General features: G+C 38.9%; 2 pseudogenes; one reads left to right on the top strand and one right to left on the bottom strand.

Annotated features, from left to right (window-relative positions):
- Positions 1-18785: 18785 nt before the first annotated feature.
- Positions 18786-19621, bottom strand: LOC149256462 (putative disease resistance protein At5g66890; annotated as a pseudogene).
- A 369-nt stretch (positions 19622-19990) lies between these two features.
- LOC149256461 (uncharacterized) lies at positions 19991-71275 on the top strand (annotated as a pseudogene).
- Positions 71276-72089: the final 814 nt, after the last annotated feature.

Raw genomic sequence — 72089 nt, 5'->3', positions numbered from 1 at the left:
TTGGATAGTTGTCCTTGGGACAAGCATGATTGATATCCCTATAGTCAATATATATTCTTATTGTTCCCTGCTTTTTGTTAACTGGAACAATATTCGATACCCAATCCGTTAACGGGATCGGATAAATGAAACCTGCTTTCAACAGCTTCTCAACTTCTGCTTTAATTGTAGCCGCTTTCCGAGGGTGTATCTGACGCAGACGTTGCCGAACGGGTTTAGCGTCTGGGTAAGTCTTGATCTCATGAACAACAATGGAGGGATCAATTCCCGGCATTTCATCATAGGACCAGGCAAACACGTCGCGGAATTCTTGAAATAGGGCCTTGTATGTTTGAATTTCGTCATCTGAACACGAGGCACCTATATGAATGTGTTCAACAATTCCAGGCTTCACTGAAATGTCAATGGGAATAGTGCGAGAAATGTTTCCCAAATTCAGCTCTGAATCAGGATGTTTCATGGGACTCTGAGCGTCTTTGACATATTCAGCTGTAAAGATTGATGAGAAATCGTTTTCAAAACGATCATCCTCAGGTAAAAATGAATATCTATGATGGAGATCTTCCCATGGTAAATCGTCTACGCAGAGGATTTCACAAAGTTGTTCGTCAGATGAGACAACTTTGGGAAACGTTATTAACTCTGAGGTTGATGCGAAAAGGGATTCCTCACGGACCACATTCATTTGGTCGATTTTGGTTGAACTTGGGTCGGAAAAAGACTGCACAGCTTCATAGGCAATTTCATATGGACTCAAAGGCATTGCATCACCGAATGAGTCTATCTCAGATTCAGATGGGACAATCCAAGGATCGTCGTAAATAATAGTGTCTGAAGTAATCATATGAATGAATGCGAATGAAGGGTCTGTGTTGATTGGAGGAAAAGGAAAAGTTCCCAGTAAACCGGAATCTTTAACTAATCCTACGCCAACATCCTTATAAGGGATAGTCATTTTACCGACATGCTGGATACTCTCTGAAGAGGTTGGGTCGGATGAAAAATAAACCAGCTGGTCTATTGTCACGATCTTGCCATTATGTGGAAACTTGATTACTCTGAAGACCGATGAAACGACCGCTGTCATAGCATAAGACCAACTTCGACCCAAGAGAAGGTTGTAGTCTAAAGGGGCATCAACCACCTCCACATCTAGACTAACGGTTTTTCCTTCAACCCCTATAGGCAAATCCTGTAAAATGCCAAACGGATGGAACCCATGGCCATCAAAGGCCTTAAGAATTTTCAGGGATTGGTTCAGCGAACGAGAACCAAGCGATCTCCAAGACTGAATCGACATAATACACATGGAAGCTCCCTCGTCAATTACAGTCCGATGAATAGGCATGTTTTTTACTATCACTGGAATATGGAAAGCCATCTGATGAGGGAGACGCGGTGTACTATTTTCTAGATCAAAGATTATCAGGTTCGGGTCCTGAACATCAACAGCTCCTATAGCCGACAAAAGTAATTTTCGCTGTGCTGGGCATGATTGCAGCACTTCTAAAGCCGACATTGCTGAGGGTGAAACAGCTAAATCCTCAACAATGTTGTAATTCTGGGCTGCTCTCGCATGTGGATTGAAAGCAGACCTTCGAAGTACACCCTTGGCGGGCGGTTTTATTACTAAGTCAGGGTTAGCTTTTTCGATCTGTAGTGGATCGGAACCGGGAGCTGAGGTTGATGGATTTGAATGAGAAGATTCTACTTCTTTCGATCCATCAACAGGACTTTTACTACCATAATCGTGAGATCGAGTCGCAATCCTTACATGAGACATCATCAATATGGGTTCTTCAGTGGCACTCGAGGAAGAACCTATCATTTTACTCTCCTGCTTTGGAAATGGATCTTTCAAAACAGCAGGAGTTGAGGAACCTTTGACGATTTTCACAACCTCGGCCCGATGGGGGCAATCTCTTGTAAAATGATCCTCTTCGCAAATTAGACAAGGATATCAAGGTTTGCGCTTTTCGTCATTGGATTCCGACTTTTCTTTTTTCTCCTTTGGAGTCTTGTCTGCTTTACCCTTCTTCTTACCCTTCTTCTTCCCACCGTTTTTTGATTTAGCCGTAGATGACTCTACAGCGTGAATATCGGCGGAAATTTCAGGAGAAGACTCTCTTGTCGGGGAATTTGGTAAGGTTATAATTGGCGAAGAATTCTTTGAAGATTTCTTCTTGCTTTTAGTATTTACCGAACCAATCATGCCATCAGCAGCATGAGATCCCGAAGGAGCAGCAGCGATTTGATTTGACTTTGGAAGATCTGGGATCTTTTCATGTAACGTACCTGACTGAGTGTAAACTAAGTCAAGGCACTGCGCTTGAGAAATTACTTGCTCTTCAGTAACTACTCCATCCTTAGCTACATCTTCAGTAATCTTCGGTAATAATGATTTAACAAACCATTCAGCTAAGATTTGGTCCGGGATAAAAACTTTCACTAATCGCCGTCGACGTCTCCATTCATGGATATGATCGGAAATATAAGTGGATGTCGACTGTTTTAGTGAAGTTAGTAGCTCCGTGCCATTATCATATCTGACCGGCAACTGAAAATGAGTTAGGAACGAGGTAGCTAACTGACTAAAATTGTAAAAAGAGGCCCGTGGTAACTCAATGTACCACTTGGCCGCGAGACCAGTGAGCGTACGCTGGAAAAGACGTAAGCGGATCGAATCATCCGAGATGGAATTTGAAGCACACCAGAGGTGGTAAGTCATCACATGATTAGACGGATCCTCTCCAGACTTACCTTCGAACTTGGGTATATCACTGGGCAACTTATTTGGCATTGGCGGCCAGAACGGAAGATATTGTATTGGATCGTTCGTTAGGCGCGACAAGTCTGGTAAATCCAAAGTTGCGATAAACAGTAACTGCCGATTAGGATCCCTAAAACTTTGGGTCACTAGACCAGTCCCACGAGGAGGATATCCAGGATAACTTGGAATAGGAATCGCATTTGGGATATTATATCCTCCTGGAAAACCAGGATTAACTGGACCGTACTGGGGTTGCTGAGGTTGTTGATAAGTGTACCCAGGATACGGTTGATACTGGTAAACCGGCTGTTGGACAGCAGGCCCGTATTGGTACTGTCCCTGGTACGATTGATAAGTGAATTGTGGTTGACTAGTGACAACCGTACTTAAACCAGGCTGTCCTGCAGGCATCTGAACCGTAGTTTGAATCGTAGATCCAGACAATGGTAAAGATGTCTGAGGAGTAGTTGCAGAGACAGTAGAAACCGGAGCTGTCGATACTCCAGAAGCAAGTGTGGTGGAAGGAGCAGATGTTGCGGTAGTTGCAGCAGTCGTTTGAGATGGAGTACTAGGTGCAATTGGCGGCTGAGTAACTACCGAAGTTACAGAAGTTTGAACATTAGACTGGACTGGTTGTTGGGATGGACCAGTAACTAAGGGTTGTCCAGCTTGAGATGACAACTGTATACTTGGCTGCAATACCTGTTGAACTTGCGATGGATCCCACACTATGTTCATTCCGGGGTATTGACCCATGACAGGTTGAGGATATTGAGATCCATAACCGGATTGAGGATAGGATTGATAACTGAAAGGCACAGTTCCCATACCTAGAACATATGACTGACCTTGAGGTGGTTGATAACCTTGACTCGAGTATTGACCTTGAGGTTGATAACCTTGAGGTAAATACTGATACTGGGGTTGACCTTGACCTTGAGGTTGATACCCTTGAGGTAAATACTGATACTGAGGTTGACCCTGGGGTACATATTGAGGCTGGGGTTGACCTTGAGGAATGTATTGTACTATGGGTACATACTGTCCTTGAGGTTGCCCCCCAAACGCAATTTGTTTACCTTGAGGTTGCCCCCCAGGCGTTAATTGAGGCTGCACCCCAGGCGGTAATTAGCCACCTTGAGGTTGAGAACCGGGAACTGAACCTGACATCATGTAAATGTCCCCTACACCCAACGGTTTATTACCATTGTTTCCAGCTAATAACCCATGTTCAATGGGTTGAGGAGATGCTCCCGCAAAGGTACCAGAAAGTGACTGATACCCGGAAGGAACAGAAGGACCGTCGTACAAGAAAGATTCAGGAGATTGACTGAACACGGACGACTGACCAGACATATTTACAGGAGTATAAATACCTCCAGGTGGAAAAGGAGTACGAGGTGGAGAAAAACTTATCCCTGAGTTGTCTAAATAATTGGTTAACGAAAGGTACCAAGTAGTACTTCTAGGAGGATTGTAAAAGATAGATTCACGCTCTCTAAGATCAATATTAGGTTGATCTTCAAGGATAGATACGCCTAATTCTTCCTCTGGAGCAAGTTCTTCAATAGCTATCAAACCAGCAGGAAGATTTTCGGTGATGACTCTTTCTACCCTTGGTGAATCAGGTGCACTAGAAGTTGGAGTAACAGGTTCAGATACTTCAGGTTCTTCGTCTATATCACTAGTAGATGAAAAACTACCAGCAAGCTCGGAAACTGCAATTGCTTCGGGATTATAACCTGTTTCTAGACTTTGGTAATCTGGATGGACTACCACCGACAATTCTCCTTCTTCAGGTGAACCTACTTTACTGCCACTAGGAGTTACAAGGACCTTTAAACCTTCGTAATGACTCGGGACCTCTTCAGGAGGTTCGCCCCGCAATCTACAGGACTTCCTCAACAAATCGGCCACGGTAACAATCTCAGGAGACTTGCCCCGAAGTCTACGAGACTGTCTCGGTAATTCAGCCACATCTAAAAACTTTTAACTACTGCACACGCAAACAAAATAAAATCTCAAAGCAAACCACCTAAAGTCTCTAAAGAACCAAACAAATTTGAATCACACGCCTAAAGAATCTAGGGTGTCAAACCATACACAAACAGTAGCCTTCCGGACCGAAAACACTAGTTGGAGATGAAACCCAACATCGCCGAATTCAGTACAGAAGTGGTGGGCGGAACAGTTACCCCAGCAACCTGCTTAATGAATAGACCGGCACAAGTTCCTCCACTTTAACCGTCTCGAGTGAAGTGAACCCCTCGGAAAATCCGAGTCTAGCCGACGTCTGCTCTAGGTACAGTGGGATCTTCCCTCCACCGTCACCTCGGTAGAATCCTAAAGATAATGGTCACTAAGGTTACCAACAGCAACAAATGCACCTGGGGGAACAGTCTACACTCTGACAGCACGCAAGAGCAGAGTATCAAGCTCAATCTCCCTACCGGCTCCTTGACAATAATCCAAGGTTTACCGACAAGTGACCCCTGGCTCCTCGACAATGGTTAATCCGAGGTTTACCGTTTGTAATATGTGCGTGTCTGGCGTCGTTCCCAACGAGGGAGGATTGATCCCCTCACTGGTTCGGACACGAGCTCGTGCTTCTCCTTTAAGAGGAGCTTTCCCAGAGTACAAATGAAACAGTTGGATTTATCCTACCACAAGATGAGCTACTTGTTTGGTTTTGCTGTCTTGGAGAGTTAATTACTCTCCTACTCCAAGACACTAGCCTGATCTATATTGGTGTTTCAGAGCCCTAGTAAATAAAAGTTACTAAGTTGATTTTACTTTAAGCGTTAATTTTTATGGCTTTTCTTTAAGACAAAAGGTAGTGGAGATGAAACTGGTGGTGTGTAGACTCGACCAAAATCCACTAAAAAGATGCACTTAGGATGATTTATACTAATTTTTCCTTTTTCAATGAATTCCCTAGCTAAGAGAGTTGGAGAATGCAAACTTGATATAAAAACAACTTTCTTGGCAATGAAAACAAAGAAACAAACTCTTTATCTTTTTCAAAACATACGACACATGACCACTAATCACTTCACGAAAATTCCTTTTTCTTTCAAAGACACAAATGCTACCAAAGCAAACTTTCCTTCAAAAGATATTTTTGTATTTTTTCCTAATTAATAAAGCATGTAAAACTTACTTTAACAAAAATCAAAGTTAAAAAAGCTATGGCAATCAAATCAACTCAATTCCACTCAAAATCAAATCTAAGAGAAAAGCACCTAAAAGTAAATCTAACGAGTCAAAAGCTTACTAAAGATGATTCCTGGATGTTTTACTCAGTCAAAATGTAACTAAGGACTAGTTAATGCAGAACCAAAAACTAGTCAAAAACAAAAATCGAAATCTTTTTGTTCTTTTCTCAAGAATAAAATTCAAAGTTCAAACAACAAACTTTTTCGAGATTCGCAAAGAGAAGACACAAAGGTAGGTCTCTCACAAAGGTGATTTCTATGACAGGCCCGACTCCTAAGAGGACTGAACAAAACCAAGGAGATCCAAAGTTTGACAACCTCTAACGCCAAAGTCACTACAGGACCAGTTAAAAATCAAACCCTAAGGCAAAATCCCTATGAATTTCACTAAAACCCTCGACACTGACGAAACAAGCTTAGGTGAAGATTTATGGCAGAAAACTAGTGGATCTGGGTAGAAAAACAAATTAAAAACAAAATGTAAAAGGCAAAAAAGAAGGAAAATGAAATTTTCTTAGTTTTGACAGGGGTACGCAGGCGACTTGTTTGCACAGGTGCGGGTACGCTCTGTGCACAAAGCGACAGTACGTACAGGTACGCACTGTGCTCAACTCAGAGGCTGCGTACTTCTAGCAAAACAAAGAAAAACTAAAATCTAATTTAACCCTAAGCTAGCCCACCCAAATACACAGTCAGACAGCCAAGAACCAGAAAAAAAATAACTTTTCTCAGATCAAAAGTTCATACAAAAGAAAAAACATTCACATCAATGGATTCCCCAGTGGAGTCACCATTTTGTCATGCGGAAAGAGTCGACAGTGCGGACACAACCGACCTCCCTAGAAGTGAAAGCTTTCTCGTGACAAACAAGACAAATAAAGCTACCTTTCTCTAAACATGCATTGCAAATACAAGTAATCAGGGGATCTTTAACATACCTTTAGTCCAATGCTTTGTAGTAGTCCAACCTCGCCGATCCGGATGAGCTCCTCCTTCTCTTCGAAACCTGCATTCACTAACAAGCCAAAAGATTAAATAGCACCTGATAAACTCATAAAACAATACATATCCATCATACAGACCAAGGAGTATATGAAACAAACCATGAATAACAATCTGTTGAGAAAAATAAGTTCATTTGCATTAAAAGGTAACAAAAGGAACCATTACAACCTGAGCCTTGGTGTTGTGCAAGTCCCTCCTAGGGTCCAGCAAGAGTTTTCCTTTACTTTGATCAGCTCACCCACTCTCAAATAAGGCTAGGAAAGGATGGGAATCTCTCCTCTCAAGCTTTACAAGGGAGTCCTAATTCTAGCAGCATCTACCCTTAGGAATGTTCAGCTTTCAACCTCTCTCCCTTTGGCCCAATGCCTGTATTTATACTGCTCTAGAGGAAGTTATTCAGGTCCACCATCAATGGGATAAGCCCCTCTTTGGATGGGATAGCTCCCCTCTTGATGGGATAAGTTCCTCTTTGGTAGGGATACATGAACCATCTGGAGGCACTTCATACACGTCAAACAAGCTTCTAGAAGGCTCTAGAAATGACCACAAGTAACTTTTTTGGAGTGAAACTTGCGCCTTTTGACCTTTACAGGAGTACGCACCCATTGATTTATATACAGAGCGTACAAGTACGCAGGTATTGTGAACTTGGAGTGTGTACATGCAGGTAAGGCTAAGAGAAACTACGTACCCAGAGATATATAGATTTTTAATGACTTTCTCTCTTTCTTGAAGTTTGACATGGAGAGCAGAGGTATAAGGCTTGCTAAGGAGGATAGTATGACAGTTGATGGAGCCATACTATCTGCAAATAGTCATGGTGACAAATTTTAGTGTAACACATTGAACACCGGGTGTAGACCAAGGAACCGTGGGATGGTGAGATCGAACGAATTTTCCCCTACATCCTTGGTGATGGTGTATGGCTTGTATCGGAGTGGGTGAAGCTTGCATTAGGGTCCAACGAGGCACTCCTTCTGAAAATGTAGCCAAAATTTGTCACCCACCTAGAACTTATGTGACACTTGATGTTGATCATGGAATTGCTTGTACGTAGCATTAGATCTGTCCAATATATCATGTACCTACTGGAAGTTGTGTTGAATTCACTCAAAGAAGATGTTATCCCTATTAGCTTTGAACTCGACGTGAGTTGAATATTCCTGAGTAGCTCCAAATGGTATGGCCACATCAATGGGACATAATGGCTAAAATCCCAGCCCTACCTGAAAGGGGCTATGGGTCATTGAGCTATGGAGAGCTATGTTGTAAATATGTTGGACATAGGGAAGGATTTCATTCCATGTGCATGGATGCTTCGAGTTGTACATGCGCAGAATGTGTACGATCATCCTGTTGACGAACTTTATTTAGCCATCAATTTGGGGGTGGAATGTCGTGGACTTAATGAGTTTGGTATCCAGCATCGACCAAATACTTGACCAAAATGCACTTAGGAATCTACTATCCCGATATGAGATAATGGACTCTGGGATCCCAAAGTGTACCCACACTCACTTAAAGAAGATCTTAGCAGTGGCATATAATTTTATACTCTTCTTGCAGGCCGCTATGATGGGCATCTTAGAGAATATGTCGATGACCATGAAAACGTAGTCCCTTCCATGCTTAATAGAAGGAAGGCCTAACACGTAATCCATGGAGATGGATTCCCAAGTTCGACTAGGACTAGGTAGATGAGTATATAAGCCTTGATTCTTGATGGTTGGTTTGGCAATGGTGCAGATGGTATAGGATTTAATGTACTTACCAACACCCTAGCGAAGTTTTGGCAAATAAAACTACTTCTGTAGTACCGCCATTGTTTTCTCTACTCTGAAATTTCCAGCGACCTAACTATAGTGCGCCTCCCAAATCATCATGGCACACTCACTTGAAGGAAGACATATGTGTCCCAAGTGGTATAATAGTGCATCCTAGAGGTGAAGATTTGGAACTTTATTCGCTTCCAAGAGTTTCTAGTATGTGCTTCCAAATTCTAGACCACTCTTGAAAAGATGCAGCCACCCGAAAGTCTTGTGCCCACAAGAGTCGAGCATAGTGATCAACGTCATGACTAATGGTTAGCTAAGGTAGTGTGCAACATTATTGGTGTTACCCATCTTGTTCTTAATGTTCAAATGGAATTGTTGCAGGTATGTGGACGATTTCTAATGGCGATTGTTCTACACTTCGCTTGTGTTTGTATGAACTACAGGGGTCTATGGTCTGTGTGGATTACTATTTCCTTCCCCATAATGTAATTCTTCCATTGACAGAAGTCTTGCACAATGGAATACATTTATTTGTCGTAAGTGGGATACTTTTGGACTATGCCTGAAAGTGTCTCATTATGGTAAGCCACTAGATGCCCCCGTTGAGTAAGAACTGCAACAATAGCATAGTCAGAGGTGTTTGTCTCAATCTCAAATGGTTGTTGTAGGTCTGGTAATGTGAGAACTAATGAAAATCAGAGGTAATGCTTCAACTTGACAAATTCCTTATGTTTGGATTTAGAACAAAAAGCTTTGCTTTCGCTCCACCCTTGGTGACTTTACTTAAAGGCCAAGTGATATGAGAGAACCCCAACACAAACCTATGGTAGAAATGGGTAAGACCTAGAAGGCTACACAACTCTAATAGAGTGGTTGGGATTTGGCAATATCGAATGACTTGTATCTTGGCTAGGTCCACATGCACACCCTACTCATCAATGATGTACCCCAGATATTGAACCAAGGCCATGCCAAAAGTGCATTTCTCCAAATTGTCACACAACTTGTGTGTTTGCAGGGTTTGAAGGACTTATCGAATATGGTCGAGGTTCTCTTCCCAACTCCGGTTGAATATCAAGATGTCATCTAAATACCTCACCACGAATGCATTGGTGAAGGGTCGCAAGATGTATTCCATCAATCTCATGAGGGTTGTGGGGGCATTATTCAACCTGAAATGCATGACCAACCATTTGAAAAGGACCTCCTTGGATTTGAAGGCAATCTTCCACATATCAGAGGGTTCAATAGGCATCTGGTGATAGTTAGATTTCAAGTCAAGCTTGCTGAAATATTTGGCCTCCTTGAGTTGGTCAAAAAGGTCATTAATCTGTGGGATTGGGTACCTATTCCAGATAGTGATATTATTCAATGCCCAATAGACAATACATAGTATCCAGATCCATCCCTTCTTCTATACCAATACAATCAAGCTCCCACAAGGTGATGAGCTTGGCCTGATGTGCCCTTTCGGCAATGGCTCTTGAATCTATCTCTTGATCTCATCGTTCTCCATAATAGAGTGTTGATAGATCGGTCCATTGGTTAGCGACGTGCCTGAGGTCATATTGATGGAGTGCCTCACCTGATAGTGGAGAGGTACCCCTATAGGTGAGGCGAAAATGTTCCTGTACTCCTCCACGACCTTGTCCATATTTTGTCGTTGTGTGGAGGAGCCCTATCTGGAAGCCATGGCCACGACCTTCTTCTTAAACAAGGAAACAAATGAAACTGACTAGAGTTCTAGGTGGAATAGGTAGTTGGAAACCAATATCGACCTAGCTCAATTCCCCTCCTTAGGAATAAATGGTCCCCATTACATGCAAAGCCTCCATGAGGTGAGGAAATTTTTTTTGAACCTAGTCCCTGGTGAACCACTTTCCCTAGTGAAGGAGTTGGCCTACTTTAACAATTTGATATATCTAGATCCTCTGTTGGTAAGTGTTCTTGATCTGTGTGTCAATGAGATGATCAGTTGTAGCCTGTTCCATGCAATTTGGGTTTAGGTCTGTTGGTGTGAGTTGTTCTACAATGTCAAATGTGTCCAATAATGGTGGAAAGTATGGTCGAAGGTAGTGTACATTGAATTGAACAGCGGGTGTAGACCAAGGAACGTAGGATGGTGAGCTTGAACAAATTTTCTTCTACAGCCTTGGTGATGGTGTATGGCCCATATCGGAGCAAGCGAAGCTTGCACTGGGGTCCAATGAGGCACTCCTTCTAAAAATGTAGCCAAAATTTGTCACCCACCCGGAACTTGTGCAACACTCAATGTTGATAATGGCGTTGTTTGTACTTAGCATTGGATCTATCCAATATACCATGGACCTGCTGGAAGTTGTGTTGAATTCACTCAATGAAGATGTTATCCCTATCAGCTTCGAACTCGACGTGAATTGAATATGCCTGAGTAGCTACAAATGGTATGGCCACATCAATGGGACATAATGGCTAAAATCCCAACCCTAGCTAAAAGGGACTATTTCTCATTGAGCTATGGAGAGCTATGTTGTAGTTATGTTGGAGATAGGGAAGGCTTTCATTCCATGTGCATGGATGCTTCGAGTTGTACATGCGTAGAATGTGTACGATCATCCTATTGACAAACTTTATTTAGCCATCAATTTGGGGGTGGAACGTTGTGGACATAGTGAGTTTGGTATCTAGCATCGACCAAAGACTTGACCAAAATGCACTTAGGAACCTACTATCCCGATATGAGATAATGGACTATGGAATCCCAAAGTGTACCCACACTCGCTCAAAGAAGATCTTAGCAGTGGCCTCTACTTTGATACTCTTCTTGCAGGCTGTTGTGATGGGCATCTTAGAGAATATGTTGACGACCATGAAAACGTAGTCCTTTCCGTGCCTAAAAGAAGGAAGGCCCAACATGTAATCCATGGAGATGGATTCCCAAGTTCAACTAGGAGTAGGTAGATGAGTATATAGGCCTTGATTCTTGACGGTTGGTTTGGCAATGGTGTAGACGGTATAGGATTTAATGTACTTCCCGACATCCTAGCGAAGTTTTTGCAAATAAAACTACTTTTGTAGTACTGCCATTGTTTCTCTACTCTGAAATTTCCAGCGACCTGACTATAGTGCGCCTCCAAAATCATCTTGGCATGCTCACTTGAAGGAAGACATATGTGTCCCAAGTGGTATAATAGTGCATCCTAGAGGTGAAAATTTGAAACTTTCTTCGCTTCCAGGAGTGTATGGTATGTGCTGCCGAATTTTAGACTACTCTTGTAAAGATGCGGCCACCCAGAGTCTTGTGCCCACAAGAGTCGAGCATAGAGATTAATGCCATGACTAGTGGTTGCCTAAGGCAGTGTGCAACATTATTGGTGTTTCCCATATTGTACTTAATGTTCAAATGGAATTGTTGCAGGTATGTGGACCATTTCTAATGGCAATCATTCTACACTTCCCTTGTGTTTGTATCAACTGCAGGGGTCGATGGTCTGTGTGGATGACTGTTTCCTTCCCCATAATGTAATTCTTCCATTGACTTAAGTCTTGCACAATGAAATACATTTCTTTGTCGTAAGTGGGATACTTTCGTACTGTGTCTGAAAGTGTCTCACTGTGGTAAGCCACTAGATGCCCTTGCTGAGTAAGAACTACAACAATAGCATAGTCAGAGGCGTTTGTCTCAATCTCAAATGGTTGTTGCAGGTCTGGTAATGTGAGCACTAGTGAAAATCAGAGGCGATGCTTCAACTCGACAAATTCCTTATGTTGGGTTTTAGAACAAAAAAGCTTTGCTTTCGCTCCACCCTTGGTGACTTTACTTAAAGGCCAAGTGATATGAGAGAACACCAACACAAACCTACGATAGAAATTGGTAAGACCCAGAAGGCTACAGAGCTCTACTAGAGTGGTTGGGGTTTGGAAATATTGAATGACTTGTATCTTTGCTAGGTCCACATGCACACCCTACTCATGAATGATGTACCCCAGATATTCAACGTAGGTCACGCCAAAAGTGAATTTCTCCAAATTGTCACACAACTTATGTTGTTGCAGGGTTTGAAGGATCTATCGAATATGGTCAAGGTTCTCTTCCCAACTCTGGCTGAATATCAAGATTTCATCTAAATACCCCACCACGAATTCATTGGTGAAGGGTTGCAAGATGTCTTCCATCAATCTCATAAGGGTTGTGGGGGAATTCATCAACGTAAAAGGCATAACCAACCATTCGAAAATGACCTCCTTGGATTTGAAGGCAGTCTTCCACACATAGGAGAGTTCGATAGGCACGTGGTGATAGTTACAGTTCAAGTCAATATTGCTGAAATATTTCCTCTCCTTGAGCTGGTCGAGAAGGTCATAAATCTGTGGGATTGGGTACCTATTCTGGATAGTGATCTTATTCAACGCCCAATAGACAATACAGAGTGTCCAGATCCCTTCCTTCTTGTATACCAATACAATCGGGCTCCCACAAGGTGATGAGTTTGGCCTAATGTGCCCTTTCTATAATGGCTCTTGAATTTGTCTCTTGATCTCATTGTTCACCATAATAGAGTGTCTATAGATCGGTCCATTGGGTACCGATGCACTTGAGGTCAGATTGATGGTGTGCTTCACATGATAGTGGAGAGGTACCCCTGTAGGTGAGGTGAAAATGTCCCTGTACTCCTCCACGAACTTGTCCATATTCTGTCGTTGTCCGGAGGAGCCCTGTCTGAAGCCATGGCCACAACCTTCTTCTTTCCCTAAGGGAGAATCATAAGTAAAACAAGTTTCATGGTCTGGTAAATGATCTTACTACATTGCTTTATAGCGATCAAAGAGGTGGCGATAGGCAGGGCTACCTCCTATATCCTCTACAACTTATTTCCCAAAGTAACAATCATAGAGTGAGGTCTAGACTCATATAGAACATTTCACTTCCATAGGTATGGTTGTCATAATAATACATAAAAAACTTCAAGAGGAGCAACATCACATATCACCTCATCTGTGAAGGGCTTGAAGCTATAGGGAAGGCAACACTACTAGCTAACGCAGAGATACCATCCTTGGTGAAGCCACCCGATGGTGTATGGTTACAGATGTGATGTCTTTGGTAGGCCCAGTTACTTCATGACCTCTACTAAAACGAGGTTCTTTTGGCTCCTGTTGTCGACAATGAATTGCAGTAGAGAACCCTTCACCCACATATGTGAGTGGAAAAGGCATTTCCCCTCCTCTAGATCTTCAGTCTCATTCTTCTTGATCTTGGTGGTGGCCATAGTGGCACTATGCTTCATGTCAATGATCTTCTTCCCTTTTTCATTCCCCTTGTCGGTTTCTGACTCAAAGTTGGAACATGCGTCTAATTTTGTATCTTCCAGCTAAACCACTAGTGACTGCTTTGCCCGACACTCACTCGTGTTGTGAGTGGAGCTCTTGTATAACTCACACCATTTTCACCTATCCGTCTTTGTCTTCATGGTGTTTTTCTTTTCTTGTGGCTTTGGCGAGTTGTCTCGGGTCACCCCACCTTGGCTTTGGCCTTTTCTCTATGGTTTGGGGGTGCCTCTTCCTTGTTTCAAATTGATAGATCCAATGTCTCACTTCTTCTGTTTAAACTTATGCTCGATCTTGACAATGTATTAGTATGTCCTGATGAGCTAGGAGATGTCCATGAACTCCATATCATCCTGGATGTACTTTTGTAGACAGCTGTGGTACTTGAGTACCAAATGTTGCTCAAAATCTTTGATACCCATCTTTGTGCAGAGGGTACGGAAAACATTTATAAACTCTAGCACATCTTGGTCCCTTCCCTATCATAGCATGGTCCACAGTATGTATTTATCATCATAGCTCTCGATAGGGTAATATTGTTCCTTTATGGCATCTCGAAAAGAATCCCAAGTGGGTGCCGCTGAAAACAGAGAGGATTCCCTTTCGTCCTTTTGTTCACAGTAGGTTTCCCACTAGTCCATGACATGTAGGATGACATTGAGAAGTGCAAAAAGTAATATTTTTCGATTGGAAAAGTCATGAACTGAAAAATATCCTTCCAACAGATTTGACTATTTATCTACAGCGTTCGAATCTATCTAGTCCTCTAATATGGGAATATCAAATTTAGCATGTATCTTAAAAGGAGTGGTGCCTCCAGAGTGGTTGTTAGATGAAGATGTGTCGCCTGTTGGTAGTCGTTGAAGGATCTAGGAAAATTTATCAATCATCATGTTCCTCTGTCACTCAAGGGATTCCTCAAGCAATATTTTGAAAGGATCTCTTTCCCCCTCATCTTTTTTTTCTTCCGCCATAGGAGGTTGTTGGGGTTTGCAACGCTGGTCTTGCAAAGGTTCAACTAGATCGAGCCCTAACTCCTTATACCCTGACCTCATTGGGGACATGCAAATAAAAACAGAGAAAGAGCAGATCACTCTGATACCATTGATCCAAATTTAAACATAAAGGCAACAAATTACAGATATAACCATGAATACAAATATGCAGCAGAAATAACACTTCATTTTATTAATATCAGAACACTAAAATATGCTTACAAACATAATGGAAATAAAATAGCTTGGGCGACAGTAGCTTATCTCTAAGAAGAGATGTGGCAGCGACATGCCTCTGAAATATGTTATAATGGGGCTTAAGGGCATATTTATTATTGGATAACAAGGGAAAACCCTAAATAACCAAAATCCTAACTCCAGGAGATGGAACACTAAGAGTTTGTGGGCCCTGTTGGGGTTAGTTAGGCAGTCAACTTCTCGTGGTCGTAACTTGGTCATATTATCTCTATTTGGCACGTAAGGTACTTTGTTGGAAATGTCTCTTCGAGTACTATGATATTTTTGATAGGCTCTTAGCTTGTTCCAGTCCTCAATAAACATCGTTTAGGCAGTGAAAACTGCTTTGAAAGTTTACGACCTGAAAATTGGCTAAAAATAGTAAATGTGAAATAAAAAAAGAAACGGATGAATCCGACTAGAGGTTCAGGTGGAATAGGCGGGTGGCCAACAATATCCACCTGGATCAGTAAATGGTGTCTCTTATCCCCTACCCTTTTTGACATATACATTAGTAAACCATAAGAGTGTTTGAAAGATGGAGGTTGTGTTGGCTTCATCCTCAATAGTATAGTCATAACTCTTCTCCCTTATACTGGTGATATTGTTCTTTTGGGAAGGATACATTGTTCTATTGGCAAGAAATGAAGAATCCTCCAAGATTTTTGCTCGAAGATGGGTATGATTATTAATACTTAAAAAACTAAAATCATGATAATTAAATCCAAAAAATTGCATATGCCACTTTCATATATGATAACAACTACTAAGAGGAATTTCCTTCTTATAAATATCTTGGAACCAATATCCATCACAAGCTCAATTTGAATTATGACATTCAGAAAAGGATAAATGGAGGATGGAAAACTTATTATGGGATTGAAAACAATTGTAAGCATGTAGATATTTGGATATGGGAACAACATAAACTCCTCTTTTAGAGACTTGTCACTCCTATTATTTTATATGGGTGTGAAGTTTGGAGTTGAAGTATCTCCAGAGAGTCATGGAGGAAGATAGAGCATATCCAAATAAATTTATAACCTACAATCTAAATATTAAAGGTAATATGCTCTATCCTATCCTCCTGATTGAAGCAAGCATTCCACTAGTGAAATCTTGTCTATGACTATGTATCTTATGTATAAAAATAAGTTAAACAACATGAAAGCCAAGAGATTTCTTAAAATTTCTTCTAATTCTAGCCAACACCCCCACTTTATGCTCAAGTGGGGATGTCATAATGATGCCCAATATTGGCTAGACCATTCAGGATATAGGAGGAGATAATTTTGCAACACAAGGATAATATTAAGACTGTTATTAGTTAAATATTTAAGGAGAAATTGTGGGTGATAAAGAGTTATAGGGAAAAACGAAACTAAGATATTATAAGAAAGTGATCACCCCCAACCTCAAAAACCAAAAATATCTCTCTGTCTTGACTATTATTAAGAAGAAAATGAACATTGATAAAACAATAATAAATTTCCATGAGCTTTGTAATGAAACTAGGGATTAGTTGATTTTCAAAATACCATCAAATGAAAAAGTCTATCAACTTTGTGATAGTAACAGAATTGAAAGTGAAAATCACTTTCTCTTAGACTATCCATACTATACTCACATTTGATCTACTTTTCAAAATATTTGTCACTAGAAACCTTCTTGACCTTTTAAGTCAACGAAATTATGGTGATCTTGGAACTCTTATATTAATATTTTTTAGCAGAGAAATAAAATGCTAAAGAATTTCAAGTAAAGTTTTACCTTCTTAAGGTATGATAGAACATATCAGTCTTAGTGGAAATTAATCATCATCATCATCATAATCATACACCTAATAATTGAATTTATTTTCTCTTGTAAACTTCCTTGACAACTTTCTTATAAGTAGTAAAAGAAACACCTTTAGCGTGGTATATTCCAATCCATATCATATGTCCACTTACAAAAACAATAAATTTGGTAGATGTTGACACAAAAAAAAAAAAAAATCTATTTTTTTTTCTCTAAGGATAAAAACATCATGATTTAGTTGTGTAGAAGATAATATTTTTTATTTATTTTCAATCAATTAATCTCTAAGTATCATCTAGATACTAACCTTTGCATCCAAGGTAACAATGGGTAGATTATTCAGCAATTCTTAAAGTCCTTTTACCCATATGGAAGTTTTCGAGAAAAAGATAAATCATGGTATTCGGCTAAGCCCATGCCCCATTCAAGGCCTTGATTATTATTTTCATGTTTGGGTTCACATCCTTCACCAAAAGTAAATATATGTCATCTTGAATGGAAGGGGAAGGAAAATGAGCTAGGGAAGGTGTTATTAGAACCTTAAGTACACAAACACACACACACATTTGTAAGATAAGGTTGGAAGCATTTTTTTCCAATCCTATGCCTGCAATGCAAAGAAGGATGAGGAACATCTCCCACACAACATGCCTACACGCCATCATTGCAAAAACTCATGCCTTGATTTTTGTTTTTACAAACATCGTTCAAACAACATTAACAAGTAAACTTAGTACGCATAAATTTCTAATTAATTTCCAAGTTGAGAGATACATGATCTTGCAATAATCACGACCTTTTCATTTTTCAATGTAGAGAGGGAAGTGTGCCAAGGGTTTTAGGAGGAATAATAGTTACACTACAATTGTAGACTGCCAAATGAGGAAGAAAATTACACCAAAAAATCACTAATTTACCAAATAGGACTAAGCAAACTAGAATTATTTTTAAATGAATTCGAACATATTTCAATAACAATGGAAAATCCTTAATTCAAACTAGAATGGAATAGAGCAAGAAATAACAAAGTAAGAATCCACAAAGGCTCACACATGGGGCTTTGAATAGAAGGTGATTGGGTGCATTATTAAGGTACTCCTTAATGTTAAGGTCACCAATTCAAAACCTATGGATAGTTCCATTCACCTAACCAAATAAAAATTTCGTTAAGGCTCCCTAATTTTCATATATAAATCCAAATCAATTATCCTAGCTAGAGTAAGACTAAGATCCAAGTGCAATTAATGAACAGTGTCCCACATTAAAATCCCTAACTCATGTTCATATGAAAATTTTTAATTACATCGTGTCTATTTTGGAATATGGCTTGCAAAATTTTAATTTAATTATCAATTAGTATTAATTGAATGGTAGGGATTTTAACCTCTACCAAATATTCTAGACTAGAATTTGCACCAGATGTTGCAAAGGAAGCATTGTAAGGCATAAATGGCGACATGGTAATGGAAAAATCTAAATAAGATGCATATATGGTTAACATTTTTTGTGTTTCCTCATACAGTTGATGCTGACAATTGTTTTGACATGATGAATATATTGGACTTTGTTAATAGAGCTTCTAAATGTTATTAAAATTAAACTTTATTAATAGGAAACTTTAAGCTTATATCTTGATATCTTACCAGACTATTTGCACTTGGCATCATGTTTAAGAGAGATCTTAACCATCCAGCCAATCCAAGTTAAAGTGTGCTTCTACAATTTCAACTCTAAGATCCATGGTAGCAGAACAGCTCTTCAAATGATTCCATTGCTGCCCAATCTTCTCATCACATATAACATGCTTTAGAGATTTAAGCCCTCCAACTAATTTAGGCAACTTCCTCAACCGAGAACACTCTCTCATGTCAAGCTCCTCGAGTTTCTTTAGCTGCCCTATTTCCTCGGGAAGTTCTTTCAAGCACTCACATAGAGAAATGTCTATATATTCCAGCTTCCCAAGTTTTCCAATAGATGTTGGAAGCTCTTTCAGACCTAGACATGTAGATATTATTAACATTCTTAAAGAACTGAGCCTCCCCAAATCATCAAGTAACTTTCGAAGAAGGTGACAATTAGTGATAAACCACTTTTTAACTGAAGACATATCACAAATGCCAAGGGGAAACTCCTCCAAATCACATCAATGATCCATGTTAAAATCTAGCATTATGGGAAGCTTTAGATTCGACTGGATGCCATTAAACCCAACATATTTACAAGCCCTTCACATAAGCTCAAAGATAGCTTCTCTAAGCTCTGTAATACTTTACTATGCTCTTGAAGTGGGGGCACAATCAACCTCTCCAAATGAATAGTCTTAAGTTGAGTGAGTGATGATAAAAATGGTAGACCCTCCACTGTGGCTCTCTTGGACTTGTAATTGAATACTATGAGGACTTTCAATTTTCTAATTTTATTCAAAAACAATGGAAGAAAGTAATTTCTTGCAAAAAAGAGTAAAACCAAAGCATCCGCCTCATGAAAAATCATCTTACACCACTGATACTTTTCCATTTCTCCTACACAAATAAACTACAAATGCTAAGTCCAATTGCAAGTATATACATTGTGAGACACTTCACATCTTTTCTAAGATGATCGATATCAAGCACCTACACCCAAAAATTGGTCGCTAATTAGTTCATGCAGATTACGGAGTGATAATCCAATTTGTGAATATGGCAAAAAATTTAACAAAAACAAATAATTGTCTCTCAAGTTGATTGCTTAGCGCCCCTAAGCAGCAAAATTAGAGAGCATTTTGTCTATATAAGAAAAATAGAGAAAAAAAGCATCCTGGACACATCATTAACTAGTTAAAAAACTTGGAGATCTCTCTTCATTAAAAAACTTGACATTGGCCTACAACCCTCTATCTGAAGTATGCAGCAATTATGGATGACAAATTGTAATTTAGTAGGAGAAATTCTAGAGTCAATAGGAAATATAACATATATGGTGCATTTGGACCTCTCAGAGAATCATTTGATGGGCAGGATCCCCAGAAAATTGATGGCCCTTTCAAACATGATAGATATGATTCTATATTATAACAATTTATCTGGACCAATTCCAGACAATATCAACAATCTTAAGAGGCTTGTGAATTTGGATCTGTCTATCAATGAGCTCAATGGAAGCATCCCCATTGGGATTGGAGATTTGAGAAACCTAGAGACACTGCAATTAAACAACAACCATCTCTCTGGATCTATACCCTCTGGGCTTGATAAGCTTACTAATTTAGTCCACCTCAAGCTTTTTACCAACAAGCTCATAGGACTAGTGCCCCCGGGAATTGGGATGGTTTCTAAACTTGTTGAGTTTGATGTATCAACAAATGAGCTGTCAGGTCCTCTTCCACAGAATGTCTGTGCAGGTGGAGTACTGGTAGCTTTTATTGTATATGATAATAAGTTTAATGGAAGACTGCCTGGGTCTCTAGGAAATTTTCCTAACCTAACCATTGTCCGAGTAGAGAATAACCAACTAAGCGGTGAGGTTCATCTGGGACTATGGAGTTCTCCACTCCTTGGACAATTATCCTTGACAAACAATGCCTTCCAGGGCCAAATTCCTGCCCAAATCACAAAAGAATCCAATCTGTGGGCTTTGGAGATATCATACAATCAATTCAGTGGAAGTATTCCCTCTAGCATTTCACAGTTGTGGAATCTCAGCAACATTTTAGCCAGTCACAACAGTTTATCAGGTACTATTCTAGGGGAACTTACTAAATTATCGTCACTGCAACGTCTTTCACTTGACCACAATATGTCAAATGGGGTACTCCCTATGACAATAATATCATGGAAAGAGATTTCTCAGCTTAACCTTGCAAACAATAGCCTCACAGGTTCAATTCTCGCATCTCTTGGGTCGCTGCTAGTTCTTAACAGCCTTGACCTCTCAAACAATTTGCTTTCAGGGGAAATACCCCTTGAATTAGACAATCTCAAGTTGAGTTTTCTTAATGTGTCTAGCAACCTCTTGTCTGGCTCTGTCCTTGTTGGTTACAATAATATGGCATATGATGAAATTTTTCTTCGCAATCCTGACCTGTGTGGAGGTGGGCCATTAAATATTCCTCCATGCTTCCAACAGGAAAAGGGATCTGGGAATCATCAATACAGGGTATTGATTACGGTTATTACTGTGGTGGTCATAGTCTGCTTGATTCTTATAGGTATCCTGTATAAGACATACAAGAAGTTTTCTCAAGCTAAATCAAAGACTTCTCTGGAAACTCACACCCTTTCACAAGCTGGAATTCAACGAATCAGACATTTTGAAGAGATTGACAGAAAATAATGTTATTAGAAGTGGAGGTGTAGGCAAAGTGTACAAGGTGACACTAGGATATGGCACTATTGTTGCTGTGAAATAGATTTGGAACAACATGAAACTGCAGTTGGGCCAAGACAAGGAATTTCAAGCAGAGGTGGACACTTTAGGGAAGATTAGGCATGCCAACATTGTCAAGCTGCTTTGTTGCATCTCTAGTTCAGATTCTAATCTGTTAGTGTATGAATACATGCCAAATGGTTGCTTGTATGAACGAATTCATAATTCTGAAGGGGAAACCCTGGATTGGCCTACTCGTTATAACATTGCTATTGGTGTTGCTCAGGGTCTGTCCTACTTGCATCATGATTGTTCCCCTCTAATAGTACATAGGGACATTAAATCATATAATATATTGCTGGATTCTGAATGGGATTTTGGTTTGGCTAAAATGGTGGAGAAGCTGAGTCAGGAGAATGTCATGTCAGTAGTTGCGGCTTCATATGGCTATATTTATGCAAGTAAGACTTTCCAGTTAAATGGATAATGCTATGACATATATGTTTGTATTAACCAAATGTGTCAATAGAAAAAACACAATTCTAGCCAACTGGTTCAACTATTTGATATGTGTGCAGAGTATTCTTACATCCTCAAAGTGAATGAGAAGAGTGACATATATATCTTTGGTGTGGTCCTGTTGGAGCTTGTGACTAGAAAGAAACTCAATGATGTCGAATTTGGAGATGACTTGGGTATTGTTAGATGGATTCAGAATCATATTAACGTTGACATTAACAGATTCCTGGATTCACTCATAGAAGACCCACATAGAGAAGAAATGATGTTCATTTTAAGGGTGTCTCTGCTATGCACTCGTACTCTACCCATAAATAGGTCTTTCATGAGGGAAGTTGTGGAAATCATGCTTCTCTACAGCCCAGATGAAGAAACTAGGAAGGCGATAGCTACCACTTTGTCTCCCCATCTCAAGAGGAATCCCAGTGATTTTACATCCAACTCTACATGTGATTTCTCTTCTATACACAATAGCATATATCATTTCCAGGGCAATTATTTTGGTTTTGACATGTGACCATTATCTTTATTATATCACCAATATCGGAAGCATTGTTCAGCGATGCTCTTTCCCTTGCGGGACTATAGGAGCATTTGATTAATACAGATGTACGAGACATAACTGGCTCTATTCGTTTGTTCCAAACCGAAAACACGTCTACTCCAATGGAAGCATTTCATCAGCTCCTTGCATAGAAGCATTTGGGTTCATACAAAGAATAGGACCACTGGATCTTCAGCAAATACATCAGGATATCAGTCCAATTTGGTAACAACTCACCATAGGACTAGAATCTGAGAGTCTCCATATCCGCACTAATAGGAGTTGTTATGTTGTAGCATAACTTTCAAAATAAACAATGGATTAGAGACAATCCTTCGAGATTTGCATTCCCTTAACCAGTAAGTATATTGTATAATAGGACATTTTAGTAGCCCAACTGCAAAACATCTTAGGAAAATAGCTTGTCTCCAGATTGTTTACCATAGAGACTTCACACAGAGTGATCAATATATCATTGGATTCATAATCATTGATGGATAATTGAAATCAATTCCATCAAACCTCCTGTGCCATTCAAGGCCATTATGAGGCTTAGATGTAATATTATTCCAAGATTGATGGTGTATTTTTATATAGGCACTAGCTCATGAAATATTGTAACCACCATAACAGTATTAGAGGAGAATATATTCTCTCAAGTTGATTGCTTAGCGCCCCTAAGCACCAAAATTAGAGAGCATTTTGACTGTATAAGAAAAATAGAGAAAAAAAAGCATCATGCACACACCATTAACTAGTTCATGAATCCTATCTGGTTTTGATGATAAAGAGCCCCCGAAAAAATATTGTATTGGGAGTTGTTGTCTTTTTCCTCAGTCCTAGTGTTTCATGCAAACCAACAAATTAAATAAAAAAAGGATATAGTTATGGATCAACTTAGAACCAAAAAACCTTATCAAGGAGATCAAGGGCTTCTTTATCATGAAATTTTTATTTTGAATGTCTATATCTTTTCTCTTGTTATTGGTATTTCATGCTAAACAATTAGTTTAATCGATAGCGTACATGTCCTAAATCAGGCCTAAAAACCAGAGAGACTTTCCAGATTAAACAATAGGGTATAGTTTATGGGCGAGGCCTAGAAACCAGAGAGCCTTGTCAAAGAGATCTTCAGAGGCTCTTTATCACACAACCCCCCATTGGTAGGGCCTTGGTCTTGAGCCAAGTATTAGTCTTGGGGTCATAGGAATCCATAGAGCCTGCATAAGCATAAGGCTGTAATGAGAAACCATTCTTTTTACCAAACTTAAGCCCTCCGATTACATAAAAAATCCCATCCACAGCAACACCCAGGTAGCCATATCTCTTTCTAGGCATATTTGCAATGGGTCTCCATAAATCAAGGTCAGGAACATATTCCTCTACATGAACAATGGCTTCCCTACAAGCATCTCTCCTCAGAGAGCCTCCAACAACATAAATCCTACCAGAAATTACACAGTAACCTTTCATTTTCAGAGGCATCACCTGGTCTTTGGAATTGATTTATAGATTTTATACCAATACTGTCGTTTTATCTGATTTTCACATTGATTAAGGCTATAAGTGTACTTCTCTGCTCGACTGAACTCCATCTGGATGCATTGGATTGTTGACAACATAATGTTTCATGTTACCACTTGGTAAGTCCGGAAAACTATTACAACTATTTCTAAGAAAAGACACCAGAGTTTCATTATATCTAGGCAAGTTAACTGCAGTGATACGCAGAGCTTCTTGGAAGAACAAAAAAAATTAACATATCATAACTCAATACATTAAGAAAACAACTGTATATTGGTCCCCGCCTAGAAAAAGTGTTTAATGACAAAACCAAAAGTTGTAATTGCTGATGCAAAACCCTTTATCTGTGCTATCTGCTTAATAGGCAGTGCACCCAGGTCAATAGAACAAGGGATTAATTGGGATTTTACTATGTTGAACAACTACTGAACCTCTTTCATATATTTATATGCTCTGCTGATGTGCATGAAAAACAAACTCATTTCATCTACTTTCACGAATGTAGTAATAAGAAATGCAAAATCTCAGGATTTTATTAAGGACAGTTTGTCAGACAAGATTTTTCTTTTCGATGATTGAATATTTATCAAGTTAGTAAGAAAATCATTGAATGGATGAACACAATTTGTAGGACATGTATTAAGTTCCTTTGATGATCAGGAAAATCATTTGCACTTGAACTGTTTGCATGGCTGCCCTATAGCAACAACTAAGCCATCAAAACAACTTGAATATAACATCCTGAGAGTTACAAAGTTTGAAAAAATAAGAGCAGATATTAAAGACTGTGAACTAAATGAGTTGAGCAGTGACAACAATTGTGAATTCATGGTGTAAAGTTAAACAAATGCCATTTATGCTTAGATAATGAAGGACAGACATAAAAATGGTGATTCCATGGTCCAAACAAATTGGTCTTTGAAATAAATCTTATCTATTATTGGACACTAAAGAACAAGAATGCAAGCCAATCCATCCTCTGCATACATCAACTAATAAAAAGTTACAATTGTAAGAACAGAAATACAATGCAGTGGAAGAAGCAACGATGGAAAGTGTATCAGATCCACGGCCATGGAGGCTTATCAATGAAAATTCCATGAAAATACAGTGACAACATTTAGGCTTGATGGAAGTCCTTATCCTATGAATTGGTTCTAAGCAAAAACAAAACCAACCTTGTGAAATCAGATCGAAAGGCCACAGAAGAGATTTCCTTACAGAGTCATTGATAAAATTACTCAGATTATGCATAAGAAACCCAGAGAAGATACTGCAGGAGGGGAGACAGGTCACAAGATTGTTGTTCTCTTCTCTTGTTGATCAACAAATTGGAGGGCTTTATATCACGGTGAACAATTTTGTTCTGGTGTAGGTAATGTAAGCCCTTGAGCACCTCCCTGGAAACCTCAGCCAAATAATGTTCTCATATTTTGTTGTGGGCTTGAAGAACCTGCGCAAGGGTACCATCATCCATGTACTCCAAAGCAAAAGAGATCTCTCCTCCTCAATTGAATATGCCATAACACTGCACGATTTGTGGAGAATTTTCCCTTCGGAGAATCTCCATTTCCCTCATTATTTGCTTTCAGTACTTAGTGGCTTGCCTCTGTGAATTGTTATAATAAGCGGGAACGGTAATGACAGCTTTATTCACTTGACAACCCAGGTATGCTTGGGTGATTTCTTTCATGTTAAGAAATACCATTGAAGAGATTTCCTTGGCCACAAAGGTTTTCTCTTCTCCCTTAAAAGTTACTTGGATCAAGGGCTTATCATTAGTTTTGGAAATAATAAAAAAGGGCCAAAGGCTCTTATCAGCTTGGATAGAGGAATCAGAGAAATGCTTGCCACTCAACATCTTGGCATCAAAAATAGTGTTTGAAGGGTTGAAACGACTTGATTCTTGGCAGGCTCTCTGATGAGGCATTCATTTTCTATGAAGGCAACCATGGAAGGAGTAATTCGATTGCCCTAATCATTGGGAATGATATCCACTCTTTCATGATAACCATCCCAAACACCCACACAACGATAAGTGGTTCCAAGATCTTGTGCCATGTAAAGGAGGAAACCAAATCCCCTTGAAGGCCGACCTCTTCCATCTCTCACTGAACTCTTCCGAGTTGTTTATGTTTTTCTCGTGCCTCCAGGAAACACATTAGTGTCAATCTTGTTTGAGCACTACCATGAAATGGAGATATGCAACACGGCTTGAAAATGATTGCAGCCATAAACCATGAGCTAATCTCTCTCAATTGCGTAACAAGGGCCAATCTCGTTACTCTACCATAAGATGGAAATATTTGTCAGCTAGGCTTGAAAAGTTATTGCAGCTAAATGTTGAGTTTGATTGCTTTCAATAGGCTTGTTATGTAGCAGTCTTACTATTACTCATCCTCCCCTACTGCGGCGTCAGATGTCTTGAATTGGCCAGAGACATATTTTGCAGGAATTTCCAGATGCACTGCTCACAACCCACATGGAAAGGAAATAGGTATTCATCGCATTTTGATTCTATACAGATATCAGAAATTGGATTCGATGTGGTAGTCAGAAACAAAGAATCTGAGCCAAGCAGCCCCAGATCTACTTCCATTTCTCCACTGATTCAAAGAGAGCCTTTCATTAGGTTTTATGCAACCAAAGTTCCAAAACAGCTGTGCAATCAAAAACCTCCATCATGCAGGAATCGATCCAGTATTTAGAACAAATATTAAACAACAGACCCTGCATAGAGTGAAAATATGTTCTGATCCACATATATCAAAAAGTTGGATATGAAAAATAAAAACGCATCTACACCAGGTTACACAAAAACCAGAAACTCACTTACCTAAGAAACCGTGGAGAGAAACCACAAAACCCTAGAGAAGTTCCAGAGCAACATTTCGCAGTGGTAGAGGACGAGAATGAGAGTTTGGGTGACCAGCTAGGAGGAGGAAGTAGTGCTAGTGTGAGCCAGGGCGGTTGACCTATCGCGTAGTGCCGAGCAAGAAGTAGTATGAGCAACGACGATTGACCTGTTAATAACAAATTTAATACCGATAAGATCAATCAGATGGTTATTTTAATCGTCTAACACTTAAATCAAGGGTCCATGAATGTACACGTACCTTCAGAGGAGAGTTGATTTCAAAGGGAAACGCCTTACGGCATAAATATTCTTAATAGTATTCACAAATCAAATATTGATATTTATCTCCAAAGTAGTTATGCTCGTTTTTCCCTTTTAATTAAATTAATTAATTAAAAGAATGTCATATGAACAAGTGTCATATGAAATGAGTTATGGATTTTTGGGCATGTAATATTGATAAACCATGGTATTGGCCCATTGTATTATAACAAAGCCTCCACGGTAAAGCAAAAGTGAATGTCCATGATTAAGCATCTTGTTACATATTTTTTTAAATGCATATTTGTGTAGCTTATATACTAGCATAACCATATAATTTAAATGGTTGGTAAATGCAGATAGGAATCAATTCATAATAAGAATTATGAACACTTATTTCATACTTCATAATACATCTCACATTGCTAAAACTAAAAAAAATGATAAAAACTAACTAAATTATCATTGGTAATTAAATTAAAAATTTGAAAGCACTAGTCTAAAATAGATATGTTTATCAACACAATTCTTTGTATAATAATAATAATAATATAATTTGGTTAATTTTTATGTTTTTTCCAATTTTAGCAATGTGATATGTATTGTGAAGTGTTTTTATTATTATTATGGAATGATGCCTATAGGGGTTTAGCATTCATTTAATTTATATGGCTAAGCTAGTTAATAATTTAATTAAAATGGTAGAAAGAGCATAACTACTTTTGAGATAAATCTTAACTTTAGATTTATGACTATTATTCAGAATATTCTAGAATATTCTATGAAGGTTAAATCTCTACCATCCTCCTAATGTTATTAATAATAAAATTAAATTCTAGAAGCTCTATTCCAAAATAGTGTATCAAGATAATTAAGGTTATGCACCTAAACATCATGTTTCAAGGTTAAGTAGTCCATGCCATTTAATGTGCCATTTATTTTTCACGCAAATCAAATAAATAACTATAATTTGAAGTTTAAGAGGTAGGGGAGGTCGACCCCACTTCTTCATCTTAAGATGTTATAATTCCAATGATATGCCATCTTGTTAAGCTCTCTCGTGATGTCATACGATTCTTACAAGTGTGCCATTAGTCGAAGAAAAATACATAAATTTGATAACTAATGTGAAATTTTCTATGACAATTAAATTTCTTATATAACTTACACCAACAAAACTTAGTCCCTAGAATTGAACCAATGCCTTTACTTGACTATTTGGTGCTCTACCCATACCCCATTCAAAGGAATTCTATTGTTTTCCTCTACCATCATAAACGATCACCCCACACCAACACCTATATCAATACCATTAAAACATTACAACTTATTTATTTTATGAAATTATATAACTTTTTTCTGTATTCAATTTTCAATGATCCATAATGAATTAAATGAAGTCTTTCCGTAGAAATCACATAAGAAAATTTTTTGGCCGGCACATTTTGAACCAAAAATCTTTGCTTAAATTATACAACTTATTTATTTTAAGAAATTATACAAGATCACCTACCACCTATTACACCTATTACGAGATATGATTTTATAGAATAATTAAATTCAACTTGAAACTTATATAACACTCTAAAATTAATATTAACTTTGTATAAAAATAAAAAATAAAGATAAAAATAATTATATATGAATGGGTTGGGTAAAACAAAAAAATAATTATATATGGATGAGTTGGGTAAAAAAAATTGTTACTGAAATTTCTATACCAATTATTACATACCATGTGTGATATAATATTTAAGGCTAATGTATATACTCTAAAATTATATATATAATCCACATCATTGTTATGCTTACCATAAATAAATTAATAATTACATACAATTGTTCCTCTTGAAGTTCTATCTTGGTGGAAGAAAAATTTGTATGCCAGGTCTGACCAGATGTCACCCAATCCATATGTACACTCTGTCACAAGATGTTCAAATTCATTACAAACAATGTTGTTCAGTGTGAAATGAATGTCATATTAGATTAGAATGGGCCCCTCAAGTAAATTGATAAAGCCATATATTCTCGTGTACACTTGAATCCTTCTTGAAAATAGTGGGTCTTTGTCGTATTTAAGTTTAGCCCTTCTAACCCTATCCTCTCTATGTACTTGCATTGTCATATTAGATTAGAATGGCCACCCCCAAGTAAATTAATAAAGTCCTATATTCTCTTCCTACACTTAGTCCCTTCTCCTTGAAAATAGTGGGTCCTTGTCGTATTTGACTTTAGCCATTCTAACCCTATCCTCTCTATGTACTTGCATTATTGGGATGACATTTCATTAGATTTTATAATATATTCTTTATGCACGCTTTAATATAGAACTTTATAGTACTTCAACCACTAGTGACATAATTGAAAAAACTATGTATGTGGTGTTGTGTCAGATGGTCTTCTATATTAGATACAACTGCCCAAGGTAAAAACAATGCACCCAATAATTTTCAAAGTCGTGTGGCATATGCAAAATATTTCTTGGTTGAGTAGATATTTTTCAAAGTCATGTGGCATCTTTCACATATGCAATTTTTTTTGGGTTAAGTAGATATTTAGGTGCGGAAAATTGGTTTATTGTGAATAAAATCATTTATAATTTATGATGGTGTAAAGAAATGGTGTACCCATTATAATATTATGTAGATTTAAATATAACGAATAAATTAAAATAGGATCAAAGTTTTGGAAAATAATTAATTTATCATTGGAATAGTTATTAAATATTTAAATGTTAACTTTGCTTTATAAGTTTATAATGTTTATATAAATATGATCTGGATTGCATTACTATATTGTTTGGTATTAATTCGATGCATTTGGAATGGAAAAAGTGGAGGAATCGGTTTATGGGATCATTTTTACTGACAGGACTTAGTTTGGAGAAACGAGGTCTGAAACTTTTCAGGAGCGTTTTAAGGTATCAAACAATGTTTTTTGGGCATAAAACTTTGTGACTTTAGTGTAGCACCTTTTTATGTTATTCTACACACAAAGATCTTTCCAACTGTGCAAGAAGTGTCTCAATCGGAGTCCGTACGCAAAAGCTATGCCACTTAGAATTTGATTTTCCTATTTTCACCCCTATAGTTCGGGAGGATGTCATGTCAACCCCCATTATTCATGGAAAAAAGGCTAGCCACATGTTTTTTATGTAAAACACTCTAGAAGAGTCTATAGTGTAACTCTAGTTAAGAGTTGATGTAGTGAAACTTAACCACTAGTAGGCTATCGGGCTGTGTTATAACCAGACCACTAGGAGGAAGAGACATTCCATTCTTTCGAGATCATTTTGTTCCATAGTTGAGCAAATATAGCCAAGAGAGATAGGAAGTAGAGCACACATAGAGGATATGTGCACTGTAGCAGCCCACGAGCCACATACAATACTTCTTTGTATCTGTAGCCATATTTCCAGACAAAAGAGAGTGAAGTGGCCTCAACTTCCAGCTGGGTTTTCTCCCGAAAAGGTTTCACAGAGAGCATATCTTGTGTCCTATGTGTGTGTGAGAGCTTATTTTTTCGTTCTCTAATTTCTTGCATAATTTTCATTCACATGCATGCACTAAACATAGTTGAATCTATAGATCTAGAATTTTAATAAAATTGTAATAGTGTAAAAATTCAATATTTTAATATATTATTATTAGATATGCTGTGACGAACTGTCCAGTGGAATATCCACGGCAGTTTACGGATCAAAATATATTTATAATATTTGTACATATTTTGAATTCATTCAATGCAATTGTCAATATATAAAATTTACTTAATCGAGGGGTTGAGGCGATTGGGTACCCTAGCTACCTCTCTTCTCTGGTTTGGGCTGTCAATTGTGCTTGTGCTCCATAGTCATTGCCTCCTCGCCTCACCGATGTTTCGGTGACATGTCTGTTTTTGGGTGTTAATTCATTTCTGTCGCAACCACCATTCTTGCAGTCATTGTTGCTTCCACCTGCATTGCTCATGGTTGATGTGGGTCTTCTCCTAATGTGGTTTGTCATTGTTAAGCCTTGAAGTCGTTAGGCACTTCATTCGTTGTGGTTTTTTTCTATCACCTCTCTTTCCCTTGTCAGCTTCATCGTTCTACTACCATTACTGCTTCCTGATTTGCTCATGTGTGTGTTGCGAGTTTTCTCCAGTTGGGGTTTGCAAATGTATGCCATGAACCAGTTCTACGCTTTGGTCATGGCAGTTTTTCATCACTACCTCTCTTTATTTATTGCTCTCTACTCACTCTTTCGCTGCTTAGGGTTTTGGCTTTTAGGTTTGCTTGCCAATGAGCTTTTGAGTTGGGTTTATGGTCATCTTGTTATATGTACAGGGTTTTTCGCGTTGTATTTTTGCAATATATTCTATTTTTTAATCAAAATGTTCATGAGTTGTATTCTGAGCTCTTTTTTGTGTTTTTGTGTGGTCCTTGGGATCAATGATGTAAAGATGCATGTCTTCTTATGGATCAATATAAAGATGCATTTCTTCTTATGGGAGACGTAGTTATTTTTGTGGTCACTACATGGATTTGGGTAGATCTTGTATGAATACACTCTTTCTCTATGTATTTATAAAATGTAATTTTTCTGAATGCAAGTTTTTGTGATTCGTGATTTTATAAAAAGTCGTTTCTGGATAAATGAGAAAGATTTTTTTAGGTAAATGCAGTTCGAACCACTTATTGTGGTTCATCATCTTAATCTGATCATGAACCACAATAAATGGTTCCAAACGCATTGACGTAAAAAAACATAATTTACTTATCTTTGTAAATAAAATAACATTGCTTTTCCTTAAAGAAAAAATAATATATATATAAACATATTGTTTCCGTAAATATAATTATAATTGAAAGCTAATAATTAATATATTTATATATGTAATTAAATTTATTATTTTATAAAAAAAATAATAAAAATATTTTTTTTTAATAATATATAACGCAATTATTATTAAAATTAAATAGAGCGATATTAAAACAAAAATCCAAATAAAGTCGAAACCGTTAAATTCTTTGCATTATATTGTACTGCATCACGAGATCTTTTAAGATCCATTAGATTCCTTGCATTGTATTTTACTGATCTTTTAACCCTTTTATTCAAATCTCGTAGAATGATTCAACAAAAAGACAATTGAGTTTCCTATTTCTCTTACATTTAGTAAAAAAATTATTAATTCCAACAGATTTTAGGAATTGTGTGTTGTTGATTCAGTTGATGATTGCATTTTATATTAAAAATTTTATGGAATTAAATTAAATTTTAAAAACTTTGGATGATTGATTTAATAGGTTTATGATTAATTAAATTTTACATTAAAAATTATATGAAATAAAACCAAAATTTATAATATAAAATAGATGTAAAATCACTCTTTCAAAATATATATAATTTTTAATTATTAATATTTTTAAGAACTAACCATCTTAAAGATTTCCTTAAAATTATCATTAGAAAAAACACATGTATGATTATTATTATAGAACTTAAATAATAAGAACATGATATTGACTCACAATATCCTTGCACATAAACGGATCATTTCAAATCGTATAAAGTTAGAGGTTATATTGTTATTGTGTTGTTAGCTAATTATTTTAAGTTATAGTAGACAATAATGGTGTTGAAAAGTGTGCAATAAGAAATGTAAAAGTACAAATTGCTAAAAATAGCAGTTTGACTAATGAGCATTTTGGCCACCTTGGGTGAGAGGTGAAATTGCTAAAAATAGCATCTTCTAAACATAGCATTTCTGGGTCCCTTCCTATTTATAGCAGTCCCTAGTCTATCTATAGGAAGTAAATTCGAATTTGGTCTTACCAGCAGTTTGGAATATTAATTAATTAATTCTCCACGAGTTAATTAGTTAAGGAAAAACAAACTTGAAGCCTTTGTGAGAACATGCAATTATTTCTCCACTAATTGGGGAATGTGTCCTTGATTTGCTCCACTGATTGAGGAATTAAGTATGAGTTTTATATTGAGAGGATCAGTTGACTTAGTTTAACTTAGTCAAGTTCAATTAGATTAATTTAACAAGTTGTTAAATTAATGAGATATAGTTTGTTGATGCTTGCATGAATGTGACAACTGTTATTTCAGATAACTGAGTATTTTCTTATGAATAATTGATGCATGGCAGTTCAAACAGAGACCCAGTTGAGATCAAATGGTGCGACAGTGTTCTGTTAGTTGTTAGGATATTTCTAGTAAGTATTCCTTGCATGCAAGAGGAACTTGAGTCCTCAAGGATTGCGTAGTTGGACTTAAGGTTGACAGCAGGTATGATCAGGCCAATTTACATGTGTTTTGTAATTGGACCCCAATCAAAACTGTGCAAGAAAATAGGAGCTTGGAGGACTTGTGTGGCCTATATATTCAGGCCTAGCTAGTCCATGAGCTACATCATCAGAGTACAGAGAGAGCAGGATAGCTTTTGAGCTGATTTTTTTTGTATGTTGTTGAGGATTTTCACTTGAATGATAATATAGAGATGGGGTTTTAGGCTAGTGATTTTCCCAAATAAATTCTTCTGTGTTATGTGTGATTGATTCCTTCTTATCAGTTATATGTGTTCGTGCTTGATGTTGCTCATGGTTGATTAGTTTTCGCAAAGTTTATGGTAGATGTAGATCTAGTATTATGCTTTAGTACATTGCATATATCAGTTTGATCTATAGGTGAAATTTCTACATGATATCAGTGAGCTAGCTGATTTGTAGAGAAAATTCTACATGGTATAAGAGCACAGGTGATCAAGGAAGAATAGTATACAAGAAGGAAGAAATTTGTGGTTTCTAGATATAGATATCGAGTTTTTATCGCATTTCAGATTTCATCAATTGCGTTCTATGGTTTGAGGCTTGAGTATGCACTGGATGGTAGCTCAAACTATATAGCCTGGAAGGATCGCATGGAGGTAGTATTAGAGGATAACAGGGTGAAGGACTTCATTGATCAAGAAGTCCCCAATCCCTTGGGATCTAATGCCCAAGAGTTGGCGGAATGGAGGAAGTGTGTGGCTAGAGCCAAGAGAATCATCTTGGAAGGAGTTCGAGATCACATAGTCTCAAGCCTCCATGGGAAGGAGACTCCATTTTTTATGTGGAGAACATTGAAATATCTTTATCAGAACAACAATGATCAGAGGAAGTTGGCACTGAATGACAAACTTCGAAAGATTAAGTGTGAAAGTGGGGACACGATCTCTATGTATCTGAACAATCTCACCTCATGTAGGGATGAACTTGCAAGTGTAGGTGTCGTGACATCTGATGATGACATGGTGAGTTTAGCACTCCTTGGCCTTCCTAAGAGCTGGCACAACAACCAAGACTCGGTTAATGGAAGGGAGAAACTTCCAGATTAGGAACGACTATGGTCGGATTTGATGCAAGAGGAGATCAGACGGAGCACCATAGATGGTTCTTCATCCATGGAGGATGAAGAGAACTGTGCCTTAGCAAGTAAGGTGAAGAAGGAGAAGGAGAAGGTTTCTCTTCCTGAATCCAGTTCTTCCCATGGTGGGAAGAAGGTTGACAAATAGAAAGTGTAATTCTTTCTTTCGTTGTCATGAGGTGGGCCATTTTGTTACAAATTTTCTACAGAGGAAATCCAAGAAAGGATCCAGGGAAGGATTTGAAGGTGGGGCACTTGCTTCACATTTCGAGTTGGATTTCACACTCTTCACATGAATGGTTTCATCCATGGTGGGAAGTGGTCGGTTTCTTGACAGTGGAGCTTCTTTCCACATGACTGGCGACAAGAGTTTGTTCAATACTTTGGAGGAGAAAGATCTCTATATTCTCATAGCGATGGGTAATGATGAAAAGTATAGTGTCTCAGGTGTAGGCACAATTACTTTTCAGAGGGAGCATGGAGCTCGCCTTACCTTCACCGATGTCAAGTATGTACCAGGACTGAAGAGAAACTTGGTGTCGATCGCGATGCTAGAAGATAGAGGATATGATATAGTCTTTAGTAAGGGAAAGGTTTTCCTTAGACACATCATCACTAGACAAGTGAAGTAGATTGGTTCACGGGTCAAGAACCTGTATGCTCTTGAGGTTCAAGATGCATGCAAAGCCTTGAGCAGCAAGGCAACTGATGGAGACTTGGTGGTTGAGAAGGAGGGTATATTACCTCTCCACATGTAGCGCCAGAAAAAGTCTCAGAAGATTGTGGAGGAGCCACGGTTGGTGCAGTAGTTTCTCGAGGTTGTGGAGCAGCCACAAGAGGGGAAGTTGAGAAGAGATCGAGTAGAGACATCTACTCATGCAGAGACCTCCAGTAGGGGGAAACTTCGAGCCAGGTGGGCTGAGGGATCACATGTAGCCATACCTCCAGGTAGGAGGTGGGGCAATGTGGAGTGATCATCCCAAGGAGGAGGGGCAGGATCCTTGAGGTACCCAACCTCTTGGATGAGACCTTGCTACGGGAGCTCCAATATGGAGTAGCAGGAACTGATTGATTGAGTAGAGACAGATGCGGATGGAGCGGAAGAGAGAGCTACAATGCAGGGAATCCTAGGACAATGCAGAGCATGCAGGCTGCAGTAATGCAAGAGGCACAAGTGTGTTGCACAGTGCAGGGTAGCACAGAGAAGGGTGCAACGGTTGGAGTTGCATGGAGATGTTGCAGTAGCGAAGAGGTCAGAGAGGGAGCACTTGTCAGAAGCAGGTAGAGCTTCAGCATCAGAGTATGTTTCTAGCCCAACAGAGTGGTTAGTTGGGAGTTTTTTTGTTCTAAGTGATTGTTGGAGCAACCGCACTTGGTAGATGTGTTGCATGCAGAACATTCCAGAGTTATAGGATTAGGTTTGAGAGGAAGCCTTTCTTGTTGAGAGGGAGTGTTGAAAAGTGTGCAACAAGAAATGTAAAAATAGAAATTGCTAAAAATAGCAGTTTGGCCAATGAACATTTTGGCCACCTTGGGTGAGAGGTGAAACTGCTAAAACTATCATCTTCTAAAAATAGCATTTCTAGGTCCCTTCCTACTTATAGCAATCTCGGGTCTATCTATAGGAAGTAAATTTGAATTTGTTCTTACCAGCAGTTCGGAATATTAATTAATTAATTCTCCACGAGTTAATTAGTTAAGGAAAAGCAAACTTGAAGTCTTTGTGAGAACATGCAATTATTTCTCCACTAATTAGGGCATGTGTCCTTGATTTGCTCCACTGATTGAGGAATTAAGAATGATTTCTATATTGAGAGGATTAGTTGACTTAGTTTAACTTAGTCAAGTTCAGTTAGATTATTTTAACAAGTTGTTCAATTAATGAGATATAGTTTGTTGATGCTTGCATGCATGTGAAAACTATTATTTCAGATAATTGAGTATTTTCTCATGGATAACTAATGCATGGTAGTTCAGACAGAGATCCAGTTGAGATCAAATGGCGAGACAGTGTTTTATCAGTTGCTAGGATACTTCTAGTAAGTATTCCTTGCATGCATGAGGAACTTGAGTCCTGAAGGATTGCGTAGTTGGACTTGAGGTTGACAGCAGGTATGATCAGGCCAATTTACATGTGTTTTGTAATTGGACCCCAATTAAAACTGCGCAAGGAAATAGGAGCTTGGAGGACTTGTGTAGCCTATATTTAGGCCTAGGTAGTCCATGAGCTACATCATCAGAGTACAGAGAGAGCAGGATAGCTTTTGAGCTGATTCTTTTTGTATGTTGTTGAGGATTTCCACTTGATTGATAATATAGAGATGGGGTTTTAGGCTACTACTTTTCTCGGATACATTCTTTTGTGTTATGTGTGATTGATTCCTTCTTATCAGTTATATGTGTTCATGCTTGATGTTGCTCATGGCTGATTAGCTTCTGTAAAGTTTATGGTAGATGTAGATCTAGTATTATGCTTTAGTACATTGCATATATCAGTTTGATCTGTAGGTGAAATTTCTACATGATATTAGTGAGCTAGCTGATTTGTAGAGAAAATTCTACATGGTATTGGAGCACAGGTGATCAAGGAAGAATAGTATATAAGAAGGAAGAAGTTTGTGGTTTCTAGATATAGATATCAAGTTCTTATCACATTTCAGATTTCATCAATGGCATTCTATGGTTTGAGGCGTGAGTATGCACTGGATGGCAGCTCAAACTATATAGCCTGGAAGGATCGCATGGATGCAGTATTAGAGGATAACAGGGTGAAGGACTTCATTGATCAAGAAGTCCCCAAGCCCTCAGGATCTAATGCCCAAGAGTTGGTGGAATGGAGGAAGTGTGTGGCTAGAGCTAGGAGAATCATCCTGGAGGGAGTTCAAGATCACATAGTCTCGGGTCTCCATGGGAAGGAGACTCTGTTTTCGATGTGGAAAACATTGAAAGATCTTTATCAGAATAGTAGTGATCAGAGGAAGCTGGCACTGAAGGACAAACTTCGAAAGATCAAGAGTGAAAGTTGGGACACGATCTCTCTGTATCTGAACAAGCTCACCTCATGCAGGGATGAGCTTCCAAGTGAAGGGCTCATGACATCTGATGATGACATGGTGAGTCTAGCACTCCTTGGCCTTCCTAAGAGTTGGCATAGCTACTAGGACTCAGTTAATGGAAGGGAGAAACTGCCAGATTGGGAATGACTATGGTTGGATTTGATGCAGGAGGAGATTAGATGGAGCACCAGAGAGGGTTCTTCATCCATGGAGGATGAAGAGAACTATGCCTTAGCAAGAAAGGTGAAGAAGGGGAAGGAGAAGGTTTCTCTTCACAAATCTAGTTCTTCCCATGGTGGGAAGAAGGTTGACAAATCGATAGTGCAATGCTTTCATTGTCATGAGGTGGGCCTTTTTGTTACAAATTATCCACAGAGGAAATCCAAGAAAGGATCTGGGAAAGGATCTGAAGGTGAGGCACTTGCTTCACAGTTCGAGTTGGATTTCACACACTTCGCGTGCATGGTTTCATCCATGGTGGGAAGTGGTTGGTTTCTTGACAATGGAGCTTCTTTCCACATGATCGACGATAAGATTTTGTTTATTACTTTGGAGGAGAAAGATCTCCAGATACTCATAGCGATGGGTAATGATGAAAAGTATAGTGTCTCAGGTGTAGGCATGGTTATTTTTCATAGGGATCATGGAGCTCGCCTTACTTTGACCGATGTCAAGTAGGTACCAGGACTGAAGAGAAACTTGGTGTTGATCACGATGCTGGAAGATAGAGGTTATGATGTAGTCTTTAGTAAGGGAAAAGTTTTCCTTAGACACATCATCACTAGACAGGTGAAGCAGATCGGTTCACGAGTCAAGAACCTATATGCTCTTGAGGTTCAAGAAGCATGCAAAGCCTTGAGCAGCAAGGCAACTGATGGATACTTGGTGGTTGAGAGGGAGGGTATATTACCTCTCAACATGCAGCACCAGAAAAATTCTCAGACGATTGTGGAGGATCCACGATTGGTGCAGCAGCTTTCGGAGGTTGTGGAGCAGCCACAACAGGGGAAGCTGAGAGGAGATCAAGTAGAGACATCTACTCATGCAGAGACCTCCAGTAGGGGGAAACTTCAAGCCAAGTGGTTTGAGGGATCACATGCAGCCATACCTCCAGGTAAGAGGTGGGGCGATGTGGAGTGATCGTCCCAAGGAGGAGGGGCAGGATCCTTGAGGTACCCAACCTCTTGGATGAGACCTTGCTACGAGAGCCCCGATATGGAGCAGCAGGAACTGATTGATTGGGTAGAGATAGATGGGGATGGAGTGGAAAAGAGAGCTAAAGTGCAGGGAATTCTAGGATAGCGCAGAGCATGCAGGCTGCAGTAATGCGAGAGGCACAAGTGTGTTGCACAGTGCAGGGTAGCATAGAGAAGGATGCAATGGTGCGAGATGCATGGAGATGTTGCAGTAGTGCAGAGGTCAGAGAGGGAGCACTCAGCAGCAGGTAGAACTTAAACATCAGAGTATGTTTCTAGCCCAACAGAGTGGTCAATTGGGAGTTTTTTTTTTGTTCCGAGTGATTGCTAGAGCAACCGCACTCTGTAGATATGTTGCATGCAGAACATTCAAAAGTTACAAAATCGGGTTCAAGAGGAAGCCTTTCTTGTTGAGAGAGAGTGTTGAAAAGTGTGCAACAAGAAATGTAAAAATAGAAATTGGTAAAAATAGTAGTTTGGGCAATGAGCATTTTGGCCACCTTGGGTGAGAGGTGAAATTGCTAAAAATAACATCTTCTAAAAATAGCATTTCTGGGTTCCTTCCTATTTATAGCAGTCCCTGGTCTATTTATAGGAAGTAAATTCGAATTTGGTCTTACCAGCGATTGAGCACTAGAGAAGGTATGTTATTATTATCTATTTTGTCATATTTTCTTTAAAATTCATAACCTCTTTACATTATGAACTAGGTCTATGACAAGAGATTATGATAAAATTTATAAGATTTATGTGCAACGTAAGATGACTAATAATTACCCTTTTCTATGCAGAAAAAGGGGAAAACGGAAAATTACCAATCTAAAGGAAATGACAAGATGCCATCAACTGTTGTCCCTTTGACAGGGAACCACATCCAAACGAGAAGATCCAGACTGGAGTGTACAAACCAAGAAAAGGAAGAGGAGATACCAAATCGGCGCAAGAGAACGAGAAGATGACTAAGAGCTAACAGTATGGAGAATCCCTCAGGATCCTCTGATCCTGAGGGATCGCTACCTTAATGATTCTTTGTATCATTGATATCTCCACTCGGCTGTTATAAGAAGGGCAGCACTACTAGCCCGAAAAAAGGACTATTGTTCTTTTTATGAAATTCTCTTTTGTATTTGAAACTTTGATCATCGACTCTCTCTAAAAGAGCGATTCACTGTAACTCTATTTTGATGTTTAATATATAAATCTTGGTGTCGTTACATCTTTGATTCTGGAGTAATTATAAGCAGTGCGTCCTTGGAGGCTAAGGGCCCGACCCTGGTGGATCACTTGCTTCCTGTACTATTAATTCTCGATTTCGAGTCATATGTGGTTTGCTTTCTCTTATCTATTTTGTTCAGTAATCTGTTGTTCCTTATTTCATGTATTAGCTCTATTATATTTTGATTCCCATTCAAATAGTAAGGTTATTCTCTGCATAAAGATGTTATGTTATTTGTCCTAAAGTTATATCGTGTTGTTGTTACATAACATTGTTGTTCCTTAACAGATTTCCGTTGCTATTCGATTACAGAGTAATAGTGCTGTGTATACATAAATCGGTATCACTGTCTATTTATCTACGGTTTACTTTCAAATGTGATTGTTGTTCATTTGAACTGTTGTTCCACCGTGATTGCAGTTGTTGTTTCTTTATAACCGAGATTATTCATTATTATGCTAAAATTCAGATTACTGTTCCTTTAACAGACAAGTGTTGCGTATAGCATTTGGTTTAGTTTGTTGTGTATTTACATTTGGTTTAAGTTGTTGTTCAATATTTCATAGCTTCCTTTAATTTGTTGTCCCATTTATGTTTGTTGTTTAAATCATTTCTAAGTGAATATTGCAATTACTGTCCATTTCGTAGGTTAAAGCTTTGTTGTTCAATTGAGTTAAATAGATTAGTCGTTGTTCTATTTCCTACCATTTGAATTATCATTGCTTTAGTGTGCACAAACGATCTGAAACTGTAGTGAATATTGACAGTTGCTGTCTGGTTCCCAGGTTGATGATCTTTTCCTTAATTTGCTTCTCAATTCCATCAGTTTACAAAGGGATGAAAGTGAAGATTGCAATTACTGTCCATTTCGTAGGTTAAAGCTTTGTTGTTCAATTGAGTTAAATAGATTAGTCGTTGTTCTATTTCCTGCCATTTGAATTATCATTGCTTTAGTGTGCACAAACGATCTGAAACTGTAGTGAATATTGACAGTTGTTGTCCAGTTCCCAGGTTGATGATCTTTTCCTTAATTTTCTTCTCAATTCCATCAGTTTACAAAGGGATGAGTTATCACTACTGCACCCTTGACTAATAAGTTGTTGTTGTGAATGATTTAGATCTCAAAGTGCTAAAAGTTTCTTTTTTTGAAAGTAGATTTCATTTCAAGCATCCATTTACTCTTGTATTCAAAAGCACTATACTACTAGCATTACTCTGACAAATGACCACCTCAGATTGAGTACACTCTTTGAGATAACAAATCGTGCCTATATTGACAATTAATGTAGGGTAAATAGAGGTGAAAAATACCCTTTTTACTACTCGACATTTTGGTGCCGTTTCCGGGGAGGAGTGCAGCCATTTGTTCTTTTCAGAGTTGTGTAAGTACCTACTAGGAGAGAATTGGGTTTTAAAAACGAAAGGTAAGAACCTGCATACGGAGCATGTAATAGCCTTGCTCCCCTGCCCGCTTTCCTACAGATTTGTTGCTGTTTTGGGGTAGAAATTAGCATTTGATTTGTGTGCATGACTAAGCAAAAAAATCCTGAAAAGAATCCTAAACCACTACCCAAACCTGAAAAAGCTAAGGGGCCGGTGACCCTTGGCCGATCAACCTTTATAGACGAAATCCTTAAGAAAGCAGAATCTCAGCCTTCAGTAGGACCTAGAAAAGTTGCTTCTAGACAACCTACTAGTTCCCTTTAGGCCATAGGATCACCATCTGTAGCCTTGGATGAGGTGCATAGCTAAACTGAAGAGTAAGATTTTCAAGAAATTGAGAATTCTAGCCCAAAATCATTACAAGAAGGGAACCTTAGAAACCTCTATGAAGGAAGAGGAGAAACAGGGGAAACTGAAGAACCAAGATCTCCTCTTGGGATAATTCAGCCATTAAGCAGCCCAGATAAGGGAAGTGCTGTAAAGATCATCCAAAATGAAGAATCCCCCCAAACATTAAATCAACAAGGAACTCTCATTATCCCAGATCAAGGAAGTTCTGTTAAGGCCATTCCTACTCCTTCTCGTCAGCCTAGGAATACCCTCCTAGACATCCCAGAAGGTTATTGGCATATATTTCACCAAAATCATAGAGCGTGCCAGACTGGGTGTAAATCAAGTCAAAGTATTGGGCATGAGCAATTACTTGCTCTTCAGTAACAACTCCTCCTTTAGCCACATCCTCGGGGATAAATGGCAACAAGGATTTGATAAACCACTCAGCTAAAAGCTAATCAAGAACATAAGTTTTGACCATTCGACGATGATGACGCCACTCATGAATATGATAAAAAACGTGAGTAGCAGTAGTTTGTTTAAAGTTGGTCAATAGTTCCATTCCAGTTTCATATCTAATGGGTAACTGGAAGTGGGTTAAAAACGTGGTGGCTAAGGATGTAAAATTATCAAATGAAGCTCGTGTTAATTCAATATACCACTTTGCAGCCGAACCAGTAAGTGTTCACTGGAAAAGACGTAGTCTAACTAAATCATCATTTAGGGAGATGGACGAACACCATAAATGAAAAGTCATAACTTGTTTGGACGGGTCTTCTCCAGGGTTTCCATTGAATTTTGGAATATCGTAAGGCAATTTATGAGGAATCACTGGCCACCAAGGTGCATAAAGAATTGGATCATTGGTAAGTTGATTTAAATCCAGTAATTCAAGTGTTGCGACAAAATTCAACTATCTGTTTAGGTCAGGTTGAGCGTAACCAGGGTAAGATGGAATTTCTTCGGCAATAGGCCTTTGCATACCAGCATAAAAAATCTACTACTGGTAACCTTGATAGGGGTAAGTTTGTTGAGCAAATCCATTATAAGGTGGTTGTTGGGAACCAGGATAAATTTGTTGTCGTCCAAACCCAGCATAGTCTTGTTGACCAGGACCTGGGTAAACTTGTTGCTGACCAAACCCAGCATAGGCTTGTTGAACAAGTCTAGGATAAGTTTGGTATTGTTGGAATTTTTGTTGTTGATATTTTGGTTTCCATGGTTGTTGATTTAACATTTGTTACCCACCAATGTAAGTGTTAGAAAATTATATATTATATAGTAATGGAACACATAGAATATTGCATAAATATAAACATAGAAAATGCATAAAACCAGAGAGACACAGATATACGTGGTTCACCCAGTTTGGGCTACGTCCACCCTGAACAGCCAGTCCTTCCTTTCTATTATCCAGCAAAATGAAGAGACACAACCTACAGTAGATCCGCTGTAATATCCTCTGTTTTCTCTCACAGTCTCACCTCTCTGTTTCTCACTCGGAGAATACACATTTATTACATAGCCTCAATACAATTCCCTCATACAAAGAGAGGGGTTGCCTTCTAGGGAAAAAAACCCTAAACTAAACATAAGTTCTACCGTTAGATCATCTGCCTAATGAACGGCCCAGATTGACTAAAAATTACTATACTTTTACAAGGCAATTTTACATCTGTTTTTAGCTTCGGGGGTGTTGCCTCCGAAAACCCCACCAGGGGACTGCTGGACCCCTGAGGGGCGGGACAAGTCCCCCTCGCACCCCCCCCTCCGCATGGAGGGGTGTACAAACTTCCTAGGGCATACATCCGATTGAAACAAAGACCTCTAAATAATCATACTACACACCCAACAATCTCCCACTTGGAGAATGATTGTAGCAACTCCACCACTGCTTCATTTGCTGGACAATGACTCCTCTTTGGACCTTGTTGTTTCTCATCTTCATCGTGATCCTTGAAGACCAATTGAAATTGAGCATATTCTCAGTTTCTCCCTGGTTACAACTTTTGTTATCATATCTGCAGGATTCTGGCTAGTGTGTATCTTTTCCAGCTTCAACTCTCCATCTTCCAACATTGATCATATGAAACGGTACTTGAGCTGTATGTGTTTAGTCCTGAAATGAAATGTTGAGTTCTTTGCAAGATGAATGGCACTTTGGCTGTCATTGTAGAACGTGCCCATATCATGCTCCTTACCCAATTCATCCATAAACCTTTGTAACCAAATCATTTCTTTACTAGCCTCTGTAGCAGCAACATACTCTACTTTTGTTGTTGAAAGTGCGACAACGCTTTGGATTTTTTAAACCCAACTGGCAGGTGTTTCCACTTACAGTAAATACATATCCTGTAGTGCTCCTCCTATTATCTCTGTCACCTGCCATATCTGCATCAACATATCCCTGTAGAGAAATGTTTGAACCACCAAAGCATAATGCTTGATTTGTGGTACCTTTCAAATATCTGAGAATCCATTTCATTGCCATCCAATGTTCCTTTCCTGGATTGTTCATGTACCTGCTTACAACTCCCACTGCATGTGCAATATCAGGCCTTGTGCAGACCATTGCATACATTAAGCTTCCAACTACTGAACATATGGAACTTTAGACATATAATCCATGTCTTCTTGGGTCTTTGGGCACATTTCCTTACTAAGTTTGAAATGGCTAGCAAAAGGTGTACTAACTGGTTTTGCATTGTGCATATTAAATCTTTTCAACACCTTTTGTATGTACTAATTCTGAGACAATGTTAATTTGTGATTTCTCCTGTCTCTAGTTATTCTCATACCAAGGATTTGTTTTGTAGCTCCCAAATCCTTCATTGCAAATGAATTTTCCAATTTTATTTTGAGCACATTTATTTCCTGCATGTTAGACCCTGCAACAAGCATGTCATCTACATACAATAACAATATAATATAGCTGCCATCATTTTGCTTTTTCAGATAAACACAATGATCAGAGTGACATCTAGTATAACCTTGTTCAGACATAAACTAGTCAAATTTTAGATACCACTACCTTGGAGCCTGTTTTAAGCCATACAAGCTCTTCTTCAACCTGCACACTAGTTTCTCCTTTCCTTTTACCTCATATCCTTGTGGCTGCTGCATATATATCTCTTCCTCCAAATCCCCATGGAGAAAGGTTGTCTTTACATCTAACTGCTCAAGATGCAAATCTTCAACTGCTACTAGACTTCAAATATTTCTGATTCGGGTCATTTTAACAACAAGAGAAAATATTTCATCAAAATCAATACCTTTCTTCTGTGCAAAACCCTTCACCACAAGTCTAGCTTTGTACCTTTTTTTTCCTCCATCTTCTTCCTTCAGCCTATAAACCCATTTATTCTTCAATGTAGTTTTTCCTGCAGGCAACCTGACTAAGTCCCAAGTCTGGTTATGCATTAAGGAGTCCATCTCTTCTTCCATGGCTACCTCCCACTTCTTCCTTCTTTCAGCCTGCATTGCTTCTTCATAACATTCGGGTTCACCAGAATCAATCAACAATAAATAATATAATGAAGGAGAGTATCGTTCATGGGGTATACTTATCTTGATAGATCTTCTAACACCACTTTTAGGTGTTTGAGGTGCCTGTTGCTGTTGTGGTGGTTGTTGTTGTTATGGTTGTTGATTATTATTATTTTCAGGCACCTTTACTTTTTCAGTGATCTCATCAAGAACTATGTATTCCTTATTTTCTTTTTCCTGTTTTGTTTCCTGCAACTGATTCTTATACAAGACCTTTTCATTGAATATTACATCTCTGCTCCTAATGATTTTGTGATTTTCATAATCATATAAGCGATAACCAAAATCATTAACACCATATCCAATAAAGGTACATTTCTTTGATTTTGCCTCAAGCTTTGTTCTATTTTCTTTATTAATATGGACAAAGGCCTCACAACCAAAAGGTTTTAAAAAAGAGTAGTTTACCTTTTTACCTGTCCATGCTTCTTCTAGAACACCACCATCCAAGGAACTTGAAGGCCCTCTGTTTATTAGATAAATAGTAGTATCTACAGCATCTACCCAAAATTGTAAAGGCAATCCTGCATGCAATCTCATGCACCTTGCACTCTCCATGATTGTTCTATTCATCCTTTCTGACACACCATTTTCTTGTGGTGTTCTTGGAACTGTCTTCTCTGTGTGAATTCCATGCTCTATATAGTACCTATCAAAATCTTTGTTGCAATATTTACCTCCATTGTCTTATCTGAGACACTTCAATTTCTTTCATGTCTCAATCTCAACCAAAGCTTTCCATTTCTTGAAAGTATCAAGTACATCAGATTTATTTTTAATACAATAAATCCAAGGTTTTCTAGTTGCATCATCAATAAAAGTAACATAATAACGACAGCCACCGAGAGATGATACCTGAGCAGGTCCCCATACATCTGTATGCACAAGCTCTAATTTTTCACTCTTATTTTCTTTCCCAACTCTAAGAAATCTAACTCTCTTCTATTTTCCATAAATGCAATTCTCACAGAAGTCCAAATCAACATTCTTTAAACTCGGCAACAAATTCCGTGAGTGAAGAATCTTCATCCCCTTCTCACTCATGTGTCTGAGCCTATGATGCCATAATGCTGCATCTTCTCCTTTGGAAGTTAAAGCATTAATAGAGTTAGAAATACCATTGCATAAATACAATGTACAAACCTTTTCGCCTTTTGCTACTATCAGGGATCCTTTAGTGACCTTCCAAGCTTTATCTGTGAAAATTTTCACACAACCTTCACCGCCTAACTTCCCTGTTGAAATCAGATTTTTCTTCACATCTGGAACATGCCTTACCTCCTTTAGTAGCCATTGGTTTCCATTCTGCTATTTTACAAGAACCTTACCCACTCCAACAATTTTACAGGGTTTATCATCACCCAAACAGAATTGTCCAAAATCTCCTTGAACATAGTCATGAAAATATTTCTTATCAAGTGTGGCATGGAATGGGGCACCTGAATCTAACACCCAAGAATCAGTAATATTTTCGAAAGAAAGAATCAAAGCATCTTGTAACACCTCACCTGTCACATCTGCTTCATGATTGTTTTCTTGTTGTGCATCTCCTTCTTTTCCCTTCCGAGATCTACAGTCTTTCTTTAGGTATCCTTTCTTTCTGCATTCCAGCACATTATCCCTGATCTAGACTTGGATCTGCCTTTCCTTGATTTACTGCGATATCCTGAGTTCTTTCCTCTTTCCATTTTTCTTCCCCTAAACTCTGCACTTAAAGCATTACCCGATGTCTCACCAGAGCTTTTCCGTCGTATTTCCTCGCTAAGGATAGCACCAACAACGTCATCAAACTTTAAAGTACTAGATCCAGAAACAGAGTTACTAATGGTCATTACTAAACCATTCCAACTTTCTGGCAATGAGCACAAGAATAACAGAGCTCTAACTTCATCATCAAAGTTTACCCCTACAAAACTTAACTGACTTGTCTGCAACAAATCCACCTTCCGACATCTTCATATTAAATAATAGTTTCATAAGAAATACCTTGTTTGAGGCCGAGGGTTTTTCATATAGTTTCGCCAACACCTTAATCAAACCCTCTGTCATTGTTTCCTTCGAAATGTTGAAGGCGACCGACGTTGTGAGGCACAACCGTACTATTCCGAGTGACTTTCTATCGATAAGGTTCCATTCTTCATCTGTCATACCTGTCGGCATCTTTGTTTTTCTACCCAATGGTAGGTACAGATCTTTCTGATACAGATAATCTTCCATCTACATCTTCCACAGCAAGAAGTTTTGGTCGTTAAATTTCTTGACCCTAAACTTACCATCCTCCGCCATTGCTCCCACTCGAACGATGACCCCTTCTTTCTTGCGAGTTTATCAGCCAAATAGACCTTTGGCTCTGATACTAGTTGTTAGAAAATTATATATTATAGAGCAATGGAACACATAGAATATTGCATAAATATAAACACAGAAAATGCATAAAACCAGAGAGACACAAATATACGTGTTTCACCTAGTTTGGGCTACGTCCACCCCGAACAGCCAATCCTTCCTTTCTATTATCCAACAAAATGAAGAGACACAACCTACAACAGATTCACTGTAATATCCTTTGTTTTCTCTCACATTCTCACCTCTCTATTTCTCACTCAGAGAATACATATCTATTACATAGCCTCAATACAGTGCCCTCATACAAAGAGAGGGGTTTCCTTCTAGGGAAAAAAACCCTAAACTAAACATAAGTTCTACAGTCAGATCATCCGCCTAATGAACAGCCCAGATTGACTAGAAATTACTATACTTTTACAAGGCAATTTTACATATGTTTTTAGCTTCGGGGGCGCTTCCCTCGAAACCTCCGCTGAGGGATCACTGGCCCCCCGACCCCCCAGCCGGGGGGGATAGGCCCCCACGAACCCCTGCGGGGGGGACAAGTCCCCCCCGGACCCCCCCCGCGTGGAGGGGTGTACAAACTTCTTGGGGTATACATCCGGCTGAAACAAAGACCTCTAAATAATCATGCTCCACACCCAACAGTAAGTTTGACCAAGTTATGAATATATTAAGCTAGTATAAGTTTGAGTCATTCCATTAGATGGTAAATTGGCCTGAGGTTGTTGGATTCCAAGCACAAATGGTTGTTGTAAAATGGCCTGAGAAGACTGAATCTGTAAACCTGAAACTTGGTGATCAGAAGTTGAAGGACCAACTTGCAAAGGTTGAGATACAACTAACCGAGCTTGTGACATTGGTAAAGTCGTAACGATAAGCGTAGTAGGTATGGATGAAACAGATTGCATTGGTTGTGATGGATACACAAGCCTTGGTTGAACGGGCATTATTGGTTTCCACTGACCAACAGTCATTCCGGGCTTACCTAAAGACGATGGCATACTGCCATATGGTTGGCCCCCAGAAAATGGAGGATAAAGAGATTGTGCATATTGTTATCCATATTGGTTAATCCAGTGTAAAGCAGATACATTAGATGGTAACCAGCTGGACCAGCTTGATATTGACTTGATGGATCAAACTTTTCAGTATCCGTAAGTGAAGAACCAGGTAAAATTCCTGTGGATGACATGGGTGAAGACCATGGACTAGACTAAACACCTAAGTGGGTTCCAAATAAAGATTTGTAACCTGGTGGGATAGAAAAAACACCATATAAATGTGACTCAGGTGTTGTAGTAAACATCAAAGAAGTAGTGACAATAGATTCCACCGCATTTGTAACAAATGGTACATTCTGGGATGTTGATTCTACCATAGTCAAATGACCCAATAAATGTCCTAACGAATCAACAGGAGTCTGAAAGTAATCAAGATCAAAAGGAGCAGTAAAATGAGGAGTATGAGGATAAAGATAAAGCTCGGGTCCAAAGTGAGTTGGATTTCTGGGTGTTTCTTCTTCAAGTTCCTCTTCAATTGAAATCAAACTAGGTGGAAGGATTTCACCATCAGGTCTATAATAGATTTCTGGTGTTTGAATCTACGGTAAAGGGGAAGTCTCAACAGTTACAGATGTCTGAGGATAAATCAGTCGATAGTCTTTCAGTATGAAACACCTTCTGATTGTTCAACTTTAATATCCAAGTGTTCTGGTAAAAGAACAACAGGTTCAGGTTGAGCTTCTTGAACAACTTCTAGTTCAGAAGTAACTTCTGGTTGAACTATGATAGGTTTAGGATCAACTTCTGGTTGAACAAATTCAGGTTCATAAGTAATTTCTTTTTGAACAACTTTGGGTTGAGAATCATCTTCTTGTTGGACAACTTGGGTTTCCATTTCACTAGGTTCACTTTTAGTGTCCTCAGGTAATTGTAAAGGTTCCACTCTAGTAATAGATGTACGAGTAATTTTAGGAGTAACTAGGGTCACAGTACTTACCAGTATAGGTGACTCTGGTAATTCAGATGAAGAACCAGAAGTTTGTGATGTACTGGATTCAGTTAAATGAGACTGCTTTTGCCAGCTAGGTGTAGCTTCAGGGGGTAAAGGCGGTTTACTCACTATCCTCCGTGAACGATGAGGTAAGGGTTGATGTTCCTCCATGATTGCTGATTGATTCTATTGCAAAAATAAATAAACAAAAAGAGAGTAATCTAGGCAAAATGATTACCAAGCAACTGTGAACTGCAATATACTGCCTTAGTAAACCAAGGACTTAACATACGTGTAGGCAATCTCCCTGAATGTTGTGTTCAGTGTATCACAGTGTACAAGGCAGCCAACTTGGTTAACTAAGGATGGATAGCAACCTAATGTGGTCCTCCCATATATACCCGAAAGTACATGGAGGCCCAATCTGTGTTAGCGTTGTCTAATGTGAAACTGCATAGTGAGAGCATTCCTTTATACTTTTTGTGCTATAACACCACCCTATATACCCAAAGGTACGTGGACGAGCTATGATATACTTACGTACATGGAATGAGGAATCACACTCGGAATGTATCATAGAAAATTAACGACAACTGCTATGTTTTATGACACCGGAACACGTCTCTAGCCTAGAACCTCTAAATGTTATTCGTTAGGAGGAAATGCTCCATTAGGTTAATTGAGATAAATTTTAAGTTGATCTTGATTAAAAGTTTGTCTTTCAAGCTCATTGCGTGATGTCTTTGAAATTCCTAGAATGCAACTATGATGAGAAACATTCTATTCATTTTCTTTGAACAATGAAAACCTTAACTACAAGGGATAAAGCAATCAGAATGTTTAATCAAAGAGAAAAGAGCACATCTAATGCAATTTCCCTATACTATTCCTACAAGCACACACAAACCTCTAAATGCACAATGAAAGTTTTTCTTTTCAATTCCCTTAATGTTTAAATGAACAAAAGGAAACTAAATACACATACAATCAATCAATACTTTTCACAAGAAACAAAGACTTTATGACAATTCCTTTTTGAAAGAAATGAATACTTTACGACACTTCCTTTTTCAGAAAAGATTAATCAACTATAAGCTAACTTTGACAATGAATTCATGATAATGATAAAGAAATCATTTAAGAAACACTAAACAATCAAGGCCAAAGTAGCGCTAGGAGGAGAAATACAACTTTATTTTAGAACCACAAGAATCATTGATCTTCCAGCAAGCAAAAACAAAAGCAACTTTGGAAAAATCAAACCAAAGGTGGGTTTTTTAGCCTAAGAGGAATTAGCACGGGGCAGAGTGGGAGACAGTGCACTGCAGTGCACTGTCTCTAGGCTAGGGGCTACTCTACAACGCATTGTGTCAAGACCAACACTATGCTAGTGCCTTAAAGTCAAATCAAGAGACTTTCAAACACAATTTTGACTAAAAACACTTCAAAAAGACTAAAATAAGATCAATAAAGTCAAGAAAAGTCTACTAGGGTGTAATATGATGAGGGTAAGCCACCAAGAATGACAGTCGGTCCCCAATGGAGTCATCAATTTGTTATATGGAATTTGCATCCACGAATAAACACATTTTCCCTAGGTGGGTGGCTACACCTAGAACATTAGAAAGAAAGTAGTTTAACCTTTTCTTATAGAAGATAGATGAGATGGAGGAAATTACTTGTAGTCTTTCACTTCCTTGATCTCTTTTGAATCGCTCCCGTCGCTCCCACTTGAACTAAATTTGCTCAAAAGGTACCTCTATCAAGAGAAATAGAAATAAGAAATGATCAAAGCATACATGATCTATCAACTATAAAACAATGGAATCGAAGACATTGAAACACATAATCATCACAGATATGAAAAATATTATGAGAAAATGAATAAACTCTTTATTAATGTAGAAGGAAGAGTATCACCCAATACAGTTCAATCCCATGCCACTCCTCCAGCTTTAGTCCAACCCTCGCCACATCAAAGGCACACCAATCCAGCAGCATAACATTGCTTAACATGAACTCAATTCTCAAACCAACATAATTTCCTTACAAACTTCAGATTCTAGCCCCCCTGATCAATATGATGAGTGCTCAATTTATAGGAAATGGAGGTGGTTTTGTCATAAATTAGGGTATTGAATGGCCTTCCAAACTTGGAGTTAGTTTCCATGGTGCAAGGGATGAGAAGATAAGAGGTTAATGGATCCTTAGCCTATCCAATTTCGAGCTCATAGGAGGAGATAAGAGATGGGATCCTTCTAGAATCATCTAGAATGAAGGAATATTCATGGAACCCTATGCAAATTTCGCTCAATCTCACCCAGTGCAGGTCAAAGAGGGCCTAAGTGCACTGCAATGCAAGCCAAAATGGGCTTTCCTGCTCTACAGCGCAGTTACCCCTGACCAAGGTTGCGCTGGTGTCCCAAGGAGGCATTTTAGCAAGGCTTTAGGCCAAGAAACTTTCATAGAAGGAAGCATTCAATGTGATGACTTGTCTAGGGCATGTAACAACTGAATTAGGGTTTGATGATCCCTAATAGTACTGATCTGAATGTCAGGAGTGATGTGCCCAAATAGACCTATAACACTCAATCAAACCAACTTTGTCATTCACAATACCTACCCCACTCAACACAGGGAAGAAACTCCCTTATTTGATCAAAAATCCCTCATAAGTTCTCGTCCCTTTATTTCTCTTCATTGTGGGAATAAAGAGTCCAAACTACCACCCATTTTTAGATTGAACTCGAGTTGTATTTCTCTTGGTTATTAGATAATTTTATGATAAGATTTATTCTAGTATTATAAAGTTGCTTCTCTAATTGAATTAGTCTTATCATTGGAGAATGTTGATAGTTTGGAATATTTTAGGATGCATCTCCTCAAATTGATTTTATAGAAACCTCCTTCACTTTGGTAAAATCGTCATGATGTAGAAGCATTCCCACATGTTATAAGAGAAAGCAATAAGTGTGACACATGAAAACAAAACATAGAAAAGAAAAAAAATAAACATGCAATATAAAATAAAGTGCAAGTGAAATGGGAAGGTACAATGTCCAATTTATGCACCAAAGGTGAAAAATGTGCAACATGAGAGGAGAAGCATGGAAAGTATGTCAATGTCAACATGAGCATGACAAAGGTCAAGTGAGTCCACACATATGAAACGTGGTGAGAAATGTGCATGACAAGCATTACAATATGATCACAATGGGGAGTATGCATGACCAACACTACAAGATGAACTCGATGAATACCATGCAAATGTGTAATAAGAAGCATACATATGTCACACCAAGGAATTTAAAAGGTCCTAATTGTCAAACATGAGAAATCATAATCAATAGAAGACAATTTGAATTGGGAAGAGCATATCTAAGTAAGAATATTGGAAGTTGAAGCAACAAATAAGGACATTGAAGGGTTGCATATATTTTATACATTTAACTATAATATGAATAAAAAAGATTGTGACCATTAGAGTTAATTAATTGGTTGAGTCAAAAACAAAAGAGGTGGCCCAACAGTTCATTGTTGAGCTCAATACAAGAGTACAAAGTTGTAATTTGTAGTTTATGTATTTGATTGATCATCGAAATAAGTATCCACTTGCCTCAATATTCATGAATCTATTTTTATTATGTTGTATAAGAATGTCATTATTTGAAATCAATTTTGTATTTCATTTTTCAATGGGAATTGGAGAGAATTCAATATTTAGATATCAAGGTTATTTGGGCATGTGCTTCCCTTCACTGTATTGTAGTATTAGTAATGCAAATGTTAGATCTTGCGGGCCTTCTCTAAGTTATCGTTGTTATCTATTTGATATTTTACAAGTGATTACTTCAATGATATATCCATGTGGTGGCATTTTGTTTCACATTAAACATTGTTCTATATTGTCATGTCCTATGATTGATTCACGTAACTTTTTATTACACAAAAATCTTGAGGAAATTATGAATCTTTTGGTAAGTTTTCCTCTGGTGAGACATAACAAGAATTATTTTAGGTGTATTTTTCATATGAAACCATATTTACATTTATTAATAAAGTGAATCTCCATTAATATAAAAATTAAGGTAAAATAGAGAGGTCTTCCAAAATATAAACTAAAGCAACTAGGTTTAATCAGCTAACTTCAACAACTAATTAGTTATAAATAGTTTCATGATACTTCATAAATAAGAAAATAATAATAATAATAATAATAATAAAACATTTCCTAGCATGATTATAATTGGGAGGATTAATAGTTCAAGCATGATTATAATTGGGAGGATTAATAGTTCAAGCAAGGTTATTATTGAACTCTAGCATGTTTATAATTAAGAGGGTTAATACTCAAAGCAAGGTTATTGTTTGAACTCGTTTGGAAACCATGAATCAAGATGCTAGTGAATTTGTGTGAGCGTTTAATAAATTTAATAATATCAACAAATTTTAATTTGGTGTTTAATGAGTTTAATATCACTGACACTTTTGCAGTCTATTTACTATATAAAATTTGATTTTATAAGATTATTGGATTAAACTTTTAATATATTTAATTTTTTAAATTACATTATTTTACATCAAAAAAACATTTAATATACAAAATAAATTAAAAAATATTCTTATTATTTGAATTTTTATATTAATTATCAAACGTTTCAAAAACTCCACACACATATAATGTTTAATTTCTATTAAAATATATATGTTCTACCAAATCATCCACTTACCATAATCACTGTATCTTAAAATTATAACGGGGCAATTGAAAAATTTATATACAAATATCAAATGTTTGTTGGGCCTAACGAGATGTCACCAAGTCCATTTAACATGTTGGGTCCAAAGCATCCGTGTACATCCTATTACAGGATGTTCAAAAACATCACAAACAATGATGAAATGAGTGTCATTATTTTTTGAAAAATAATATTTTTCCACTTTCATATTAGAATTCCCTAATGGGGTGTTATCTAACAATCAAGGATTGACAAAAGGCATTATTTCCATGCCAAGGCCATGAATGGAGGGTGGGTTGGCAAACTTAGATCACAGTGCCACACCTGATACATGTCTCCTCCATGATACTACGTGGAATTTGTCTCATTCCCGGGGGGTCTACCACTCGAGTCTCATCGTTATAAATGTAAGCAGGTGGACGAGTTTGTGGAGGAGTATGATATATGAGTTTTCCTCGGGGATTATCACATTGCAACATGTTATAGACATATTTGGGCACTGCAACCCCAATCTTATATGCCGATAAACCAAGGGTTCTTTAACCCCTAAAAGTGTTGTTTCATACCCTAAAAGATCATGGTCAATTGATTACATCATTCCCCAAAAGTTCCACTTGAAAAACCACTCAGAACTGGCCAAAATTGGACCATACTAACTACCCCACTATCAAGGTGTGATGCATACTGACTTCTACACTAGCCAGGTGCGATGCATACTGAAGAGGCCTTCTATAGGGTGCGATGAGCAAGGATGGACAAATGTCCGAGACAGTTTGCTAAGTGGATGCTCATGGAATCTTCCAGAAACTTCTCCTGTGACACTTGCCTCTCTGAATTCGCCCAAGGATGAGTAAGAGATCCAAGAAATATCCAAGTGGAACCAAGAAAAACAAGTGGAATGACACTAATAAAAAACCCAGAGATGAGTCACACCCTTGCAGACATCTATAAATGGATCCCTCATCTGAGAGATCAAGAGGCTGGAATTTTGTAATTTGTAAGGAAGTGCTGATAGTTTGTCTTTGAGAAAAGGCATTGTATTGTTAGGTGATCTTGCTTTTCATGAGGTGAAGAGGGCTTTGATGCTGGGAGGATGACGCTGGATTAGACAGATGGGTTGTAATTCTCCCTCCTACTATTAATAAAGTTCGTTGAGTTTTCCTCCATACAATTGTGTATTTGTGAATGCTGTTATCTGTGAATGTCATTGTATGATCAATGTATTTCTAATTCTGCATTGTTTATGATATAATAGATCAAGATGCTTTGATGGTGTTTTGTTACTTTGTCTCTACAGGTATTCATTGAGTGGGATAAGTAGGAGAAGATGTGCAAGCTCTATCAAGGGACAAAGAAATCAAGCAAGGAGTCAAGCGGAAGATCCAAATTGGTCCCTTTGCTCATCTCTTATCTATCATACATAAAGGAAATTGCAAATTATTTTGATTGTTTGTTTCTAGGATAGCTACCAATCCTAGTGGGACTAGCAGATCGAAAAGACACTAGTTTTCCCAGAAACAAAATGGAGACTCCCCGGGGGATTGAATAGTTTGTTTGTTTCTTGTTGATTGTTTGTTTTATAAACTATAGACGGAGCCTGAAGTTAGCCAGATAGCCTTCGAACTGCTCTTGCTCTGCAATTACAAAGTAGATGAATGCTGCTTCAGTGAATCTCTGGTTTAATTTATGATTTGAACATCTGACTTACAAGCATTCTAGATGCCCTGTTGGTAGCTCAATAACCTCCCAAGATCATACCCCCGTACTTTGTTCTTTACTATCCATAATAGCTCAGCTTAACTCAATGAATTCAGCTGGAAATTTGAACCAAAACCCACCTCAGTTGCGCTCCCTGGCCCATTGCACTGTTTGTCACTGGAAGGTAGTATGCATCGTACTTCTTGAGTGTAGCAGGTGAGATGTATCCCTGTTTCTGTGAAGCACAGGTGTGATGACTGAGTAGTCCTATTTCTCTCCTTGAAATTTGGGTTTTTTGACCTTGTTTTCAGCTCTGTTCAATTGTTTTGCTGCTTATGAACAGTATCTCTTTGTTGAAGCCTTCTTTATTTACATATTTCAGCCTCCATTCATTAGGATTAGTAAATGGTTTTATGTATTTTTCCATCATTTGCAATCCTGTCGAAAAGTTGCTTAAATCGAACTGCCGTTTTGGTGCAAAAAGTGTCGTAACTGTCGTTTTGTAATCAAAAAGTGAAGCGTCATTGGGTCTTCCTTCCTTGGATAGTCGATTGAACTTTTTGTCATGTATTTGATTTGATTTATTGATATCTTGAAGTGTCGAAAGAATTCTCTATTCGAAATCGAAAAGTTTCGTTTAGTCTTCCTTTCATTTTGAAGAGAAATTGTCAAAGTGTCACTTTGAAGAAAATATTTCAGATCTATACTTAGTTTTCCTTTTTGGCATTTTTCACATTAAAGGGAACGAAAAACAAATACATGCATTTGCATTTGCATTTAGACTGTGTGCAAAAAATGGTTTAGGGAAACTGCATTTAGTGTGTTCTCTTTGCTCTTTGTTTGAAAGAATCGTAATCTTCTTTCCCTAATAGCTAGGATTTTCATTGCTAGAAATAAACAACGATTGTTTATCATTTTAGATTGCATATTTAGGAATTTTACATCTACATCACGTGGTGAACCTTGAAAGACAAAATTCTAAGCAAGATCAACTCTAAATAAATTTCAATGAACTTAACAACGCTTTGGAACCTAATGCAACACATCTAGAGGTCTAGGCTAAAGACATGTTCCAGTGTCGTAAAATCTAGTAACTATCATTTTCATCGAAGGTTGGGTGATTCCTCCTCTTTGATACAAGAAGTGCTAGTACAGACTTGTGCTCCACGTACCGTCGAGTATATATTGGGAGACCACAATAGGCTTATATCCTTTATCCGTAGGAAGTCGTGTCTGCCGCCCTATCGATCGCAGTGCACTGAACACAGCATTCGGGAAGATTGACTGTCATACATAAGTCCTTGGTAATTTCTCTTTAATTTATCACCAAGGTGTATTTTTCAGTTTTGCGATTGGTTTGGTAATCCCTCTATCTAGATCTCTAGAGTAGTCACTTTCGTTCCGTTTTTACTCCTTAAAAGAAAAGGTCCATCTAAGCACTTGTCACTTCAGGCTCATTAAAAATCGAAGGGGACCAGAGTCATCTTTAGATTTTTCTCGACTCTTAAAAATTGAAAAAGCAAAGTTGTGTCAAAGCACCATTAAAATTTATTTAAATTTAGAATAACATTTTTCCCCTTAATTTTGAGTTGATCTAGTAATCCGCAATCGTGGAGGAAAGTCAATCAAAACCTCGTCGTTTGTAGAGACTAGTGAGTCAACCATCTTTGACTCCGGAAATGAAACCATTCCAAGAAAAAAAGTCTCATTTAACTAAGTCCAATTCACCTGATTGATTTGAAACTTGTGTTTCAACATCATCAGAGACTACAATTACTCCGATCATTTCTGGTACATCTGCCTTTACAGAAGGAATTTCGTAGTTGCAAGAGGACATTAGAACTGATCCTAGTGTAACGGTAAACACTTCTATACCTGAAACAGCTCCAGATAGAGCTGATCCAGAGACTGAAGTTCCCTTACCTGAACATCAGGAAGTTGATTTCCAGAATTCAGAAGGTGTCACCCCTCCGGTATCTGTCTCTGCAGAAGCAATACCTTCTTCGACTCCAGAAGTATTTTACAGACCTGACGGTCTACCTCTTCCACCTAGACTAATTGCAATAGAAGAGATAGTAGAGGATATTCCATCCAGTACCCCATTGCATTTTGGAATTGGGATTCACTTATATCCTTCTAATCCTGAAGTTAGTTCTTTTAACCATCCTTCATCGCAATTTCCTATCAAATCGCTAGAAAATATTTTGGATAGACTAAATATGTCTAAACAACCATCAACATCTAGGACTATGTCATCTGAAACAGCTACAGCAGAGCTTCCAGCTATCGTTCCTACAATGTTTTCTGGTATACCATCTGTCCTTGCTAGTTACCAATCACTAACTGGAGTCCATTCAGGGACTGTTTCGACAACATGGTGTGTTCCTATTTGTTCATCCGTAGTCCCATCTGGTATTTCTTATATTGAAACTCAACAAATTGATCCTGCATGCCAATATCAATTTGGGCAGTCTAGTCTTCAAAGACCGACATATCCTTTGAACACTGGACTGTCACCATATGGAGGGTAGTATGCTTTTTCATTATTCCCTCCTGGAGAACAACCATATGAGAGTTTACAACAAAATTCAAGTCAAACTAGAATTACATCCAGCAGTTGGGTACCAATACTGCCTCAACAACCAAGGGTTCTATATTCAATGAAACCAGCCCAACCTGTGTTGAATATTCCCACTACACCTACTATTGTCACTGTTGTACAAGCAATGTTTGTTGTGTGTCAACCTTAAGTATCTCAGGTTGCAATACAACATCCTCTTGTCTCTACGGCTCAATCACAACCTCAGGTTAGTTCTTCCTTACCTAGAACAACTCAGGCTCAAATGAGTATAATTAATCCACATATTGGTCAATCTTCCAGTATTGGGCAACAACAAATGGTCCAACAACCATGGCTGGTACAATACCAACAACCGCAATTCCAGCAAACCTATCGAGGACCTGAGCAACAAGGCTTTATAGGTAATCGACAACCACATTTTCAAAATAGTTATCAAAAACCATACTATAATGGTTATGTCCAACAACCTTATCAAAGTTACCAGTGTCAGATACATTATGTTGGTATGCAAAGACCTACCGCTTAGGCGATTCCATCTTATCCTGGGTATGCTTCGCCTAACCTGGATCAACAGTTGCCTTTTGTGGCAACCCTAGAATTACCGGATTTGAGTCGGTTGATGAATGATCCAATTGCTTATGCCCCTTGGTGGCCAGTGATTCCTCATAAACTTCCCTCCGATATTCCTAAATTCAATGGAAATTCAGTTTAAGATCCATCGAATCACATAATGACCTTTCATTTGTGGTGCTCATCTAACACCCTAAATGATGATTCGATTAGGCTTCACCTTTTTTAGAGAACGCTCACTGGTCTGGTAGCAAAATGGTATATTGAATTGCCTAGAGCTTCGTTCGATAACTTCATCACCCTTGCCACTACCTTTTAAACCCATTTTTCAGCTACCCATAAGGTACGAAATGGGGACAGAACTCCTTACCAACTTTAAACAGACAACAGCCACTCACATATCTAATCATATTCATGAGTGACGACATCGTCATCGAATGTTAAAGACGTATGTTCCTAATCAGATTTTAGCTTAATGGTTTATTAAATCATTATTGTCCTCTATTACTAAGGATATGGCTAAGGGAGGAGTTGTCACTGAAGAGCAAGTCATTGCTCATGCACAATATTTAGACTTGATCTATACTCAGTCTAGCACGCTCTACGATAAGATTCCTGATGCTCCTAGACCATAATTTTCCATTCCTCCCCATCCTAAATCAAACAAGGACTCTCATGTCGATGATGGCGTGATCGGTACCACAAACACGAAAACCGCAAAGGCTCCATCTAAAAAATCCCTTGCAGTTTCTAGTCAAAAAGAAAATGAAGAACCTCTTGCCTTAGAGATTAATGCCATGTCATCTGACAAGGGCAAGAATCCAAAGCAACTAGGGGGCAAGAAGAAAGAGAAAAATAATAAGAAGAAACGGGAAAATTCACCTCCTAAAAAATCTTCTCAAGACCCTACCAGGCAAAAGAAACCTTGTTATCCATGTTACATATGCGAGGACGAGCATTTCACGAAATATTGTCCACATAAAGCTGAGGTTATGAAATTTTTGAAGACTTCAAGTACTTCAGCTGTGTTGACTGATCCGTTTTCGAGCCCATCAACCAATTTGGTTGCTATCGATCATGCTTCCCCAGCCCAGGTTCTTATGCTATCCATATCAAAACATCAAAATGATGCGTTGATATCAACAAGGAATAAAGATTATGGGAATCCACTATCATCGAAAAACAAGGCTACAGATCAACCTAGTAGTTCAACAACAACTTCGCCAGAAGTTGTTTTGCCCATCATTCCTGAACTAAATATAAAGCCGTCAAAGGGAGTAGTACATAAATCGACATTTAATCCTCATGCTTGAGAAGCACAGAATTATAATATATTGGAGGATTTGGCTCAATCACCATCCTCTATGTCGACACTTGAAGTGCAGCAAAATTTCCCCTCCCAAAAGTAGGCTTTGTTATCTGCAATAGGTGGGATCGACCCAGCGGATTCCAATCTTGTGGCCTTTAACCATAAAGGATATGAACCTCAGTTTCTGGTCCAACTCACTTTCCTTATACAGGTAAAAGCCCTCAATAAAACTATTCATTGAACAATTATTGATGAGGGGGCATCTACCTGTATTATTTCAATGAGTTGTTGGAAAACTTTAGGCTCACCATCCTTGTCACGATCATCAACGACATTAAAAGCATTCGATGGAAGAACATACATGCCATATGGGATATTAAGTAACTTTCAAGTTGAACTGGGGGGAAAGACAGTAGAAATTGAAGTCAAGGTCATTGATGGAAACCTTGACTACAATATCTTGCTAGGAAGGCCCTGGATTTATGCTATGGCCGTCGTTGTGTCAACATATTTTAGAAAGATTGCATTTCCCTTCCAAGGTGGAATTACAATCGTTGACCAACTAACCTTTTTCCCCAACATTTCACAAGCTACTGGAAGCATTCCATTGATCCATGGAAATTCTCAATTGCTTCAACATGTCGGAGTAGGTCTCCTAAAAGACCCTTCCTTAATGGGTGCTTTTGCCCTCCCGCCTCCAAGTAATCTAGTGAAAGTGGCCACAGTGGAAACTTTTCATATGATATCTTCTACATCATCAAATATTAAGAACAACTCTGACCATTTTGATAGTGTGGATCATCGCGGGGTGTTGCCTCCAAGCCCCATAGAATCTTTGTAGCAATCAATTTTCTAGGCCTGGGCGGCGAACCCAAATCAACACTCAGCAAGTGTTTGGGTAGATAGCTATCTAGAGTATGGTACCTCCTCTGATCCTTGGTCTCGTATACATTCTACAGATGAAGGAATCATTCAGTCTATGATGATAGGAGAGACATCATGGGAAGATTACCACCATCGTTCCCACCTTCAAGAAAACAATGAAGATTATTCAAGCGAATTTAATCATCCTTCAGTCTTTGATTTTCTATCAAATACTGTAAATATAGTGGATTCCGAGCGAAATCTGTCCAATATTGAAGAAAATATAGCCATTAATATCTTGAGCAAACCTAATGTTGTAGAGAATATTCATGTTGGCAAATCATGTTCTTCATGAGAACTAGAAATTTACTCCACTCTCTTTCGCGAATCCAGAGATGTCTTTGCATGGTCATATGAAGAAATGCAAGGCATTGACTCGAGAATTGTTGAACATGAAATAAATATGTATCCAGATGTCAAACCAGTAAGACAAAGGCTTCAACTTGTTCATCTGAAGAAAGCCACTACCATTACAGCAGAAGTTGAAAAACTTTTGCATGCTGGTTTCATTCACCCTATTACACTCACTGATTGGGTATCGAACATTGTTCCTGTAATGAAAAAACAAGGAACAATTAGAGTGTGCATCAATTATAGGGATGTGAATCAAGCTTGTCAAAAAGAAAACTATCCTACACCCTTCATCGACCAGATAATTGATGAAAGTTCCAGATGCGAAATATTTTGATTTATGGATGGATTTTCCGGATACAATCAAATCAATTCTGCCCATAGGACCAGTCAAAGGCTGCATTTATATGTCTATGGGGCACATTCGCATATCACAAATTACCTTTCTGTTTGAAGAACGCAGGGGCCACTTTTCAGAGGGCAATGAACTGTGCCTTCCATGACATCGAGCACATCGTTCAACCATATCTTGATGATTTACCAGCTCATTTTCAAAAGCAGACTGATCATCTGCAGCATTTGAGAACCATATTTCTACGTTGCCCACACTACAAGATATGACTCAATCCACACAAGTGTGTGTTTTGTGTTGGTTCCGGTCGATTACTTGGTTTTGTAGTTTCTAAGGACGAAATTCGACTCGACCCATGTAAGGTTCAGGAAATCCTTGACATGCCTGCACCTTAAAATTTGCTTCAGATACAGAAACTCCAAGGAAAAACAAACTTTTTGAGGAGGTTCATTCCACATTACGCTGAACTTGCTAAAGGTTATACGCGTCTTCTGAAAAAAGAAGTACCCTTCAACTAGGATCAGGTTGCGCAAGCTTCCTTTTATGCTTTAAAAGATTCCCTGATAAAGGCATCATTAATGTATGCTCCTGACTCTCATGAAGACTTTAACTTGTATCTCGCCACCATAGATACAACCATCGCTATGGTTTTAGTGCAAGAAAATGATGGCATAGAACATCTTATATATTATTTAAGTCAAAACCTAAATGATATAGAAAGAAAATACTCTTATGTTGAAAAGCTGGCTTTAGCAGCTATTCAAGCAATAAAGAGATTTCGACACTATATACTCTTCCACAAAACTACCATTGTGTTAGATTGCAACCCTATGACCTACATTTTGTTCCGTTAATTATTGGGGGGGAAATATTCCAAATGTATAGCCATTTTGCAAGAGTTTGATCTAGAATTCACCAAATCCAAATCAAAGAAGTCTCTCATCTTCGCGGAGTTACTTTGTGACCTTCCATCGTCATCCAATCATTTAACATCTAAAGCATCAATCGTGGATGAGACTCTGTTTCTGATATTGTTAAGCGATCCGTGGTATGGAGATATACTGATCTATCTCCAAACCCAAACTTTTAGGCCAAACACCTCTTGCTCAGAACAACAATGTATTCGATACCAAGCAAAAGACTACATGATCATCGGTGATACAATTTACCATCGTGGTGTCCATACAATTCTGCGAAGGTGCCTCATGCATGAGGAGGCCGAAAAAGTTCTGAATGATTGTCATTCAGGTGCGTGTGGGGGGCATCTATCTGGTTACACTACTGCACAAAAGATCTTACGAGTAGGTTACTTCTGGCCCACTATATTCAAAGATTGCATAATTGCAGTCAGAAGTTTCCATGCTTGTCAGATTTTTGATTGCAAAACCATATTACCACCTGTACCACTACATCTAGTAGTTGTTGTTGGGCCATTCGCTAAATGGGGCATTGATTTTATGACATGTAACCCCACCTCGGCTGGGGGGCATGGGTATATTATAGTCACTGTCAACTATTTTACAAAATGGGCCGAGGCGATGCCTACATTAAACAACAGTGGCAAAATGGCTGCTCTTTTCTTTTTCAATCATGTAGTCTCTAGATTCGGTGTTCCACAAGCTATAGTCACAGATCATGGATCACATTTTCGCAATCACATGATGGTTGAATTGATTGCCAAATTAGGACTGTCCCATGATAGTTCTACTCCATATTATCCGCAGGCTAACGGACAGGTTGAGGCGATCAACAAAGTCCTTAAGTTCATGCTGCAGAGAATGATTGGAGTCCAAAAACGGAATTGGCATTTAATCCTATACTCAGCTTTCTGGGCATATAGGACTTCGGTGAGAAATGTGACTGGATTTACACCTTTTCAGTTGGTGTATGGTCTAGAAGTTGTCTTACCAATTTAGTGTGAAATTTCATCTCTCAAGCTCGCAATTGATCTCCTTCCTGAAACTTCAGAGGAAGAGGCTCATTTCTTGGAACTAATCCACTTAGATGAAACCCTTCATGATGCCGCACTGGCTAATGAAGCACATAAGAAACATGTCAAGGTGCAATTTGACAAAAATGTCAAGCCTCATGTCTTCTCAGAAGATGACCTTGTCTTGCTTTATGATCAGAACTCTGACATATTGGGAGCATGCAAATTCGAACCATTATGGATGGGCCCCTACATTATTAAATGAGTATTGACAAAAGGAGCCTACGCGTTGGTCGATTATGATGGAATCCCGCTGTCGCAGCCCCGAAATAGGTTGTATCTCAAGCATTACTATGCTTGATTAAGTGTAGTACACTCTTTGTATATATACTTTTGTTACATTTTTGTTTTCTTTTAGAGTTATCATTTTGGTTATGTAATCCAATTTACATTTGATTGCGGATGTCATACTTTTTGGAACCATTTGTTGGGTATGCCAACAGAGCTAGTCATAGTACGCGGAATCTATCTTCTGCAGCCTGGGCCATTTTCACTCCAAGTGGTGAGTTAGTGAGTTTCAGGGGGATATGTATTGGTCGGTCGATGAATAATATCGCTGAATATAGCGCATTGATTGAACTTCTCTCTGATTTAATTTCATGTGGTATACACCGACTCATTGTCAGGCTAGATTCACAACTCATCATTCTATAGCTTACTGGCGTTTATTCTGTTCGAAACCCAACTATTTATCGCATGTTCCTAAGAGTCAAAATTTTGGAAAGACAGTTTGATTCCATTCAATATCAACATATTTCCAGAAATTTAAACACATTAACTGATTCATTAGCAAACTATGTGTTAGATAGGCATTTGTAGCATTTGTAAGGAAAGCATTTTACATTAATATTTGCATCAGGATTGCATAACTTAACTAGAATAAAACTCTGAAAATCAAAAATATATAATTGTTTATAGTTTTTACAAAATGTTTTGTGTCCAAGACAAAATCAGTCACATCACCAACAAACTCAAAATGAATGCAGAAAAACATCCTAGACTAATGATGCTGGTGATAACATGTCACCGCCTGTGCAATCATGTGCAAGAGATAGGTCCATCGACTCGGCACACCACTAGTGTGGCTTTGTAACCTCAAGGGTAACTCATCGGTCTTAACATCCTGAATACTGAGAGTAAGGCCCTCGACCTGATCCTACAACACTTCCAGGATCTTCGATATGTCCAGATCTCGAAGGATGGCCCTCCCTACAGCCTCTCCTACTGGAGCATCACCTGCCGCCCGTGGGCATGCCTCCGGTCGCACTGGCCCAATATCTACATACACATATGAGTTCAATTAGTCTTTATAACATTTTAAAGCACAAAAACATTATAAAACTGATAAACAAAGATATGGTCGAATCATTTTACCTATCGCACTCCACTGCTCGCCAGCCGGTAACGCCAAATCTGGGTCGCCTCAGAAATCCATCCTGACATATGGATACTCCAAAAAGACCATCTCCTAATGGTCGAACCACTCAAAGATGGCATCAGAGAAAGAAATCTGTGATTGACCAGCATGTCTGACCATAATATCAACCCATCTCTGCATCTGTGGTTCCCTCAGTGCTAGAAATCCTAGTGAAATGTACTGAGGATGCATCAGTGGAATCCTCTCCAAAGCAAAAGCAATCAGTATGGAACCATACCCAAAATTCTTGGATCTGTTATCACCCAGGTTGTTCCCTATGACTCCCAAGGGAATACGGCCGGGGTAACCACTAACCAGTCTTTAGATTACAGTTTCTAGCCAAACTGTAATCAGAGAGGGCTCTCTCTTTATAATTTGTCTCTGTTCTGATAGTATCTTAGGCTAGATGTGAAGTTTTGATTTTGGTTTAAATTTGTTTGGTTGGAAAAGGTTCAGTCAAACGTGTATGCTCTTACCAGTATCTTATATAACATTGGGCAATGGAGTCAGTGGTCCTTTGGTTTGGTGTGCTATGTTGATATAATAAGGAAAGCTGCAGAGCAGGATAATTGTCCGAGGAACAATGCTTTGAAATTGAGTTTGTGTGTAACATGTTCAGGATAAGAAAGGCAATTAAGGATCTTTCTATAAACTGATACGAAAGAAAAGCAATTGTTACCTGGAAGCATTTAAGAATTTCTAGATAACATTCACAACATGGAATTAAATGTAACATGAGCATTTAAGAATTCATGTCTATTTTAATCCTGAAGAAAACATTTACAGCAATATAAGATTGAGCACAGGGTGTTAAGAAACATGTCCTGAGCTATTCTTTTTCTTTGTTGCTAGATATGATAAGAATATGAAAATGAAATAACATAGGGAAACAGAACAGAGTTTAAAGGAAACATATCATTCCACCAGACAATGCAAGGATTCTGCAACAGCACTTAAATTATCAACAAGACACCATAGCTTTAGGAAATCACTGAGCTGAAATTGCTCTTTGTATTAAACTTTTCTGTAAATACAGAGTATACATGCCTCAGAGTAAAAATTACCAACCCCTTATGCGTTACTAAGGGGAGTATATATACAAATTTACATAAGAAAATATCAGAAAGGAGAGTGAATGTTCCATAAATGCTCAGTTAATTGCTGGAGTGTAGCCGCTGAGAGAGTAAATGTTGTGATCACTTTTAGTCCCTTAGCTGTCAGAAAAAGGTCAGAGACTGCTGACTTGGTAACTCTTGGAGTTGGTTAGGGGTGTACCGCCAAAATTTACGCATTTCTTTATCTTTTTGGCTAGCCGACATAGTCTAAATGCTGAGTCTGCATTCAGCTGCTTTTAATGCTCACTTTATCCTTCTGTTTGTTTGATAGTGACCTGGAGCTGGCAGTGACTGAACAGCTGGAGCTACCGTGGCAGAATTTGAAGCATTGCTTGCCACCAATCTTCCTTTGGCATCTGATGTCTCCGAATTTTTATTAGAATCTCATCGGCCTCTGTATACCGCCAAAAGTTAGGAGGAGTTTCAAACAAATGATTTGCCTCACTTTCAATGAAAAATAGGCCTTCAAGTTTAGTGTACAAGCTCTGTGCTGTTGGAGGCCCTGTTTCCTCATGAGTACTGCCAAATGCTGTGATTTGATTTTCAATGTAAGTAGCCATTCTGTTGGTGAATTGATCTCTGGTAATCAATTTCCCTGTGCTGTTCAGCAGGCCAGGCAATCCCCTTGCTTGTAGCATTCCCATTTTGAGTTTATACTCCTCCACCTCAGCCTGTATTTCATAGCATTTTCTTTCTACAGTCTGTACATAACTTCTGAGAGTTAGCACCTTTTTAGCTGTGAGGATGGCCTCTGTTCTGTTGACGATGCCAATGGCTGCCAGCTCCTCTTTGTCTTGCCTGTTCAAAAAATCTATCAGTTGGTTTGCCTGCTCAGGTCTGTTTCCTAGCACTGTTTTGGCCCTCTGGATTTCTGTTTGTGCTTGGCCAACTAAATCCATGTACTCATGGATTGTTTTGATGGATTTCCATTGTTTGGTGACAGCTTGGGTAATCTTACCCCACAAAATTCTTTTTATGTCGGCCATGGTACTTTCCAGATTGAGCTCTTTTTCCAGGGCCTTTATTTTATCCTTTAGGGCCTTAATTTCTCTGCCCTATTCTGCTATAGTTACCTTTGATTTGTCATACTTGGCATCTATCTCTGCCAATTTGTCCTTTGCTTTATTTATCTCATCTGCCTGGAGCTCCATTGCCTTGACAGCCTTGGTCAATTCTTCTACACTTGGGTGGGCATCTGGAGCTGCTGTTGTGCCTGCTACTTCTGTTGTAGGGGCCACTGTTGCCCCTGAAGTTGTTGCTGTTGCTGAAGCTGTTGGAGGAGCCTGGAGTGTAGATTCTCCCTGTTTTTCTTGTAGCGTTCCTTCCAGTTCTTTCTCCAATTCTTTGATCCTCTGATCTTGCTGTAGAAGGAGGTCAAGTTGTTCATCAAGCTGTTTTTCTTTTTGTAGTTCTGCTGTCTGGGGGTGTTCTGTAGGTAACAACCCCAACCTCTTCTTCATGGCATTCAGATCATCATCTTTCTTCTTTATGAGGGCCTTTACACCTGTTGGATCACTAGGATCATGCCCTAGATCAATAATAATCTCCTCCAGAGACTTTATTCTATTGTCCTTGGCCTTAGAGGACATCCTCTCAAAATCAAGCTGAGTGTTTGTGTTCTTCAAGGAATCTTTCAGCTCATGGGCCAGTGTGGCCTTCTCAACCAATGTGGAATAGACCATCTCCCAAGTCTGCTTGTGGAGTTCAATCTGGTCCATAGGATGTATGTCTTTAGCTAGGACCTCCACCCTTGTTTTGATAAAATCTGCAGTTGTCATTGGCTGTGGCCCCTTGGGTTTGAAATGGCTGAATATCATTTTTTCTTCCTTGAAGTCATAGACCACATCAATCTTTCCTGCTGGGCTGGTGTAGCATCTATGAACTGTTTGTAAACCTCAGCCCTTAATAACTCATTTGCTGCCTTGATCTTTTTAAAAGAAGCCTTAGTGCTTTTAGGCTTCTGGCTTTGGTGAGATGAGGATGACACCTCCAAACCAAGCTGTAAAGTCTGCTCCTGCTGAAAGGAGCTTGTCCCTGTATGTTGGCTTCCCTCCCTGTCCTTTCCTGTGCTGTTTAAGACATCTTCAGTAATGTCTTCCACCTCAGGGGAATCTGCCCTTTGTCTTTTGGCCTCTGGCTGATGGGAAGGTCCACTAATAGGAGTGGACTCTTCTCTCTCTCTTTTAGAACCCCTCTCCTCATGGGCTGGGGTTTGCAGAATAGGTGTTGTAGGAGTCTGAGTTTGTGGAGGAGGAGTTTGATCTTTCAGCTGCTCTGTTTGTTCCTCCCTCTGCAGCTCATTTTGCTGCTTAGTTTGCTGTTCAGTTGAAGGGGCTGCCTTCTCTTTCAGTGTTTCATGTTCTGCATCCATTATGCCTTTGCCTTTATCCACTGCTGCTGCCGATGTAGAGGGTGCCTGTGGTGCTGTCCTTGTCACTGAGGTCCCTTCTCCTACTGAGTGAGGCGGCCTGAAAGGTACCTGCTGCACATAGTCCAGGTCAATAGTCTTCTCAAGCTCTTTCATGTTTTTAAGCATTCTTTCTTCTTCAGTTAAACTCTCCACTAGGGTGTCCAGCTGCCATTCTTGCAAATTGGCATACTTTTCTATGTGTGGGTAGTGACAGTGCTTAATACCTAGGAGTCTGTACTTATTTCTCCTAGCAGTGATGAAACCTTGAGGGTCATAAGGGACCCATCGAAAACTATAGGACAACTTATATTTGTCTTTGAGGATCAAGTCTGCAGATTCCCATCCTTCCTTCTTGTTCATAATGAAGGGGCCCAAATCATTTTTGAAACTAAGGTGGGCCTTTTTCTTGGAGCTGTGGAAATGGGTGAGGTCTGACTGAATTAATTGCCTGTAATACTCCAAGGCAAACAACCTCATAGGTACATACTTGGGGAGCCTGTATGGACAGAGCTCACAACCATAAACTCTGAATACAGTATGGTGTTCATATAGGTACCAGTCACCTATTTTATATTTTTTAGAGAGCTGCAGAGCTTTCTTGATTTCATTAGATATTCTAGGTGGAGGGGAGCTCATCAGCATGCAAGAGACTGGGTACACAAACTGGTCAACAAATTCACAGTAGGTATAGGGTGAATTTGTGACTTTATGATAAACTGAGGTCCAGAAGATGACAGATCTTCTCTCCCCTTTATTATCCAGCCTTCTGATGTAACATGGGAAGGCTTCAGAATGATGAAACATGAACAGATGGTAGATGTAAGCTGAGTATCTGAAGACCCCCTGTCTGTCCACCTTGCTTAATTGATCATGAATCTTATTGGCTATAAACTTAGCAAAGTTATACTTTCGGGCAGGGGGTTGACGCGGGCTGTAAGCAGACAGCAACACTAGCATGGATTTATCCACATGCTCACTGTTTTGGTATCCCAATACATAGGCTATCATGTCTAGTAATAGCCTGCCTATATCATCGAAATGCTCCCTCAGATAGGGAGGTGGCCCTGTAGGCTGGTATTCAGGTCTCATGAAGTTCCGGGTGACCTTTTGCAGCTCCTCACTGGTCATCTTATCACCAGTTTCCAGCAAATAAGTTGTGGAGAACGGGACCAGCAACTCTGTCTGATCAAACTGTAACATCTTGTTGATGGAGTCAGCATTTATATAGAAGAGGATCCTCCCTGATGGAGTATTGACAGCTCTGTGCTGGACATCATAGTGTTCAGCACATAGGTGGATGATTTCAGGGAAAACATTCACAGCTGGGAGACAGTAATAGGGCAGGTTTGATTCTCATATCCCATGTGTACCATGCCCCTCCTTATAATCTTCCCTTAGTTGAGTGAATGTCTTCAAGAAGTCCCTGTCTCCCTCAAATTCCCCAATGAGACAATCCTTGTCAATGAATGGCAAGGCCTCCAGCTCCTTGTTGGTTTGATTTAATGGAGCTACACTGAGGGAAGAGGATGCAGAGGCTGCCATGCTATAATCTGAATTTGTGCAGGTGGAAGTACTAGCTTAACAAGTCTATAAGGACTTAAGTAGCAAGTGAACTGTAAACATAGGCTAGTGTCTTCCTTTTAACGAAAAAATGCAAGCTGGCTTTTGTGGTTTACTGCAAATTCACAGGGATGTGAATTGCTAATGGCAAGCTTTAGAGACAGTGATGTTTCTTTGGTAAGAATGCAGGTGGCCTGTACTCGGCAAAAGGGAACAATGCCGAGCACCTCGGGGGCAATTTTACAGTTTTAGCCCGCGGACTGATCGCTCCAGGGTCGAATTGTGGTTTAGGGATGGTGCAGATTGTTTGGGTTCACTTCAGATGGCAGGCAAAGCTGAACTTAGGAGTTTTAGCAGTCTTTTAATGGTGAATTTTACAGAGAATTGGAATGCATGGGCAAAGTAGGAAAACTGGCGAAATACCTGGAAAAACTGGCTTGAAAGCTTGCGGGCCGGCCTGTGGAGGCTTAATGCCGTCGAATCCTGAATTTGCAGCGGTTGTAATGTCGAATTTGATGGCTGGAGGACAGATTTCGCGGCAGCTGGTCGACAACGGCTACTTCTTTTGCGCGTGATAATGACCGAAAACGACTCATTTAGTCGTTTATAACGTTAATTTTGGAAAAAATGTGCATTTGGCGCTTTTCCGCCGATGACGTCAGCATGACGTCATGGCGGGGCCCGGGTACGGAGGTGACGTGTCTGCTGAGGTGTCCGCCAGGGTGGCAGGACACGGTGGCGGGTGGATGCGGTGGCGGGTGGATGCGGTGGCAGGACTGCGTGGAGGGCCACGGGACGCGGGGGCGGGCATAGGTGAGGTGACGTCAGGATGACGTGCGCATGACGCAGGGGGAAGGGTGGTAACAGGGAGGGTGGTAAGCGGGTTCCCCGCACCGCTTTTGCTGGCAAGTGGTATTGGGGAGGGGGGCTCCGAACAACCCCGGCGATTGACACGCGTCCAGGGTACGGAGGTGGTAAAACCGCTTTCCCCGGATGCTAAAAGTCGGCAGGTCGGGGAACAACAATGACCGCCCACCGTAAGATCTGGGCGCCTCGAGATCGGACGGCTGGCGGGTCCTCCGACGGATCGTGCAGGTTGGGGGGGACCCGCCGGCCGATTAAAATATTCTTTTTAAATATTTCGGGCGGGGACCTTAGAATAGTGAGTTTTTATGGGTTTTTTCGGGATTTCTTGGGTTTTTCCAATAATCTGAATGGGGTTTATGGTTAGAAAGGGTTTTTATAGGCTTTTCTTTGCAAATGAAGGGTTAAATGAGTGGATTGAGCTGTAGCAAGGGAGAGAGAGACAGTGGAGGCTCATCAAAGTGACCAGATGTCATTTTGATTCCTTTTCAGAGAACATATGGCTATAATGCCAAGGGGAGGGAT

Source organism: Pinus tabuliformis, chromosome 7, assembly GCF_031772625.1.
Source record: "Pinus tabuliformis cultivar Carrire ecotype Pingquan chromosome 7, CPIR1, whole genome shotgun sequence".
In the NCBI taxonomy this organism is placed as follows: Eukaryota; Viridiplantae; Streptophyta; class Pinopsida; order Pinales; family Pinaceae; genus Pinus; species Pinus tabuliformis.
The sequence above is the reverse complement of the archived record's forward strand: the minus strand, read 5'-3'. Positions and strand labels throughout refer to the sequence as shown.